The sequence below is a fragment of the Cuculus canorus genome, chromosome 21, assembly GCF_017976375.1.
Source record: "Cuculus canorus isolate bCucCan1 chromosome 21, bCucCan1.pri, whole genome shotgun sequence".
In the NCBI taxonomy this organism is placed as follows: Eukaryota; Metazoa; Chordata; class Aves; order Cuculiformes; family Cuculidae; genus Cuculus; species Cuculus canorus.
This window is the reverse complement of record NC_071421.1, coordinates 2,442,421-2,514,509: the sequence shown is the minus strand read 5'-3', so window position 1 is coordinate 2,514,509 and position 72,089 is coordinate 2,442,421. Positions and strand designations below refer to the sequence as shown.

Genomic DNA, 72,089 nt, shown 5'->3' with positions numbered 1-72,089 from the left:
ATTGCTAATATTTTTTCCTAGCTTTCCCCAGCTGCCACCCCATCCTCAACTCTTGGTTTGATGTCCTACACAAGTGATTAGTGTGCTGTAATTGAATCGGCTGTAAAAAGATAATTAATTGATATTTCACTCCCAGAGAGGTCAAGCTGCCCGATCTTGAATAGTTGTTATGAAAGTACTCATCCTGCTGGCACTGATCCCTTGAAGGTGGCACGTGATCTTTGTCTTGCTGATAGTAATTGTAGTTGTAATTGAAATGAACATGATGGGAAGTTTAAGGACTGATTCTCTTATTTGGATGCTTTAGCTCCACTACAAAATCACATGAAACTGGAATTTATAAACCTTATTGGGTAGTTGTCTGGGTGTGTTTTTAATGCTGGCACAGTGCTGTCTTATGTGCCGTCCAAGCCTTTTATGCTTTATGTATTCAGAAAGTGACCAGTAATGTGGGACAACAGGAAGATGACCGTAGGTCTGCAAGGTTTCCGAGATGACCAACGTAAAGCCCTGTCAGGTGCCTCAAAACCACTGATCTTAGGCACTATTCTTTGAGCAGCTGCTTATTGTGAGATTATTCAAGCAAAAGATTGACGTGAAGAATTTTTTAATCAATGGATTATCTAAATGTAGGAATTCCAATGATGTGGAAGAGGCTCTTAAATAAACAGTTTTGTGTAATGCTGGCTCATTTCTCAGGCTTTGCAGTGCTTCTTACAGTGGGATCCTGAAGAATATTTCAGAAAAGTAGAAGCTGTTAAACTCCTGTCTGTGCTAAGCTCAATGGAAAATACTGTATTTGCATGGATACAATACACTAAAATAAAGAAAACAGTGGTGTAGAAATTTAAAAATTCCAGGCAATAGTCCAAAAAGTAACTTGGTCTGGTAACTGAAGGCTTGGAACTGCTTTGGGAGAACTCTAGGGGAAGCCAGAATACTGTTGTTCGACCTGAGAGAGTGAGATTTGCCCATACCGAGAGTTCAGGTGTAGGCAGGATAACTATTTACTTCCGTCCTAGTAAGATTTCAGTTCTAAAAAGGCAGGGCAGATAAGAGTTTCAAATTGGATGATTTGATACAACTTCTGGTTTCAGATTCTTTTGACTGTTAAGTTGCACATTCTGGCCTCTATCTTTTTTATGTTTTGGCTCATGTTGCTGTAGGGGATGCTAGTAGTTTAGTGACCAGGATCCCTTTTTGTTTACAGGAATAAATAACAGGAATTCATGAGAAAATCTTAAGATATATAAAGGAAAATCCTCCATATTCAAGTGCTGATGATTTTGCAGTAGTTGTTGATTTATGAATGCAAAGGAAAATACCAGCACATCATAAATCACTCCATTTTTGGTGCTTTCCTTAAGCACTAAAGAAATGCTTCTTTTTTTTCTTATTTCTTTTTTTTGTTTCTCTACAGAAAGGAGGCAAAAAAGCCAAGCAGCAGTGGCAGGGTATCAGCTGAGGAAGCTGAGGACATGGCAGTCTTGCAGGAGAATATGGGAGATGGCAGGTACGTGTGAATCAGTATCCCTACTACCCAGCCAGAGAACACTGTCTGCCAGCAGCAGTTTCTATCTCTTTGCAGTCCCTGACTTCTAATTGCTCTGATTCTCCTGGACAAATGACCCTGTCTTCTTCCTAGGTGACTGCAGTACTGTAATACCACCTGCCACGTTTTGTGCCAATACCTCTTTTACTTCTTTATAATGTCAGCCTGTGCTTGCAAGAACAATGTCTCTCAGTCCTTCAGTTTGGAGTTTGTTTGGTGCTTGCAGGTTTTGGGTGTTTGGGGCTTTTCTTAAGTACTTTTCTTGCTCTATAGAGCTTTTTTTCCTGATTTTCAAGTGAAGGCAGTGCAGGAGTTTTCACTACATCTTTAAAATTGCTGTCAAATCTGCTGCCTGTTGTCCCAGCTTAGTTTTGCAGTCTGCTTTGATTCCTGTGTTGTTGTTGTGATCACACTGAGTATTACACCTAACCTTACTAGTTCAGAACTGTTTGATGTGCTTAAAGAACCTTCATAACTGCATGACATGGGATGTAGATAGAGAGTTTAAAAGAATCATATAGAGAAGAAAAACTACTCCCCTGCTTACTAGGTTAGTCAAGTTTTTCAAGGGTCATTTGAACAACTGTGGTACCATAAAAATTATTTAAACACAGAAAATCTAAATTTGACTCAGCATGGGTAAATTGCTTTGTATGTGTTTTAAAAAGAATAGCGGAAATATTTTTTTTGACCAGCATAATTTCCTCAGAACAAAAAGTAATGGGTTTCTTTCGTGATACTGCTTAGATGTGGTTCAAAAAAATATATGTTTAGCTTTTGGGTAGCTTTATGCATTTTCAGTTGTTTTCTACAGAATGCATGTGTGAGCAGACCTCCTGGTCCTACTTCTTCTGTTCAGTATTCTCCTACAGATATTTTTGTTAAATGTCTAACTGGAAGAATAAACTCATTTCAAATGCAGTGAATAACCCTGCCTTTTTATAAGTACCGTATGAGAACATAGTAAATAAGAAGTCTGGTTTCTCTTAACTGTTTAATCGATATGCAACTCGGAAAGCGATACTGAATCTTTTCCATGATCCAGCCACAGATGTGCTTGCATTAAGGCTGTGGTATGAGATGACAGTAAATGAAAATGCAGCTACAGCAGCAAGTATTAGTGGGAAATGTAAATTCCTGACTCAGAGGAGCAGGGCAATGACAGAAAGACTCCTCATTATAGATCTTTTCATATGGAGAAGAATGACTGGTAAATGAGGTTTCTGCGACACAAAGAGGATGGAAATACAGTTGGACGTTCATGCAGAAATTGTGCTCACTGTACAAAACAAATAGAAGAATAGGGGGTATCTAATTTGCATTTCTTAACTGACAAAATGAGCATGGAGATATCCTCAGAGACGGATGACGGTTGCTACAGTAAAAGAAAGGTGGTATTTACCTTGCCCATTCTTTGAGTGGTGATGACAGTGACTTTTACTGTAGCCTGGTAACTTTTCCAGTATTGGCTTTAATTTATTTACAGTTCAAAAGGTTACAGGCTTTTTAAAATACTGACTTGAGCATCTGCTGTGATGACTAATTCTTCACCTTTTTCGCTAGTTTGGCTAACAGCAAAACGTAAAGTAATTAAAAAAAGACTTACTGACATAAGCAGGTGTAGTGATTCCAGTGTCTGAGCAGGATTGGTCCCACTGATCTGCAGGAGCTTCTCTATAGCAGACAAGGTATTTTGTCATCTTTCACAACTACAAGAAGTCACATTTATGTCAAAATAGACAGGACAATTGTGCACTGGCTATTAAAAGATATCAGATTGTACCTAACTATTTAAAGCTCCTTCAAAAACACTTCATTTAGCACATGCAGCAACATTCTGCCTTGTTTTTGTAGTGTGATTGGGGAATTTAGCGTAGACTGTCGGCTTTTTTTGTTTTGTTGTGGTTTTCCTTAAAAGACTTTGCTTGGCTCCATCCCTTAAGAGTGAAGGTATTTTGCTTTTTCCTGTTAGGTAGTCTAGAGAGTTGAAAATTCCCAGATTTCTGGATCTAGAATAGCTGCAGATGCCTTTACATAGGATGCCATTGCTCTCACGTAGTCTTGTTTGGAGCGTAAGAAACCTTAAAATGTTTGTTAAACTCTTGAAGAAATAAAAAAAGCGAGAGAAGGCTGCCTTTCAGTTGAGCTTAGCTGGACGTGTGTACTGTGATGTGAAGGGTCCACACTTGTGTGCTGAGAAGAGGATCTACCTTCTCAGGTACTTGAGAGGTACTTGAAATGCTTGACACTGCTTTAAATATTTTATACAATGAAGGGTCAGGAATAACCTATGTAATCCGTGTATATAGAAAAAAGCCAGCTCTGACGTTTCAATCAGGTCATTTAATGTACTCTCAGCTACCTTGCACATCGATCTTCACCAGTGTCTGGTAATTCCTTCAGACCACAGTAAGTCATACATTGAGTCATTAATTCGCTCCACCTAAAGTCAGTCTCTGCCTGCAGTGGCAGCCGCTCCATTATCATCTGGTGGATTTCAAACAATAGAAATGATTGAAACAGGAACTCCTACATTTCTAGGAAGATTAAGAGTGGCACAGCACCCTGTAATTTAGGTGGTTGTGCAAGGTTTCATTTGCATTAGCAGAATAGTGCAGATCAAGTTGAATTATTCCATTAAAATATCTTCAGGTGTCGAAAGATTTGCTGTGCTGTACATACATTGTTTGTTTTGGAGTGCTCTGGTTGATGGTGAAGGGTTTTGGGGTTAGTTTAAACGTGTCTTCAAATGAAGGTGAAACTTGGGCTTCCTTGATTCTCTAGAAGCCCAGAGATTGGCACATTTGGTGTCAATGCTGGCTTTAAGCCTTGAGAGCCACCTTAAAACTCTGAATTACATTTATAGAATATCTAAAGTTAATTTTAAATCTATCAGTCTATTTCATTTCTTTTATTAATAGAACGAACTTTTCATATGTGACACTGACAGTGCAAGCAGAGATTTGTTGTCACATTTTTGTTTTCCTCAGTTATGTGCTAACTAGGGTCAAGTTTCCCTACATTTTGTGTTTTAACTAATTCAAAGTCATGGAAATTTGTATTTACTTGAAATCTGGGTGAAGGTGGCTGAGGTAGCTTTACAAAGTTTTTCTGTGACTTGCATGACTTTTGAATGGCTTATACAGGAGAGTGTTTAAACTTGCCAAACATTTAATTGGATGTTACATAGTCAGGACTTAAAATTCTTGTCATAATTTTTTTTCTGTCTATTTAGCTTCTCCATCCATATTCTGAGCACTATTTTTAATCAGTTGAGTACATTTAAAGCAGCACATTCTGTGCTCACAGGACAATGTTCATTTTCAGTGCTACTGTAGAGATCTTTTAGGTCAGGATTGTTGGTCACAATACTTCTGTTTAGGAAAAAGAGGCAATGGTAGTTGAAGAAAATGTGTAAGACATTTTAGAAGAAATGGAACTTATTTGGCACCTAATTCTGCAACTGCAATGTCAGTGCTGCACGTTGAATTTCAGGATTTTGAGGGAGGTTGACATTTACAGACAGGACAGTTGTTAATACAGTGAGAGACAGGTTTATACCACCTTCTTTTATTTCCCATTAAGAGGTGTTTAATTTTAGTTTATAAAGAATGTTGTTTGGTACATGAGATAGATAGTTTATTGTCATCTGGGATACGCAAAATCATCACAGCTGGTGACACAGCAGACTTACCGGGGCTGCAAGTAGGATTTTCTGCAAGTTCCAGGACAGCAATCAGCAAACAAAACATTTTCTGTGTTACAATTTATACTTTGCACTTCAACATTTTATATGTAACCTTTCATCAGGAAGTGTAGATCCTATGTATGTTACAAGCAAGTGGAAAGTTGCTTTATCTGATCTCAAGACACCCTTTTTTGTTCCATTACTCATTTTACTGCATTGTTTTAAATAGCTTGCTCTCAGCTGTTGAGGTGGAAGCAGCCTGTTCTTTTTCCATAGCAGAGGTCACTGTGCATCAGGGCAGTCAGACGGCTGGCAAAGAAAACTTAATCTTTTCATTTTATACTGCCATCTTGCTTTGCTTGAAAAGGATACTTTTAATTGCCTGGTCATTTTATTTGCGCAGAAGAAAATTCATTGCATGTTGCAGAATTTCACTATGACAAAGATCCTGCAGAATTTCAAAGAAGATGGGCTCGATTTAATGCACGAGGTATGGGGCTTAATCCAGCTACGTATGGAAGTTGTATATCAATCTTTGGGTTGGCTGGTGGAAAGATAAAAGAGGAAATGTCAACTCCTTTTATTATTTATTCTGAGCAGTATTAATTACCTGTTTTGTGATTGGAAAAAAAGCAGCCGCATGCAGAACCCAGCCAAGCACCCAGCCCTAATCCAATCAGTCTGATGTATGCAGAAAGTTTACAAAATGACCTTGTGCATAATTACTCATTTGATCGCTGTTAGTAAATGGCACGAGTGGAATCTGACATACATTATAACACATTAATGATTGCCTTCCTCCCTCCATCCTCTTCTGTACAGAAAAATGATTTTAATTAAGACTTCCATGATTAGTCATTTAATCAGTCATTAGGCCAATACAGATGGAGTCAATTAATTTTTTTACACTTGAATAGAGACTTGATGCTTCTGCAAACCATACAATCTATTCTTTTTTATCATTGTATCATGGACAATTGCCTTGATGTCTGTCCAGTAAGCGTACATTGCTCTTCCAAAAACTGGATCGCGTTTCCAGCGTATCAGTGTTAGGGCAACTGTAGGTATGTTTCATTACATGCCACACTGAAATTAGTTGGGTTTGGATTCAGACTGATCGTTGTTCTTATTATGGAATATCCTTTCTTTTAGAAACAGCAAAGTTGCCTTTTAAAGCAATGTGTTCAGCATCTCCTGATGTATTTTGTTATTATCAATGATAGTACTTAGTGTTTCAGTGCTAAATTTCATGTGAGAAGTTCAAATGTTTTATGAGCCTAAGGGCCTGTTTCGTTCAGTGTGGGAAGACTTCATATCTACGTGGCAAATCCAAAAAATGAAATGACTTGCTAAAAATTGTAAGAGTTGAGCATTCACCATCCATGGTGGATCAGTAGTAGCTGATATGACTTATTGGCTGAAGGTCAAAGTCACTGATCCTTTACAGGAGAAGAGAACAGAAGTCTTTAGGTTTTTAGAACTGTTTTAGAATATGTCTTCACCTATTGTTGTGGTGGGTAATATATCTTCTCTTCAAAAGATAGCACTCCAAAACCATATCAAAGCTTGTTTAAAAAAGACAAAGCAACTTTCATTTTTGTTCTACAAGCAATTAAACACAGAGAAAATTAATGAACAGGTGAAGCTTCCATGATGTTTTTACTGACTGCTGTACATTGGCTCATAAAGCAGCTTCGGTTGTTTCTAGTGATGTGCATTTGAGATCTTATTGCCTTGTTTAAGAAACCACAAAACCTCCCTGCTCACTGACCGTTATAGTTCATGCAGACACTGTGGAGTCGTGCAAAGTGCTAACACAGCCTTCAGAGTGAAAAGAAAATTGGAAATTGTTAGTTTTAAAGAGAAGTTTTCAGGGATGGCACAATTGAGACAGCTTAGATCCTGCACATGCTGGTTTGCATGACTTTATCAGACCTGTGGAAGGTAGAGTTGGAGCAGCAAACATCCTCAGTTGTACAGGAAACACAGAAAATAACGTTAGTCGGTTTTGTTTATAGTCAGGGGTGTAGAACAGAAATGTCTGTATTTTGTGGTTATAGTTAAGCAATATCACAACTCCTTCATGTTCCATCCATACTTTCACTTACCAAGAAAGCAAAATGTATTCAAGAGCAATGTTTTCAATAGAAACGGGCTGTTTTCTCATGGGCTTCCGCTGTCACCTGTACACCTCTGTGTTCCGCTGTGTTTTCTGGTGCTCATGCTTGTTTAAAGCATAGTGTTTGGTGAGTCAGATGGTCTGGCTGCTCTGGATATCTTGATCACCAGGCTGCAAAGAAGGGGAGAAGCAGAGTGTCTCCCCATTGCAAATGACTGAATTGCAAGTAGGATACAAGTTTGCTCCATGAAATAATAACCTAGTGTGCTGGGTATGTGAGACAAACAACTGCAAATGGGAAGTGTTTGTGCAGTAGGTGCAAGGAGGTCTGGTACAGTTGGTTTGCATTTTAAATATGACTGAATAATTATTGTTGAGCAGTGAATTAGAAAGGTCCTAGTGTAATGCTAGCCTGTGACACAAGAGAAGATCACAAAAAGAATGACTTGTGCGTCCCTGTCAGAAAAATTACTTGATAAGAAAGGACGATCAAATTGCGAGGCAGTGTGATCTGATAGAGAATGAGAAGGTGATACAGTGGGACTGCCAACAAACGGGCTGTGTGGATCAGTAGATGGAAATAAATATAAGTGGAGATCCTGCGCATAAAATAGAACAGGAAGTAGTTTGCTAATTCACTGCCACCCAAACCTCTTGAGTCCATCTCCAATGTAAATTAGCAACAAGGCAGTTTAAACCGGTGGGAGTAAATGGGGTTAAGACTCTGTGCTAACTGCGGGTTTTTATGGTTGGTGTTCCTGTTCCAGTTTGTGGTGGTGTCACCATGCTGGGAGTTGAGGGACCTGCCCAGCCGCAGTGCATGAGTGGCTTCCCATCAGGTCAGATCCTCACCACGTCAGTAGCTGGTTTTGATGTTGTTGTGGTGGGGCTGTTGTAGAGGCAAAAGGGAAAGGAATAAATTGATTTGTGTCTTTCTTAAGAAAGCTTTTAAAGATTGAAAAATGAGCTCTGTCTTGTCTGGCCCAGGAATAATAAATAAAAGCAGGTGTGAGGTGTTGGAATTGGAAACAGCTGGATGTGACGGATGTGATCTGACTGTTCTAGAGCTTCAGTCTTTAATCCCCATGGCTCAGTGTGAATATTTCCCTCCTGATGCAATGCAGAAATAATAAATAGAACACAGCATATGGAAGGGTTCCTAGGCTGAGGAAGGAGGAGGGAACAAACCACAGTTAACTCTCTTTATGCTCACTTTTCCATAACTTGTACGTACACCACAGCAACCTTTCTATCTGCTAATCCCCACTGTCTCTTGGTGTTTGCATCAGGCCATGTCATGGTAAGATGAGAAAATTAGAAGCCTTTGGAAATTTGTGTTGCAACTGGAATCTGCCTTAATTCAGACCTATTTTTTTGAAGATGTATGTAATGATTCCCTCCCCATTTCTGATGTAGCTTTTGCACATAAAGGCTTATGTGCCAGTTAAAGTAAACTTTGAATCATCTCTATAAATTGTACTGAAATGCCTCTCTGTACCATTAAAACAATCTGATATTCAATTAAAGTATAGAGTCATCTAGCCTTATTCTGTAGCTTGAATCCTGTCAAATCCCTTGTAGTCTGCCAGAGGATGGGTTTGTCCTCTGGAAAAACTCTGCCATCTAATTTAGAGAGTTCCATACAAGGCATGGATAGGAAGAGCAATTCCATTGAGTAGAGCGAACATAGTAATTGAGATGACATCAAATGATTCATTACACTTGTCTGAGACAGCAGGATTTAAAAATAGGCAGAGTGCAATTCTATCCAATAATGGGGTTTTATTTAACCTGGGTTTAAATTGCTTTGTGCATTGGAATGAATGCTTTGGCATGGATGTGAAGTAGTATGTAAAAGAAACAAGGAAATACCCACTTAAGTAAATGATATGTAGGTTTTTTCTTTCATGTTTATTCTATTTCAAGAGTAATGATAAGATTCATCAGGGTCACACTTGGAAGCTGTCTTGCAAAGTAGATCATTTAGAAAAATGTTTTGGCACCCTGCTGTTTTGTCAGATATTCCAAGCAGGTTGTGCCAAAAGGAAATTGTAGAAACTGCTGTCATAGAGTAAAAAATCATTGGATTTATAACAGGGAGCCAGTGGTGAGAATTCATTATACATTCACACCTGCAGATAAAGAGTGTCTAAAATTGGAAGTTTTATTCCACTTATCTTTGATCCTGATATTATTAGGTGATATTAGCATCATCCTACACTAGGTTCTGGAATCGGAGCAGATATGAATTCCATCCAGTACTTTTTCATAGAAGTCATTCTTTCTGTACAGCAACTCCACCCTGTATTTAGAGCAGTAATTCTGGGTACAGAGACTCTTGTTTTCTGTTGTTGATGTATTTTATGGTCCTAATCTCCTGTACATAGCTTAGTTTTTGTAAATTAATAATATAACAAACCAGTCTCCTGAATGGAAACTTTTCCATACTTCTAAAATATTTGGAATCATTTCGTCACGTTCCAGACGTAAGGAGATATCTTTACCTAGAATTTACTAATTTGCTGGTTAAAGGTGAAAATTATTTGCTATGAAGGAGGATCACAGCCAATCAATTCTGCATTTCTAGGTGTTTGAGAGCCAAATTTTCAGAGCTTTTGCAGGGAATCTTTGCACAGCTCCTGTTCCTTGTGTAACGGCTGGGAATACACACGTAAGGATTTCGGTAGCCATCATCTGTGACAGCTTGCATTGCCTTAAAGAGAGTCTGTAGCACAATAAAGAACTGCTACCTGAAAGTTTTAATCTGTACCCTGGGGAAAGTTAAAAGAGGAGTGCAGATTATTGTCTGTTGTTGTAAGGGGATTGATAGTTTACTCAGATGAACTTAGGCAATATTATTGGAAGCTTAACAGACAAGCACTGTACAAACTTTGTGAAGGCAATTAAATATCTGATAGCAGTCCCATTAAGTTATTTTTATGACTAGATGATGAGTTACTGGTAATTTATTTGTAGGCAGCAATTTAAGTAAATCCTAAAGGCTACAGACTGCACAAAAGAATCTAAATAATTCAAGGTCCTGAAGACTTGTTGTAAATAATCATTTACTCTGGATTCTGTATTCAGCTAAGAAATCAGCAGCGCATTGAATTTTTCTGATTTAAATTGATAGGGAAAAATGGAATATGAATTGATTATCCAGAATTAATTCTGCAAGAGTGTGAAGATTTACTTCTGTGGTCCACCTTAGTACTATTAGTTTGTGATTTTCATCCTGAAAGCTTAAAGGAATTAAACTCATACCTGTTGAATTACATGCTTCTCAAGTAGAGCATAAAAACAGCTGGTAGTGTAGCCCTAAGATTGCAGCTGAAGTTGAAACTGGAATAGGGTTTTGTAGTGAGTCATGCAAACTTACAGTTGTCTTTGTTTCCCAAGGCTGTGATATGGACAGAGCTATAGAAAGGGTGGTAGAACACCTGTCTGTAGAGCATGGAGGTGCCCCTGCATTTCTGGAAGAGATTGGCAGGAAATCATTTAAACAGTCTATAAAAAGATGGCAACCCGATTAATGGATTCACCGCTAACGGCCGAACAGGCTGGCTGTCCCTAGGACTAAAAGAGACACTTTATGAAATGTAAGGTTTTCCAAATGTCATTTCGGATTTGTACAATGAGAAAACAGAATGGTGAAAAGAGAATTTTATAGGTCCACAGATTAAATTACTTGGCTTCAAAATCCTCTCCACCAACAAAGAATCCTCCTGGAGTCTGTAGAACAGCGTGTTGTTCAGTGTGTCAGGCACACCTATCATTTTATCTGCTGGTGGAACATCTTTTAGTAGACCGAGATTTATTTTTCCATGTACATTAAATAACTGGCAAGATTCAGTCATTTTTGCAGTGTATTCTTTGGCAAAGGTTTGCTGGATTCTTTTTCAGCAAGTGCTTGTATGAAATAGTTTGTCGTTAGGAGAGGTAGTTAGCCCTGGGTAATGCATTGAAAACCTTGCAGAGAGTCTGTGGAACAAGTTTAGTTTGCTGCTTTACTGTGTGAGTAGAGGGGGACTTGGAGCAGTAGTGACCCTGTCCCCTGAGCTACAGCCTTGGCAGAGTCCACCAAGAAGTACAGCACTGCATTCCAAGACTTTTCCTCAGCACTTGTGAGCTGACTGCCTGCATCTGGGTGGAACGCGCCTGTGTTCTCTCCCATCTCAAGTGTGCATTTGTACAACTTTGAATGATTAGCTACGAAGACTTTTAAATCAAACGAGATGGCAGATTCTACAACCCCTCCTGTGATGTATTTGATCCATGTCTGCTGAAGTTCTAACAAAGAAAAGAGAAAATGATACTCCATTTCTAATTAAAGAAGTAATTTTCCTTTGCAAATAGACTTTTTATCTCAGCTCAATGTTAAGGATCAATGGGCTGTCACATGTATGTCTTTTTAATAAACGCCAGCTGAGATGACATTAAAGTGATAGACTGATCACTGTAATCAATGCAATTCAAAATTGCTTCATGTCATAAATGAACTTCGTTCCTTTCTGTGATTCTCCTACAGTTAACATTGTCTGAGCAATGAGGTACAAGGTTACATCCTAGTTTGAAGTAAAAAGTGATTATGATATGGAATTAGCATTTTTAACGTAGGTGCAGGTTTTGCAGTTTAACTCCTGGTTTTATTCAATTCAAAGGACCTTGCTACACATTCTTATTGCAAAAAAAGCAATAAGAGAAAAAAAATTAAATGAGAAGAAAATCTTGTGACGCTTCTCCTTTCTTTCCCCAGCTGCAGTGCCCTCCTCCTAGAAAAAAGAGTGGCCAAAGCTTCCTAAGGTTTTTATTTGCTTTGTTGTCTTATGTTAAGCCATGATTATTCAAACTCCATGACACAAAAAGTGCTCAACTCAAAGGAATTGGAATTGGTCTTTAAGCATGAACCTGTGGTTCATCTTAAAAAGGGTAACTGTGTGTGTGTTGTGCAGTGCCTCTATATTCAATACCAAACATAGACTTATCCATATTATTTGAAATGATCCTGGGGCGTTTCAGTCCTGTTGTAAGCACATCTTCCCTGGGGTCTGACGAGGTGTTGCGTCTGTGAAAGAGGACTGTCCTAGGGAAGGTGCAGCTGGTGACAATACAGGCAAGCAGGCACAGCACCACAGAAGAGCCTAAGTTGGAGCTAAGGGAATCTTTCCATACTATTACTCTCACAGTCTGATTGTGTCTTTAAAATCTGTTTATGCAGAATTCTTCAGAACTCAACTCTTCTTCTGGGTTTATTTTTTCAAAACCCTAGAGGTTCTGTAAAAACTCTCAGGATCCTCGTAAACCCTTTTATTTTAAAGTTGGCAGACTGACAGGCTTTAGTTATGCTCAGTGCTAAATTATTTATCTTCCTTTTCCCTCCTAGCCCTGACTTCTGAATCTTTAACTTGGCTCTTGGGACTTCTGGGTTGGTTTTTTTCCTCCTCTTTAAAGTGAAGCCATTTTTATCTTTTGTCTTCAGTGTTTTGCCATAAAAACTGTACATGTAGAGTTTGAATGTATGTGTATGTTTAAGATGTGGTGTCTTGATTTTTTTGTAATTCTAAGTGAAACAAGGTAGCTAGGTCATATAAACCATTTTATGGTTACTTGTATGCGATTCTTACTCATCACCTGCATTCAATAGTGGATGTCAAACTGATTTATATTTCTTTTAAATAGCATTCCTATTCTATTTTGTATCATGTGTTATAGAACAGTCTTGAGGCTTTCTTCTCTCGGATCAAAATCTTTTAATTGCCAAGAGTTTTTCAATGATGATGTTGAAATGCTGGTGAAATTAAAAGTTAAGCACATAATCTCCTTTAAATCCAGCTTCCCGTGAAGTACAATATAGTGTCACTGTATCAGTCTGTGTTTGATGGGACATAAGCACACAATTAAATACCTTTCTAATAATCATGTTATCATGTGCTTTAAGTTATCTGTGTCCTAATAACATTCAATTAGGAAAGGGATGAATAAATGGTGAGAGAAGAGATAACCTTTTTCATTTTCCTTGCTCATCAGTGGGGAGAAGTATTCATTTCTACAAAACACGAAGATAGCTATTTAAATATTGGCTTTTTCCAGCATGTTTTAAGCTTTCTTATGTATAAGGAGTTACATACATCGAAGTATTACCATGTATATTATGAAATGGGTAATCCGATGGTATTTTAGTAGAAGTGGCTTTATAGTCTATAGGGTGACATGGTTGTGACTGTGACTCAGGGAGGACTTGTTAGACACTTCTTTACTTATTATTATCAAAGGGTAATTATTTTTTGCTCCCTAATATGTTTACACCTTTTAAAATTGATACATCAGTTGGTAATATTTTTTTTATTGTGACAAAGAAGGCAGCATGGCTTCTGGATGCTGAATGCTTTTGAAAATCCAGCCTAGGGGCCTGAGGCTTTTTTTTTTAACATTGTGTTGAAAGTGGTCAGTGGTATTTTTTAAAAAAACTCAGATATTTGCTGTTTCATTAAAAACTTGACTGAAAAAAACAAAGGCCATAGTTGTTGTAGGAGTATCATCCTTCATATTTTCGTTACTGTGAGCTTGAAACATCCCGTGCATAAGGCATAAGGGCAATGGAATGGAAGATCAACTTTGTTCAGTGTTGTCAAAAAGCAATTATTTACAATAACCCTTTTTTTGAGCATATTTCTGAGGCATATGATACATTTCTCCTTCCCTTGGTGTCTATAAGCCGTGCTCCTGACCCTCCCTTCTAGCTTAGAGCTGTGAATCTGCATACATATGAAATTAAAACATGCAGAGTATGGTCAAAATGCATCTTATTCATCTCTAATAGTCTCGTTGTCTCTCTCTTCATTCCAAGATTTTGACAAGCTAGATTTCCTTATCGTGTTTTATTAGACTGTTCAAATTGCAGTGTGCTATACTTGCTCTAATACTTCTGCTTAATTTTTACTCACATTCGTATTAAACAGTAACTTTCTGTTCTTTTTTTGACGTTGGTGACCTCTGAAGGATTTGGAACTCTGAAAGTTTCATTGGTGGAAAAATATCTGATATCATATTCTGGAAAGCCTATGGCTCATTAACTTATGTCTATTAATGGCTGCAAAATTCATAAACCTTTACATAATGATTTTCTTTAACTGTAGTACTATTAATTTTTATGGTAATTTTACTGTTATTTATGATCGTCAAAAGGGTCTGTTGGAAAAAGAGATAATCGCACAGGGCTGCCAATTTGTAGATCCTCTTATGCCTTATAGTAATTGTTGCAGGCTGTATTAAAGATTAAGAAGGTTACAAGGTTTGACTTTATAAGGTGAAAGTAATTCTTTGAAGGGAAAGTTTTATTATTAATAGTGATTAGAATTGATGGCTCAAAGAGCTATTGTAATTAATTCATGAATTCCATTCAGTTTTACTTCTTTAAGGGTTTAAAATGTTTGTATGATCTGAGAGATCCTAATTTCTTTGTCTGTCTGATTACCAGCTATAGGAACTTTTACACTCAAAAATCCACAAACAAATGAACAAACACACAAATGAAGTGTGAGTACTAGATCCGGTTGCTCCAAGCCCTATCCAACCTGGCCTTGAACGCCTCCAGGGATGGGGCAGCCACCACTGCTCTGGGCAACCTGGGCCAGGGCCTCCCCACCCTCACAGGAAACATTTCTTCCTAAGTTCTCATCTCAATCTCCCCTCTTTCAGCTTAAAACCATGTCTACTTGTCCTATCTCTGCACTCCCTGCTCAAGAGCTTCTCTGGAGCCACTTTCCGTACTGGAAGCTGCTCTAAGGTCTCTGTGGAAGCTTCTCTTCTGCACGCTGAGAACCTCAACTCTCTCAGCCCATCATTCAGGAGGTGCTCCAGCCCTCGCTTCACCTCTGTGGCTCCTTTGTTCAGCAGACTTTAGTAGAGATGAGGCTGTAGCACACAAGTTCCGGAACACAAAACTCTCTTATTCATTAGGCTTCCTCGTACAGGTAACCTTGTTAATTCATATGTGAAAATTATATATAAAATTGGAACACTTGACTTGCAAAATGGAAACCACCATTCTGTCTTTTCTGATGCAGACTTTTCTGCTTCTGTGAAGAAAATAAAAATGAGACAAATGTGCAGCAGAGAAAAGCAATAAATAATGTTTCATGATGATCAATGATGAGGAATATGTGCTTGGAAACCGGGAAACAAATTGTTCCGGAAGCATGATTTGACACTGGTTAGTGCTTTTTGTGTCAGCGGTAGCACATGGGCGCTGCGGTTGCCGTGGTAAGGTACATGTTTTGTTATGAACGCTATAAATAGACACATCATTGGCCAAAAGCATAAATGAAGATCCTGCTCTGGTCGTGTTTATTGAGAGTTTTGATCAAGGTCACAAAGGCTTATGTAATGATTTACCTGGTAAGTTAAATGGGCATTAAGTCAACCATCTTTGTGTGCCTCTGTGATGGAAGTATCTGCCACATGTTTTGTCATTCTCTCATAAATCATAACTATTTCTGAACTTCTGATTTTAAGTGACCGTGAATTAGATTTTTGTCTTCCCAATATTCTGTCTCTCAGAACAAACTGTTGTCAAAGGAATTCCAAATCTGTTCCTTGTAACAAATAGCACACAACACCGCAGTTCCATTGCTCCAAGCAATGACAGAATTGCAGAGCGAGCATTTCACATGGCCTTGTGCTGTAGCCACGCTCTTTTGATGATTATAAAGAATTCTATCAGTTTTCCTGTGTAATTCAGTCATTTCTTTTAAAAGAATCATCTCAACCTACTGGGAGGAATTTTTGAGGACTGAAAATGGATGATGATAATGATGATGATGATAAAAAAACCCCACCCCTGCCTCCAGCGCCTGTTCCCCCGTTAGAGCCATCACCATCTATATTTTCCTATGTCCTGTATGAACATGGCAAACCTGGATTTTGTGTCTGTTATGTCAGTGCTACAACATCTGCAGGAAATTCTATAAATGTTTGTTATGGAAACATTTGCCTAATCATCCCTGTAAAATTTTTGAACAGCAAAGAGAACAGCCCGGCACTGAATGCATGAATGTCAGTGCAGCCGGCACACCCGGAGAGATCCTGTTCTTGGCGACTGAGTTTCTGTTACGGAACACAGCTTACTAGAAAACACCCATGGAAAGATCAGGTCCTCTTCGAGTCCTGGTGTAAAATTAACCCTTTGTGGTGATTTTACTTTGGAAACTTTCCTAAATATGCAACCTTTTCTCAGTTGCACCACCTTCAATTCCAAAGAGACTCCATGGTCTGTGGGGTTGTTATTTCATACTACAAAGCACAGTCCAGACTTGTAAGAAATCTTTTTCCACTACTGTAAAGAAAAGTTGCATATAAACCAGTTCGCTGTGATTCAGTGTCATAATTACTATGAAAGTAAAATCTGTCTTTGCACGCTGTCTGCTGCTGGGTGCTCAAAGTCGAGCTTGAGCGATAAGCTAAGGCTGAAGAGACCTTTGCATTCCTATAGGAGCAGTAACTGCACCATGTCTTGGCTGTTTTGCTATTACAAAATAGAATATATGTACAAAGTTAAGGAAAATGGAGCTGCGTGAGATTCCTGGGGACCTTGCCGGAGGAAAAGGGTGATATAATTAACAGCTAAATCAGAACAACCTTGCTGAGGGCACAGCAGCCGAGGTTTAAGAGGGCTCTGAAGCATCCTCAGTGCTCATGTTCTAGTCTGCTGAAATTTTCCAGGGATATTTCTCATTCTGATGTGCCTTCTGAAAATTTTCCTGTAGTGAGAGGAGTTTTTACACTTCATTACAATGGTGAAGAGAAAATGAGATAGATGGACAGATTAATTCCTTATAGAAACAGACTCAAGCTCTGACCTGTGTAGCAGCATTGCAGTGATGTGCTGTGGCAATGGTGCACCTAAGACAGCGATCCCCAAGCAGTGCTCTGTCTCATTTTTCACTTTGTTGTGCATATTAATGAGCTAAGTGACTTTTCTGACTTGTCAGAGTGTTTGGTATTGTTTCCCACACTGTGTTCAGATTATTGCTTTACTAATTCCCTTGGCTTCCTTTCAATTTATTTCAAAATAAACCAAGATCAAGTGAAGCTTCATGTTTATAGCAATACAGAAAATGAATCAACATTTTTCAGCTAGACTCAGCCTGAAAAAGATGAAAGCAGGGGAAACGACTGCAATATGAACGCACACATCTGTTCGCAGAAACTGTCTGAATTGTTCATGGATTGGGAGTTGCAGGAGTTCTCAGCAGCATGCTGTGTGCTGTCGGGTGATGCTGGAGAACAGCGCCGGACACTGTTTCATGAGGCGTTTGAAGAGCAGGAGCAGAACGAACTTGTCATTTCTACCTTGGAAAGTTCACTTTGCTTTTGCTGTTGTGATGCTGGCTGGACTGCTTACCAGTGCCAGGGTGGTATAAACACCTCCTAGTTAGCAGCTGGGCTGAGTTTTCCAAACTATCATAAGCAATCCACTGAGTTTCCAGCAGAAGCCAATCAATCTCTCTGGTTAACCAGCAGCAACTCCCATTATACAGTTCCTTTAGTGGGTTGGCCAGTAGGACCCAGTTCAGCCTTCCGTCTCCTTTGCTTCAGTGGCTATCTGTAACCATCCTCTTTCAAACACAGGTGGAAGGGTTGAGTAGGAATTACAGTTTTCAGAGCTTCACAATCTCGAACCATTGCCCTTCTGCCACAGTTTTTATTCCGGCCTATGTCGCCCTTTGTGTATCGTACAGAAAGAGAGAGTGCGTGGTACAGAACAGGCTATAGCTGAAGGTTTAGAATGTACCTCCCTTAATATTAAGCTAGGGAAAGAAGAGATGTATTGGGAAATGTTACGACTGTGATACTAGTGTTTTGGGAAGGGCAATGAAAGCTTTTTCTCCATAACACTTCAAATATTGCCATTGTTAATCTATTCCAAGGGAGAGCTGGATGCAGATAGAAACAGTTTCTCGGGTGTAGAGCGGCAGAAATGCTGTGTCTGTCTGGTTTTCATTCCTTGCAGACAGGACGAGCAGTTGCTAACGCAGTTGCTTTAAAAAATGAGTTAACAGTCAGCCTATCTGGAATATATTTTTCAAGAGTTTGGAGTGTTTCCATTAGTGTGTAAGTACCAAGAAATATATCATAAAAGCCAGTTGGCCTCACAAACTTTGAATCTAATACCAGTTAATTGTATCAAGTTGCAGTTGTTCTAATGTTTTCTATGTAAGGGGTCAGAGTTCCAGCTAACATGTTTCTGGAGTTGTTGGCAGCTAAAAGAGAAAGGCTGCTTTATTGCTCTTTCATAACTGTTCTGATGTCCCTGGCCAAGAGAGCACCATTAGAGCTTTTATTATTTTTAATTTTGAAAATGCTTTAGAAACTATTACACAAGGACACCTGCAGGAGCAGAAGAGCTCTGAAGTTTAGAAAACTGATTCTGTTTTGGAAAGAGATAGTTTCTTCTATATGCTACAGAAAATAAAAAATTTCAAAACAATTATTTGTGGCTTTGTAGCAGTGATAAACTTTACTTAATAAGCCATCTTTCTGCTTAATATCATCTGGTCACATCTTCACTGTGCTTTTAAATCTTGACTAGTCTTTGCTTTTTCATTGCATCTTCGTTCCCGTTTATGGCTTCTAAGTAGTGTTGCTAACCCAAATTTGATACACGCCCTCAATTCCTACACACGTGAGGTTTTCCCCTTCAGTTTTTGAACTATTCCATGAGTAGAGTCAATAACTTTTAAGAGGGACTGCAGATGGAACTGTCAGCTCTTCTGGTCCCATATCAAGATGGAATTATGTAGTCACAGAAATCAGAGATGGAAAAAACCCATGAGGTCATCTTGTCCATGTCTTCTGCCAGTTCATAACGACTCCCTGCAGAATGTTCTCCAATGAGTTGTTTAGCTTAGGTCTGGACCATGCTTGTGAAAGGACTGCAAAGCCTTTCCTATGATTCTTCAGTTAGAACATTTCACTTGTCTGATTTTAGTCATATAAGACAGATTGCATCCATATCACTCCTGTAATGCAAACATTAATAATAACAATGACAGCAAGTGGCATTTTTGTTGAATAAATTATTTTGGTTTTAGGACCAAGCACCTTCTGTGTTTGGTAACGGTCTGGGGGAGTAAATGGCAGCTAAGAATTTCTGCAGTCAATTTTGCCTATTCCTGTATCTTCTACAAACAGTTCATGGTTTCTCCATATTTGCTGGCAATTTGCTGAATTGTTTCTAGGAATAGTTCTTGGTCTGTTCTTCTTTCACAAGCAGCTTTGAGTGGCCCAGAACTGAAATGAGAGGCAGGTCGGTTAAGTACTGAGCAGCTGACTTTTTATAAGTCCCAACCAAACCAAGTCATTGCCACTCCTAATCTTAATTTCATAAGTTTCCTTTGGTTTTCTAGACAAAAGAAACATGTTCTGCCCACAAAGGGCCGCAGTGAGCTCAGTTATCCCTGTACCAGCCACTTGTTCCTCAGGAAGGCCCTCAGGATTGCTGATTAACTGTTAACCTACAGGAGCCTGCTCTCTCCTCTGTGGTCCAGCCAGTCGTGAGGGACCATCATCAGCGTTGTCTTTCTCTCTGTGAAACCACGTGTGCATAGTAAGAAAGGAAGGGAGGCAGAAAGTCCCTGACAAACCCAAACCCACGCTGCTGCTCAGCACAACTGTGTTTTCACAAAGCTTGTGCATCTGTTATAGGATACTTTTGCATCTTGCAGAATGCGAGGCAATAGATAAAGTAAATGTTTATTTCATTAAATATCCTTTATGTTCGCATGAAGCAGTCATTTTGAAGTAGTAATGATCAGATTTTGAAGGGTCTGAGAGGCATTTATAGAATAATAACGTCACACAGTGTTCATGGTCTGTTGGAAAGAGGAGAATTTCAGTCCTATAGGGAATTGTGAAATGGTAAATAAGTAGGTGAGAGTGTGCCTCGGGAGATTAGCTTCTGATTGCGCTTAGTGTCAGTGCAGTAGTCTCTGCAACAGGAAACAGGTTTTTCCCATGATGAACATTTTTCCAGTAGGAAGAAAATAAGAGAAATCTCAGACTTAGAAACATGTGTAGACTTTCACAAACGAAGTGCTTTAATTTTTTCCCTTGCCTTTCTTTTCCCTGAATATCTAAGCGAAGTAGCATTAATCTGATAGAGAGTAAAGTACAAATGTCATAAGTAGAAGAACTCTATGGGAGCCCTGGTAGTTCACCCCCACAGAAATGAACAGCTGGATAATTCTCGTCATTCTCCAAAACCCATAAGGAATTAAATCTCATTAACTAACTTACAAAGAACTAAGACATTTGTCTTGGCTATGAGTTCAGTGGCTTCTCTTGAAGAACTTCATATTTTAACCGTAACTATGCCTTTTGAGATACCTCCGGATCTCACTCAGGGAACTGCCCTGATAAGGATATAAGCAAGAAATGGCATGGGAATTGTGAAGACAAATAGGAGGTTCTGGTTCTTCTGGAAGGAAAAAATAATAAACAAAAACCTACTCTTCCTACTATAACTTTAATTCTAATGTATTTATATGTTTACCTAATAATGCAAATCAGAAAGGATATAAAGAATTGATGGGGTTAAGCTGGAAACATTCTAATTACTGCTGGGACGGGGGGAGAGCAGCCCAGTGTGAGTGTGTGTGAGCACTGTCTGGCGTTTGGCTGCATCCCAGCCCAGAGAGGGTACAGGGCTCGTGCTGAGTTTCCTGCCTGGGGTGGGTCACCGCACACTTCTTCTCTCCTCCACTTTCCCTTCATCTCGAGATTGCTTTCGGTTAACATCTGGAAGGTTTTTTTCTAATCAATATCATTTCCTTAGCAAGAGCAGAGCATTTTTGTGATTGGGGAATTCCTACAGATTGAGATCAGCCAGAAAAAAAAAGTCGGAGAGGTTTTGGCTTCACTTCCCTTCTCTCTTTTTCTGTTACGTGAAAAAGTGTGTCTGAAATTTGTGTCGTGCCTAGTCTCACTGCACTGAAAAATGTAATGTTCCTTGAAAGGAATACAGCAAGCTCAAGGTTTTACCAGGAACCTTCATTTCTCTTTGGGACTTGGAAATCTGTTACGCCATAGAGTCTGAGCGACACGGGAATGTAGGTCAGACCTGAAGACGTGGAACATGTTGTGAACTCCCCTTAGGAATCACAAGCCCTTGAGGAAAGCGTGTGAGAAGTATGCAGAGATCACCCACCACTGAAGGGGAAGGCAAACACTTCTTAACTTCAAACACAAATGTTTGAAACAGAGTGAAGAGCCTGTGGGCTTCGGCATTTCCCTGGGAATGTAGGAAATGGAAAATGTTTGTTACATTTGGAATTGAATACTGAGCTGGAAACTCGAACTTTTCATGCTGTCACTTCTTCGGTAATGTCAAGTGGTAATGAATATTTTGTAGTTTGTTGCACCCAGAAGGAAGCCTTTCCTAATCAAAGTTCCTGTGGGTGAGAGATACCACAGTAAGAAAGAGTGGCCTCTTTTTAATAATACTGTCTGTTCAGTCTAAACACACTTTGGGTGCCTTCTCTGCTAGAGAGAGGCCAGTGTTCACTTAGTTGAGATTACTCAGTAGTTATTTTCAGAGTGCAACATGCTGTACCAATTTGTGATGACAATCTCTTTCACTCTGCTTTCAGTGCGGTCCCCATGTATATTCTTTCCCCACAGAAAATTTTTGCTGCCCCAGACTCAATTCTGTTGCAATTTTGCCCTCTTTGTGTTTGGCCTCTAAAGGTGTTGGAATGTAGATGGAACAGAACTCTCAATATTTCTGAAAAGGATGTTTGGGAATTCTGAGCCATTTATAGTTGAGTTTCACTGATAGGGAAGGAATAGCCTTATAGGAGATGTCCCACGTAGAGAAGAGACCTCTGCAACTGCTAATGTCCCTGAAAACTGTTTTAAAAGTTATCTCTTTACTCACCCAAATTTCCCTCTGTTTCTTTAGCTGGTTGTTTTCTTTGTACTGTGCTGTTTGAAGTTCTCCAGCTATGAGATGCTGTGAGATTTACTCTGTTACTTGGTAGCCTGCATATGCTTAGTAAAACTGAATTAAAATAGATGTAGAGTGATACTCCATAGAATCATGGAATGGTTTTGGTTGGAAGGGGCATTGAAGCCCATCCAGTTCCACCCCCTCCCATGGGCAGGGACACCTCCCACTGGATCAGGGGCTCAAAGCTTCATCAAACCTGGCCTTGAACACCACCTCAGAGTACCTTTTCTTCAGCTTTGAGAGCACAGTTATGAAGAAGGATTGAGATACAGGCTGATTCATGTGGGAGCTGTTTTCTTATGTGAGCTTTTCTGAAGTCATTTACTTGTTCTCCTTCACCTACATGTGCACACACTTTTAAAATGTGGTCTTCACCATTTTAGCAACCCACAAAAAGCCAGGTATACACAGTCAAGTTAGGCACAGAGTTAAATACCTGTAGGGAACTACTCCATGCAGTATTCCACCCCGAAAAAAACCCAACTCAGTGTTGAAGTTGCAGTTCTTATCATCAGTGCACTGTCAATCCAGTAAGTTATTTGGGTCTGTATAGAGGAGTGTTGTGTAGCTTTAGAAATGTGAAAGCAGCACAGGAGATGCAGCAGGGTTCGTCTGAGGGAGTCAGTAGCAGAGCCCGTGCTGGAGCTCGGAGTTATTTCAGCTGTTAGGAACTTTGACACAGATTTGCCGAGTCATACAAGGAGGTTGGAAACGTCCATCAGGCATTCCACATTGGTGACTTTTGTATAAACCATCTCCTGTCTTTGTGCTGTTGGTGAGCAACCCAAGCCATAGCAGCAGTGGGAGTACGTGTGCACTCATTGTTTCTGAGGGGCTCTGCTCTCTTTGACAGCCTCGATCCTGTCAGTGCTTCCACACTCGCGCTAAATCTTCTAAATACCTTCATAAATACCTGCACACTTCCAAAAGGAATTCAAATTCCTCTTGCTTTAGTGATCTATTTCCTAAGAGTGAAATGATCGTAGTATTTCTTTCCAAGTGCTTTTTAGACTGTTCCTCCTTGGCTTTCTTTTGCTGTGAAAAGCTGGTTTTGGTTTCTTGGCCTGATTTTTCACTCACATATTTAATCTTCCCTGGCTTCTGATAAGCTGCCAAATGTTTAAAATCTGCTTTGGTATTCCCTTGTAAAAGAGGTTGGATTTACCCGAGTTCATCACTGTCAGCTATTTCTCAATTTTCAGTGTTTGTTTTGCTTTAAGATCTTTATAGTAAACTAACAAACAAACAAAGCCTCCGTTTTACTGGCTCCTCCTTGTCAGGAATAGGAACTGTCATTTTACATCTAATGAATTCCATTCTCTCCTCCAGTGCAAACATTGCTCTCCCCATTGGTAATGACTTCGCCCAGACTCGGTGGGGCTCCTGTCTCTGAGCTGTTGGCTGTGTTTGTGGCTCTTCAGATGCTGTTAGGCAGGTGACATGCTTTATGGAGATCATTCTGGAAATACTTCAAATGAGCTTGCTTCGTGTCTCAGTCAGCAGACTCTGCTCCCAACTTCAGGTTAATACTCAGGATTCCTTTGCTGGAGGGGCAGTTTCTGCTTCCCTTACCGCACTCTCACAGTACTCGGACATTACAGACAGACATAGTTTACCCACTGTACATTAATTTAGTACCTTGTCTTTTGCTGTAGTAAATGTGGCTCTGAAATTCACCATTATAGATTTGTACCTACAGGACCTGTTTGTCATCATCTGGTTTGACTTTCTGCAAAGCACAGGCCAGAGGTTTATACCTGCGTGCAGAATCCACTAGGAAGATATTGGATGAATGAGAATCTGGGCAAGAGTAGTGGATCCCTTCCTCAGATTTCATTACAAAGCTGGTCATTTGCCACTTGTCATTTTTTAGTAGTACTGGTTTATAGGGGGAAAACACTGGTGTCGGGATGGTAGATTTTTGGGTCTTCTTTGTAAATGATAAGTCTTTCTAAAGCACATTCATCAGTACGCTAGTTGGATATAGAGTTTTGGGAGGTTGTTGATGCCTGTGATACTTTCTGCATACTTGTTATATAGGCTAAAAGGCTTAATTACCGAGTCAGGAACTGGTGGTCATTTTTATTCTGTACCTGAATATTCCTATGATCATCCCATGTAATGTTACAGTTCTCTGTGAAAAGCTGTCTGACTGTGTGCATGCGCATGGTCTTGCACTTACAGAAGAAGGTCCTGCTGGTTAATTTTTCTGGCATTATATGGGTTTGTGCAAATGGGAATTTGCTCAGGCTCCATGTCTGCCAGCGTGTCCTGCCTCCTGTGGGGATGGCCATCTCCAACAACCCGCAGCACGCATCCGTGTGTAATTTGCCTGGACAGCCAGAGAATTCATACTGCCAAAGCCAGCTGCTAGTGGATTTTTAACGTGCCCTGGTTGGTTCTGAAACGTGGAGAGATTCTTGTTACCTATTAGTTTGTCAAGTAGCATTTTGAGTGGGCTCAGAGCAAATGAAAGTTGTGTGTAGATAGAAAAAAAGTTGCCCTCACCTTGTGGCAACACATTAGGAACATCCATGGAGCTTTTCTTCCGTGTTACTTTTCCGTGTTCTTCGTGTCAGCCTTTCACACAGCGACAGGGTGATGAAAACATTTTTAATAGGCAAATCAAATATAAAACATCAAACTCCAATTTCATCCCCTGGTGCCAAATTAGGATATTTGCTTCATTCCTAATTGAATGCTGACAAAATGTCAAATCAATATTGGCCATTTTCATTTTGCCAATATTTAGTTGATATTCTGTATGGCTTTTGCACATATGGGAGTTGTGCTCTAGAAACTAAAAATTAAGATCTTATGAGAGGGAATAATCCCATGTTTCCAGCATAGGACAAATGCAGGAAATACAGAAAACACCATGGAAGAAGGCAGATGGTCAGAAAAATGAGAGAAACGTCAAGATCTCAGAATTTTCACTGTTGATTAAACCTGTAAGGCTTTGGAATTCCACAGAGCTGGAAGTGTGCTGCATCCTTACCACAACAGTTTCTGCCACTAATGTGATTTCACCGACCGCTTGGTCCACGAGATGTGTCCATTGTGCCATCTGACAAGAAATAAGGAATTATTAAGGGAATCTTATTAAGGGAATCTGCGAGATCCACCAAAGTTTTGACGAATGCATAGGCTATTGTTGTTGTTGCCTTTACACAAATACCAGATTCAACCCATGACCTTTTGTATTGCCAATACTATAAATTGCTAAGGGGGAAAACAGAACGCATGCAACAGTTCCTTCCTCTATTTATGATTTAAGAACACTTTTATCAACTAGCCATTCCTCAAAACAAAAACCAGCTGGTTGGCAGAAGTGCCCTGTCAGCAGACAGCAGCAATTACACTGAGGCCAAACGGCATCTTAATTAGTTACAAGGCAGCCCAGCTGACAGAGAGAGGAGCCCTTCACAGCTACATAAATCTGTGGCAAATTTATCCTTTTATTTAACACAGACACACACCCCTTTCTTTAAAAATTTCAATCTCAAAAAGGTTTTCCGATCAGAAAACAAGTGTTGTTTGAACCTTTTTCCTTCTGAATGAATAAAAAAGATTTCCTTCCTTTGATGTTTCTTTGGAGATTTGTGCTGAGGAAACAGTAGTGGGAGGAAGTTTGAATGTAAGCCTGGATACACAAGCAAGCGTTGAGCCATCAGCCAAGTGCTGAATCCTAAACTATTGACTCTAACGAAGTTCTTATCCAGTAAGAAAGTCTGTCAGGCTCAAGGAGCAGGTAACAACCTGTATTTCAGCATCCAGCTTGGGAGAAGTGTGTAGCTCTGCGAGTAGGATGTAAGCTCCAAGGGGCTTCATATAAATATTGTATTGCAAATTTTGAGTTTTTCTGGCTTCAGCTTAAAACCATTGCTTCTTCTGAGGCTTGAGAGTTGTCTTTTCATCTTGCGTGCTGGATTTAAGTCACTTGTCAATCTTTTTTTTTAATATATTAAATAGCTTTCTTGGTCTAATAGTTATCTTAGTATCTCCAGACCTGAGATAATCCCATCCTCTGTTGTTTGTAACATTTCAAATGTGATTATTGGGAAGCTTTGTAAGATGTGCCGTTTTACTCATGCTTCATGCAAAGTTAAAATCAACCTTCTACTACCTAATTCCATATATGTATGTGCAATAATCACTAACTGTATTTGCTAATGTGTTGTTAGAATTAAAAAAGAATTACTTAAGATAGGATTGAAAAGGGAAGTGCAACAACTATTTCCTGTTTAATCTGTATCAACGTGTCTTGAGAAGTGAAATTTTAGATTTTATGTCAGACTTTTTGCAGAGGATATTCCTCACTTCTAAGGCACGTTGCTGTTAAACTTATTAAGTCCCCATTGTCTTCACTCTTCGATGCATTCTGTTGTACAGAACTCTTAAACAGCTTCCCTGAACATGCTAGCAGGACAGACCCATGAATGGCTGGGATCTGGATCACCCAGAGGCTCTGTGATTGTCTTCAGTCTCTGTAACACAAAAATTCATCACTAGTGATGTGTAGAAACCAGATCTGCTTTCAAATTCTGCTGATTCCAGCATATCTGGTATGTAGAAGGGACAGTTAGAAAGCGTGTAGTCATGGGTTTGTTATGATAATATTGCACGCTAAAGGAGGCCCAGTTCTCTAATAACAGTGTGAGCATCGCTCCCTGCAATACGTACGTGTGTCTGCCTGCGTTCCAAATGTCGCTGGGTGGGGCCGTCAGGGAAACCAAGAGCAGCTGTGGTGGCGAAAGAGGGGGAATAGAAGTTTGAATTATTGTTAACACATGTACCACCCTCCTAACCCCCACTTACACGGACAGAGCACACTGCTGAATAAACCCCCTCTGGATATGTTTGTATTCCAAAACATGTCATAAGGAAAGATTAACAATTTTGGAAATGACTCTTTTCCTTGAGAGGAAGATTTCATTTCCTTGCCTGGTATTCTTGGAAACCTTTCAAAAAGCTGAAAGCAGAATAAAAAAACGATGAGATGGTTGTTAAAACCTGACCAATGTCTTGTTTCACTGGCATAGCGATCCAGCCTAGTGGAGGGAACTGTGAGCAGGGTGCAATTATGTGATGTGGGAAAGGCCAGTTTTTCTCCGTGAGTTAAGCTAAAAATGTTTAGGAGCTATTGCACTTTGGGAAGTTTGTGGGTTTGCCAAAAAAAAAAAGGCTTGTCTTCTAAAGAAATATTTTTCCTCTGTTACAAGGAAATTATATAAAATTATTTCCTCAAAATAAAGAGATTGGATTCTGTTCTACAGGACTGAAAGGGCGATGAAGCATTGGAACTAGCTGCCCAGGGCAGGGGTGGAGTCTCACTCCCTGGAGGTATTCAGAAAACGTGTGGCCGTGGCGCTTAGGGACATGCTTTAGTAGGCACGGTGATGGTGAGACAATGGTTGGACTGGATGACCTTAGAGGTCTTTTCCAACCTTAATGATTCCATGGCTCCATAAAAAATTTCACTTTCACATCTGCCTTCTGCTTGTTTATTGTGATCCCTAGAGAAATGTTCAGACCTTTCTGGTTTCACCTTCTGGTAATGTCCGCTGCCCAGCTCCTACCCCAACACTCATACCTTGCACGTCACAAAGACCAAGCTGCACCCAGTGACAACAGCCTGAAGGATTTCAGGAGATGAATAAGTGAGAACAACTTATACCAGCAGGACTGCAGGGCTTTTACACAAACTGAAAATCACATTTAATCCGTTTGTCAGAAGGGTATTTGAGACCCCAGTATGGCCCCTTTATTGAACACATTGCTCTCCAGTTCTTCCTCACTCACAAATCAAGTAACCACCTTCTCATCTACCTCAGTCTCGCTGCTGCTTAAGAAAAGCAAATATAAACTCCTCTTATGTACTAACTCTATAGAATGAACTGTAGCCAAAGCAATAACACACAAAGTTAATTACTGTCTTACAGACAAGCTGGTTTTCAAGGACTCTTAGAAGGCTCCTATCGACCATGGTATACCCATGAACAATGCCGGAGAGAGGTTTTCTTGTGAGCGGGCTCACTACAGCATGTGGCATTTGCGGGCTCACTACAGCACGTGCCATTTCAGATGGGGGTGCTATGCTTAATTGCCATTAGAGCAGAGCTATTGCATTAACCATGGTCCAGAGCAGCATGGAGCTCAGCAGATTTCAGTGCGGCCTTCGGAATGGGAAAGGTAGAAGAGTGCACTGAGGGGGGAGAGGGTTTGGGCAGGCACACTCCAACGCTAGCACTATTTGTGTACGTGGCTCGTCCCATTTTCCAGTAATGATGCAGCTGCACTTTTGCTAGCAGCAGCACAGTCGGGCTAGCTACCTAGTAATTAATAGATATATGAATGTTAAGACCAGAAAAGGCTGTTCTCATCATCTAATATGATCTGTTGTGTAATTTCTCTCTATTCATGCCTGCCTCAGATTCAGTAGTACTGCTGAAAGCGGTGTGGTTTTGCGTTAAAAGCTCATCCTTTGCTGTTTCTTATTCCTTCCAAGTGGATGAGCCTCTGCTCAAATACAATGAACAATACTTTTTTCTGTATAAACTTTACAGAGCAATTCATATTTTTTTATTACAGGTGATAAGGGCTGTTCATTATTCTCCTTGTTTCCTTTTGTTTTGTTCTAAAGTCTCTACACTTCCTCAACTAATTTATAGTTGTTGCTATCAGTTTCTCTTATTTCATCTATGTTCTTTGTAGAAGTAACTGTATGATTACTTTTGCATCCCCAGTGTTTTGTAAATGGTTTTATCTGTTCTTAACTAATTTAACATTCTTTAATGCTCGTGAGATCCCATTCTTTCTCCAGTAAGTAAATGCTTTCATATAGTTTGCAAGTATTATTCACATTTTTCTTTTATTTCTTCTAAGCTTTTTTGTCTTATAATAGTTTTTTTCATAGTGAAATTGTCTACTTTAAAGCAGCAAGTATGTGTATTCTTGATTCAGCCTCTATTTTGTCAAAACAAATATTCCAACACCACTAATTTTTTATTATTAAATAAATCTCTTTTCCCTTCTCAGAAGTTCCACTATGCCAGGTACAGTAGCTTTTGAGGGAGGAAATGATTGGTATCATTTGTAAAGAGGAATAACTTTTTGCTTGTGTGTTACTGACAGCGTGAAGCCTTCAGGAGGCTTCAGTGATCAGTACGAAGATTGAAATCAGTCACTGGAGTGCATATTTCCTACCCCTTTCAAACAAGTGTTTAAGAACTAGACATTTATTTCTCGGGTGTGAGGGACTGTGAGTAGTCTCGGATGGGGAATTCTGATCTATGGGGTACAATTCAAATAGAGGACGATGAGAAGGCACTGCTCACATGATGGAAATCAGTGAAGGGATCCTGCATAACAGCTCCTCTCTTGGGTCATAAGTGGCATTGAGCTTCAGAGCTGACAACGTAAACCCTTACCTTGTGAGTTAAAGACCTCCTGCCTCCATTGTCAGGAGTAAAAATCCAGAGATCTCTCTGGAAACTTTATGTCTACTTTATTGTCGTTATTTTTCTTAGTCTAAAGTAAGATATTTTGAATCGAAAAGTGTATATTTTGGGGTTTGCTTCGAAGGGGAGGAAGGGAAGAAATAGTCACTTGGCTTCTTTGGATGGCTGTGATATCCACATGTGGTACAGCAGAAATCCTTCTTTTCATGGTCTGACATCTCCTTCCCTTTGTGGATGCATTTAAACTGCGCCTGCAGCCTGCGAGGCACCTTCCTGCTGGCCCCAGGGACCGACCTTGAGCAGGCAGGGCCCAAAGGCCCTCGGCAAAATCCCAGCTCTGATCTGCTTTACAGCCTGCCCTGTTGGGAAGGTGTTACGTCTGTAGGCATGGTAGGCAAACAGGCATCCTAAAGAAGGGCACCCAGGTGTTTCACGCTAAAGAGACAGCCACTAGCTAAAGGCGTGTTGTTGGCTGGAATGGAAAACTTCTGTTCAGTTTTCTCCTTGTCCCTTTGTCTGAGATGGGGCTTAGCTAGTGGAGGCAGGAGAGTGTAACGAATAAAGGAAGAAGGAGCACACTGAACACAAAATGTGAGCAGGAAATCAGAGGGAAAGGGAACAGCAAGAGAAATGTGAGAATAAGGGTGAGATGAAGAAACAGCAGTAGGGGAGGGTCGCACAGAGCTAATCTATAGGCTAGTTAGTCAAACACGCATTGTGTGCTGCTACACAAGAACTGAGCTGTCTCTGTGCTAGAAAACAGCTCAGTGTATTTAATAAAGAAAAAGTGATCATAGGCTGGCCAGTCCCTGATAAATCAGTGTGTGTATTGGGTTTGTACCGTTCTGAAGAGCAGTCTGTATATTCTCTTAAAATAAAAAAAAGAAGCAGCCTTTTCATTGACCGTAGCTCTGTGGGAGCAGCAGCTCTTCCCCTACACTTGCTTTTCTCAGAATAATTTATGCTGTAGGCTGCAGTGAAGCGTAAACACTCGATGTGCTTCTAAATAACTGAGTTTAGGTGTTAGAAGACATCTAGCCACATTACCACGAAGCTCCACATGGGTTCATTTTCCCAGCTTCTCAATGCTGTGCTTGTGCACTGAACTCCAAGTGTGCTGTTTGGCAGCATTGGCACACCCTGAGGAATGAAATCCATCCATCTTCTGGGTGCAGTGTATTTCCTAATCTGCAGCAGTTAGGTCCTGAAATTCAAATAATTGGGAAGTTAAAATAGTGTTGGACCTCTTCGGTTCTTAGATAAGAGATTAGATAAGAAGCCTGCAAAGGAAACTTTAGGGTTATTGATAACAGCGGTATTATAACAGCTGACACCCTTCCCTCCAGGGTTATAAAGCAGTCAGTGCCCTAATGAATTTGGGGGCGTTCATGGCAGGCTGGTGTATGGTGTAACCGAGGACTGTCAAAGGCTTCTGCCTTCTGCCTCAGAGGCCACGAAGTGTCAGTAATGTGAGAAACAGTGCTTCAGGTTTATAAAGTGCAGTCTTCTCCTGGGATCCAAAAAGCAGTGAAATCCAATGGTCTGGTTTTTTCTTTTTGTCTTCTCTCTATTTCCATGACTTCTCCTCCTCGTCCACTATCCATCCAGTTATTAGCGAGTTCTTTGTCCATCAGGACATACATCTTTCTGCAGGGTATCCAGCCTTTAGGATCTCCTGCAACATGGACCTTTCCAAAGGGGCTGTGGATGTTTCGAGGTTCCTTTAAATCTGAACCATGTGAGACGAGGAAGAGACAGTAAGCAGAAGCTTTCATGTGTCTCACAGCTGCCTTCCTATCAGAGTCAAGATCTGATTTCACTCCTGAAAGGTCCTATTGTTTCCAGTGAGAGCTGTGAAACGGTTACTTGTTGAGTGACAGTGAATGGAGGGGCAGCTGGGCAGGCAAGGATGGTTCTCCCTGAACAACTCACAGCTGTGCGCTGGGATGGCAGATGTGAGGATTTGACACCCCCTTCCCCCCAGGATAGAGTATGGGAAGCTGCTGGTTTCAGCCTGGATGAGGCTGCATTGAAAAATACCTTTCCAGATCTGAATAACCTCCCCTTTCTCAAAGGCATGCTCAGGTGCTCTTTTGTACAACTTATTCCCAAAAGGAATACATGTCAGATTTTTGATCCAGGTTATTGACTAAAAAGAATTTTATGGGCAGAAAAATGCAAACAGTTGTGGTTGAGAATGTGTGCATAAATCGGAGAGGTTTGGTAAGCAATAAACAAATGACTGGTGGCACGTGTAACTGCTACTTGTTTTTCCTAACTCTGGGAACCACACTGAGCATCTGCAGCCTGGTTTTATCACATTGATTTCTAGCATTTAGTAGTTTGTTCATAGTTGTTCGAGTGGCTAGTTCTTCATCCTTTCTAATGGGAGACTGTTCTACCAGCTTCAAATAGATTATCGCTGGGAGTCATCCTGAGATTTTGTATTGTTTTGTTTTATTTTGTTGCTCTCGGATTTAACCTGTTATAGTTTCACTGACCAATACCGTTCATTGCCTTTTTTTAAGACATCACATACTTACTAAGTTTCTATCTTACTGTTTGTTGTCACATCTCTCACATTATTTATTGGTTGGCCAAATAGTGAGCCAAAAGTTCAAGTTCGAGGCTTTCTGAAATTTGGACTAATTAGTGGGACGGTAAATACGTTAATCCAACATATCTCCTGCAACCAATAAGGAATGAATTTTAATGGAACAGTTCAAAGTTCCGAGGTTTTACATTAAAATTTAGGGACAGACAAGACAGGAATAGAAGACAGACCAAGATTTATTTCACATCTGTTTTGGAAATGAACAAAGTTGCAGACAGCTGAGAGCTTCCTTACATTACACTTATATTTTTCTTGAGGTTTGTGGGAAAATGAGAGTTAGAAGTGGAGCAGGTGCTAAAGCTGACTAAGGGCCTCCTGTCATGATCATCGTGTTATATCCTACAGAGGGATCTTGTGTCAGAAAAAGCAAGGAGTGAAAACTGCATTGCACATTATAGAGGAGTCTTTCTGTTGTCCCTGAGCAAGTGGACATACGTCATGCTATGTATGCCTTGAGAATGTATGAATGGATTCTGTCACTCGTGATGCTGATGTTTTCAGGCAAGCAGGCCATGGTGAGCACTCACCATGGTGACCCACATGTGGCTGGGGGTATAAAGACACCCCAAATAGCAAGCAGCAGTGTCTGGACCTTGGGGTTCAGGGAGGACTGGTGGGAGCAGCACAAGCTGTTGTTTGGTTGGGAGTGGGAAAAATTGAATTTTCTGACAACTGGTCTTAGTTGTATAGGGCTAGAGTTTCTGTTGGGCATGAATACCATTTGCCTGCTACTATACCCTGGCCATCAACAGTCCATGGTTATTTGGAGTCTATAAATAAAACAGGGCAAAAGCAGCTACCTGCATGGAGTCTGTAAGTGCTTTTAGGAGGGAGTAATTTGTCCTCTAGACAGGCAGACCTAGCATCGGTATTCATCCCTGTTCCCAAAGCCCTTCAGTCAAGTTATCCTTGGATTCCTTGCAGTAGTCCCAAGAGAGTTCTTGAAAGCAGGGGCTTTAGAGAGTTTGAGATGACATCAGAGCCAGACCTAGCTGTTCTTTTGAACGCAATCCTGAACGGCTTCCAGTTCATCTCCTTTCCTGGGCCTGCAATAAAGGACACCAGCTTCTGCGGCCCAAGGACCTGATCAGTCCAAAGGCAGAGCTTGGAGATCAGTGTGGAATAGGTGTCCATCAAAAACCCTTCAGCAGATACAGTTCTGTATGTACACACACATGCACACACTTCAAAATAATTGTGTTTACATAAAGATACATGCGACCATAACGCTAATTCTGCTTGACTAAAACCAAGTGCCTGTCTGTACATACCCCAGCCCACACAGCCCTGCACAAGCACATTCCTGTTTCCAGGCTCCCCGTCCACATCCTCATTTTGCAAAGCCACTTCCAACACACAAAAAAAACCGAATCTTGAGCTGACACCTAAACATGTGTGTTCAAACGCTTCCACAAGTGAACTGTATGGGTGCATTCATATATTGCAACAAAAATACTCTTACATGTACAAAATCTTACTGCTTGCAGGAGCAAAGAAACACACAAGCAGTGCCTACAAGCACACACATACACAAAAGACAGGAATCACTCAGCAGCCCCAGTGTTTATGCTGGCAGGAGAATGTCAGTCACTGCGCAGCCTGCCTCCAAACAGATGTTTGATTGTTTTTGGGTTGCGGTTTAATTGTTGGATACTGTTCCAGCACTCAGAGGGGATCGAAAATACTCCAGGTCTGCAGCTGCAGCAAATGCCAACCTTAAAACAAGGCAGATTCTGAAATCATTGCTCGGGGGGAAACTGCTCACGCAGGAAACCTTAGCCAAGCCCTGCATTAATGCTACTTTGAAGTCAGAAAATTAATCTCTGCCATTTAAAAAAGTTCTGTTTTTTCAGGGCCTTTTGTAAGTTTATCTAAGACAAAGCCAATTCCTTCTGGGCAACTGTGACGGTTTATTGACTTGCCCAGGCTTAGAGACTTTAATGGGCCTCTCTTCGTTTTCCAGAAAGTCTTTCCTGGATTCTGTCCTGCATTTAAGGCTCCTAGTGGAAGTGAGAAGCAGCTTATTAGGCAATCTCTTAGTTGCTAGTCAGTTTTTATTTCATTAGAAGATTTGAAATAATAGGCCTTTGTCAAGAAGAATGAATACTGTGTGACCGCACCTCTGCTTTTCCGGCCACATAAGGTAGCAGGTTGCATTGTCTGGATGTGCCTCTGGAAAGAGACGCTGGGACTTTAGGGCTGGTGGTGGATCAAGGAGTGTGTGGGACAAATGCTCCACATTTAGCTTAGATTTGTGGGAAGAAATAGGTGGAAGGGGGCGTGTGGCTGTTCTCATTGAGGAGAAATGAGAGACATTGAGAAACTCAGTGAGGGTAGGGAGATGTTCAAAGGATCCCCCAAAGAAAACTTTATTGAGGATAATCAAAATAACAATCAAAAGTGACCAACGGTTTTGGATTCATTTAAAAAGACAGTTGCATCACTGATTCTCTTGACTCATAATATTTCCTGGGAACAGTTTTTTTGAAGTAGACAGAAGAGAGTGGGCCTGTTGTGAGGATTTTGGTCTCCTTAAGAGCCTAGGATTGCCTGCTGCAAGAAAAGCAGATGGGATCTGTATCCAGTAAGTGTCTTATGAGTAGCTTGCGATTTGGAAAGTTGTGTAAGATCCCTGGTATCTAGTGTGAACATGGAGAAGGTAGCTCTGAGTTCCTCTGGGGCGAAAGACACTGAACACTTGCAAATCCTTGTGACTGTTGTAACAATGAATGAATCCTCTCTGTTTACACAGTAATATAAACATTGTAGATTAAATACTTCTTCTCTGCTCTTTTCAAATTAAGAGGGATATTTTCTGCAAGGCTGCAGAGGAAAAGTATAGGCCGAAGCCCACAAACTAGCTGTCCTAGTTTCATCTGGCATTGAACGGTGCTTACAGATAGTAAATTATTCCTTTGGTTATTTGAAGCAATCCTAGAACGTGCCTAGAAAAAAAAAAAAAAAAGACAGCCAAGAAAAGAGCAAAGAGCTCCTGTGCAGTGTCTGTCATTCCCCTAAATCCACACGGACTCTGTTGATGTCCGATGCAGTGCTACCTTGACAACTCCAAGCTCAAAAGCTGTAGATTTAATAAGTGTCAAGAGCAAGGACTGGAGCAACAAACTAATGTAATGGCCCATCAGAGCAAAATATGACATCATGGAAGTTGTGTGGTCAGCCCTTGGTTAGGTAAGCTTCGGCACAGCTGTCTCAACCAGATTATCCATTGCAGACTTCCTCAGCTCTGAATCTTGGGCCTTATACATGTTTTTTTTCACTGACATTTTTCCATTTCCATTCTCCTCCTTGCCTTGGAAAAAAAAGAGCAGCTCTAATTCCAATATTTGTTCCAGTTTCTGTAAACTACCTCTCCAGATGAACAGACCTGGCCAAATGGCATTCCTTGCAGCTCACACATAGTCAGGAAAGTAAAGAATTGGAAGCTTAATCGCATTAAAAGTCTATATTGTACCATTTGAGGGACAGATAAAAGCAGGGGTGGGCCTGCTCACAGCCGTGTTATTTTCCTGCTGGATTTCTACTACAGCTTCTTTTGTCTTCCTGTAGTCTCATATTAGATGATAATTTTTTAATCTTTTCTGAGGCAAACCCAAGTTTCTTGCCACATATATGCACACCATCATACACATGGATATATTCACTTCCAGACCATTAGAATATACAACAAATATGTTTTTCTCTCTTTCCACTTCATCCAACGCTCTTTCCAGGCCTTGTGACTCTCCCAAATCTTACTCTTGAAGTCTGTGTTAAGTCATAGTTTTCTTTCTTTTCCCACTGCTTTTCAACTAGGTTCCTCGGTGTCTTCTTATCAGCATCCATTTGCTACCTAACATCAGTTCCAAGATGTTCAGCAGAATGCTGAAGGCTCCTTGCTTGTTTCTTTCTCCTCAAACTGTTTTCCATGTTGTGTTCATTCTTCTCTTCCTCTCTGAAGCCCTTTCAGAGTACTCTACCGTGCTATTTAAACAGCCTCCTAAACCTCACCCCTCTAACGGTCACGAGCTTTGTAAATCTTCTCTTTTACAAACAAGTTTTACAAACCCAACTATAGTAATCCATGAAAAATACTTCACTAGTTTGCATGTGATGAGCTGCCTTGGAATCGTTCCAGTTTAGAAGGCAAGTTTCTTGGAGCAGAGACAACGTTTTCTTCTCTTCACTGCATTGTGTTGAGCAGAACCCCCAATACAGCATTGACTTGAACGAAAATGAAGTTTTGATTCAGATAATGTTGGATGGGTTTCAGTCTGAGTTGAGTTGTGCTCTGTTATGCAAATACTGCCAACTTCATCAACACTGGAGGTCGTTCCAGTCTAAGAACAGAGTCTTCCAGTTTGTACTAAATGAAAAGGCACTCAAGCCAAAAACTCTCATACACCCCAATTTCCTGTGGTGAAATTCAAAGTACACGGATGTGTACTGATAACAGTGGGTTACACTTACTTCAGACCATTACTGAGCTTTTTAATAAGAGCAATTATCTGTGTAGGTAGGTGCAACTGCCAAAGAAAGATCTAAAGTAACAAAGTTGTAAAACCAACCGCAATAAAGCAGCCAAGGTATTTTAGCAGCCTTACTGGAAAACCTATGTAATGCAGAGATGGGAAGGCAGAAGGAAGATCGTTGGTAACCAAGTAAAAGTAGTTATCCTAATGTGACAACAGATACTTGTGAGCCTCATCAAAAATCAAAGAGCTTTTCTGAATCAAAAAGCTTTTGTGTCCTGCAGGAGCACCCAGGGAAGTCAGTTTCTCAAGACTCAGATTTACCAGCTTAGTGGTGTTGAAACTCTGCAGCAGATAAAGCTCAAAATGGAAAATTCCTTGCATAAAAAAGAATAATTTATTATCCACTTGGTACATTTGCTAAGAGGAGATTTCAGACTGAAAATGAACAGTGGAGGCGAGGCTAATTGTCCCTCCTTGTGGGAAGAGTGGAGTGATTCACTGATCTAGGACACGAGAAGAACAGAAGTCAAGTGGGTCTCAGCCCTCTTACCAGTACACATTGTAATCACCTGGAAAAATACTATCACTCCCTCTGTGGCTTTTCAGTCAGGCAGTGCCCAAATGCTGTGTAATGAAAGGCAGATATCTGGATAGAGGGGTGGGTGGATTGAGGCTGAATGGTCCACCAAGGTGGAGCTTCCCTTCTTCTCCTGCTCTCCAGACAGAAAGAGCTGGAAGCACCCTGCTAACACTCAGCCTGATCTGCGTCAGAAGCTTCCTGAGTTTTTCAGTTTGCCACTTGCAGCAAACTTTTAAAGCCTAATGAGGACAAAAGCCGAAGGAGTTAGTCCAGTTTACCTGATTTAGTTCTGTCCCACCTCCTGAACTGAGCTAAAGCTGGTAAACCATGAGCCTAATATTGTTCAAGTGTTGGCTTTTGTTTAGTTAAACAAGTTCAATTGAGCTAAGAAAACATCATTTCCCACTGTAGACAAAAACGAAGGGCTCTGAAAACCAGGCACAAAGGACCGAGCGAAGAGAGGATTGAAGTAAGGCGGGACAGCTATGAGTCAGGCACAGCTACTCTCCTTCCAGCTGCCTTCCTGAGAGCATGCCTTAGGAATAATGATGAAAAAACTCAAACAGCATATGTAAGAATGCTGCTCTTTGCCTTTCCATGTGGCTGATTGTTTTGTTAAGCCAATCTTTGAAAGGAAAGGAAAAATAGGAACTGAATTCGTTCCTGCACAAGCTCCCTGCAGGTAGTTTTCTAGGAGCACATATGTCTTTTAAACAATCACTTCTAATCCTAGACCTGCTTTATGCGCTGAGATGCCATTTCAAACATGATTCCCCACATAGCCAAGATGTTTCTCCCCCTCCCGCTTTCTCCCTCCCTCCCCTCCACTACCTAGTTCAGCCGTGCAGCACTGTTCTTTCAAAGTTTTCTTTAGGGAGTATCCTGCTTCATCGTGCCAAGCGATGCTCCGCTGCGGTAACATGATGGAGCATTAATGTGATCCGCCAGTCGTGCCAAAGGCTCATCCCGAAGGGAGGTGGTGTGCATGTGCTGGCTGCGGGAGAGTTCAGGGAGGGGAAGAGCTGAATAATTTATGCCTTTGCTTTACAGCCCTATCCGAGGCCCTTTTAATTCTTTCCTGTTTGTTTTTCTCCCTCCTGTGGCAGCATTTAGTCATCTCCTCGCAGTGTGTCCAGGGAAGGGAAGGGAAATGGAGCATTTCCAAGGAAGACAGATCATTCTTCCCAAAGCGGGTCATACAAATTACACCTTAAGCAGATCAGACCCATAGGTCCCGGCTACTGAGAACGTTCCTCACAACAAATGCTGCTGTGAGGGAAGGATAGAGTCAGAGCTGATCTCTCTGATGTTTTTCAGAAAATTCAGTGTCAGCACATCTAATTTTTTGCTCCTTTGAGACGTTTCCTTCGTTTTATTTGAAGCTGATTTAAGAGAAACTAGTAACGCACAGGAATTTTGAGAACTGGATGTAAACTGTAAAGAAAGGAGAAGGCATGAACTAGACTTGGAACAGACCAGCAGTTAATCCAAGCATTCATTCCGTCTTTAAAAAATCACAACCACCCCAGAAGGGGTGCTAGGTGCAAATCTGACTTCTGCAGTGACTTCTGCCAATCATATTGGTTGACATTGCTGCTGCAATGTAGGGCCTGATCCTGCTTCTACTGATATAAAGATTCCCTTGGTATTTTAATGTCCATGAACTGTGGCCTTGTAATAAGAAGGTATGGAAAGTACGGATTGTGCTGGGATTCAGTGTCCAGGCACTTCTCTCCAACTCTTCGTATGCCATCCACACCAGAACACCCAGCACACCCAGCACCCACAATGTTTCAGGCTTGCTTTAAGGCCACGTAAGCGAAGCACAGTCTTTTGGGGAGACTAGTAAAACCCTTTCTAAAAACAAACAAGAACTGTTCTCACCTATCTAAGATCTAATTAACTGTGTTTGCATTGATGCAAACATTCTGTCAGATTGAAATGAATATAAATTATTGTTCAAAAATAAAGGAAAGGATTCTTTTTTTCAAGAGCATAGTGTGCTCTAATGGGATCTAATAACTCTTAATAGTCCTCCATAAAAGTAATAGTGTACTTAAATCTCCACTTGGCAATAATCCAGGGCAGAAAAAAAGGCTTTTTAAAAATGGGAACAGCTCAAGGCTGCATGTTCCCAGCCAGCAGCGACAAGCTGAAACAATACAAGGAATCCAGATAATGAAGCACATATGTCTGTCCAGTATCATGCGAGTCAACAGCTTCCTCGTTTACGCAATCAAAAGGGGAAAAGGAGCCCCCCATTAATCCCAGCACCTGAGGTGAAGGGGTGAGGGCTGCAAAACTAAATAAGCCCTCATATCAGTATGGACTAAGATTTACAGATGCGAACTCGCTTTGTGCTTTGATTTCTTTTCTCTTTTTCCTTCCTCTCTCTCTTCCTGGTACATACGTTTCCAAACCTAGGGACTCTGGGAAAGCAGATTAAAGCCAGCCCCAGAGGTTTGTATAAACTAAATGAGGCACATGGCAAAATGCCTGGCATGAAACATAGGGCCTGATTCATAAAATAGTTCAAAAGCGTATATATAAAGATTGAAATGGGGGATCTCTTTGCCATGGATTGTAGCAGGGTTTCTCAACAGAGCGCCGGCGGCCGTGCCACTGAAAGGAGCCCTTGAGGCTGCTGTTTACAAGGCAAATGTCACGTTTTGCACAGCTGGAAACTGAGGCCCAAGTGCCAATGTTCTGTATTAAGCAATCGGTGGGATGTGCCTGGAAAACAGAAGGAGCCAGTGTCAGTGATTCTTCCAGTGCTTTGAAGCAGCTCCCTCAAGGTTATTTGTATGGATAGCACCAACTATAGCACTCAGACTTCCCGGCTTACAGCGTCCAGCTGCAGCCCCTGAAGTGGGATGCATTGCACCGGTGCAAAGGGTTAATCCTTGCCTACTGTTAGAAATGGCTATAAGACAGCATTTCCATTTGCTGCTGTCTGCCACAATACCCAACAGTTTTTTTTAACCCTGGTTATAGATGGCGGGGATAAAAGCAAAAAAAAAAAAAGAGAAATAAAGGTATTTCTTTCCAGGATGTGCTTGAATAAAACCAGCACATTATTCATTTTGAGTTTCAACTCATCTTTCACAGGTAATCAACTCAAACCACTCCTGAATCTACCAGTCTAAAACAAAGGAGTGGCAACGTGTGGTCGTGTATTTAGGAAAATGAATTTTATTTGAATTCAGAGTGGGTTTTTTTTGCTTAATGAGAGTGTGAAATCCCTCCCGAGTGACGGAGAGCAGATCCCATTAACTGCAAAGGCCAAAGGGGACATTGACAAGTGAGTGATTTGGCCATGAAATGAGGTGAACTAATTTGCAGAGGAATGAGTGTTTCTGAGCATCTGCTGGCTGGGCTGCCTATGATAGCATGGATAAACTGCACGCAAAAATGAGTGCTTGGCTTGCTTGATAGTAGACAGCAACAGCCCCAGAATTCTCTGGTGATTTGGAGCTTACAGAAATTCTCTGCATTACCCAAGATTTTCATTTTTTTAAACTAAGCTCCTCTTTCCTCCTCAAATGTGTTCGCAGCTCTGTTCAAAATAGCAGTAAAAAAAAGCCTATTTAGGCACCCAGGCTCAGCTCTTTCCCCTGTCTGTGTGATCAAGGTGAAGCAGATCTTACTCCATGCCATGTTATCGCAGAGATTAATGATGGACAAGTTTCAAAAGGTTTGAAATTTGCAAACAATCGATTTGGAGGAACTCCCACAACAGTGAAGCTTCTTTGGATCTTATCAAACCCCTCTGTACATAGTGGATCTGTGCTGACAGCCAAAGATGACTGGAAGAGCACAGGGAGCCCTCAGCCCCCCGCCAGGGCAGAAGGGACACAGGCTAGTCAGCACATGAAGAGAAAGAAATCACTTCTGTGGCTGGAAACGGTTTCAGAGAATTATGTTCTCTAGCAACATGTGCTTATTTTCCAGAATCAATTTGGTTCTGAATAAAACATTGCAATTTAATCTTTTAAACATTCTCATTTTATCACCTGAAGCAGACTTGGATGACAACTGGTATATCAGGTGAGTGACCTTACCAAAAGGTCAGGGAAAATCTCTCTTTTCTGTTGTGAAGATGCAAGGAAATTCAGTGGAAATTTTGATGCTTTTTATTAAAAACCATTCTGTGGAAAACTAACATTGTTTTTTAGCCAGCTATTTTAATGTAAGTATGTACAACACACCTATCCTGCTATCAGGTCTTAAAACATATTTGAAAGTAATGAAACCCTACAGAAATGGATGTTTACATAGTGAGAAGTACATAAAAAAGTGAATTGTGCATGATTTTTGTTTATTTTTTAGTCACTAAGTGCTTTGCATCACTTACAGGGAAAACACTCTTCTAGTTTGCTTCTGCATCAGGCTCTGGCCTCTCTGAAAGAGAGAACACGCCCTCTCTTCTTGCATGTTGACAGATCTCGCTCTTGAAGCCTTCCAGAAAGGACCTTCTGTCAAAAAGTGGGGAAGTATTTCCCTCTTTTCTGTGAGAATACATGAAGGCCCTCCTCTCTGCTGCTCCCTTTGCCCCCAGCCAAAGGAGAGCCTGCAGTACTCTAGAAGGGCCAGCGAGCACGTCCCTCCGTCTCCGGGTAGCTGTGCAACAGCTGAGTTGATGACACTCGACACAAAGGGTTCCTTCGTGATGGCTCAAGGACAAGTTTAGAGAGAATTAAGGATAATGTTGCTGAGTGGCTCAGTTTCTGTGCCCACTACGCAAGAGTTGAGGTTTATAAAAATGAAGCCACAACTTCGAGATTGTTACTTGTGAACAGAGGGAAGAGAATGTTTCTTTCCGATTCTTTGGAACTCTGCATACTTTGACCAATTATTTAGAGTACATGCTAAATGCAGCTCTGAAGACAAGGGCAATTCCTCAGATACCACCTGGATATTCACCCTTTGGGCTCAGGGGGATTATTCCTTGCAGAACTTCAAAGTAGGTGTCTGGGCTAGAGCAGGGGAGTGAAATTATAACAGCAGAAGCTCTTCCAGAAGAGTCTTTCAGAGATGTCCCTTGAATTAACAAGGATGAGGACACAGAGCCTGCTAATTAGTCACACTGAAATGTTCTTCCTACATATTTTTGTGTTTGGAAAAGCAATGGAGTGGAATTATGAAATGTGTGGTCTTGTTTGCTAGAATCAGCTGCCTTCTTTCTGAAAGCATTTTGTGAGAGAAGGGTTGAAGAACATGAGAAATAACAGGCTTTGCTCTGGGAGTGTTAATTGCCATTTCTCATTTGTTGCTATTCTCCTGCTAAATCAGCTTGCATGCATAAAATCAGAAAATCCACAATTTTAAAAGTTGTTGCCATTAACTTTTTGTTTTGTGGAGGTGGCTAAAAGGCAAGAGAGAGAATTCTGAGAGAGCTGTTAGAGAGAGAAGCAATGTCTTTGAGGAGAACTCTCATTTATGGAGATTTAAGTATTACAATTTTATTTTATTTAAGTCTTAGAATATATATTATAATATATATTATATTATATATTTATTTTATTTAAGTATTACAATGAGAAGCAGCAGCCAAGTGATTTGGTACAAGAGGACAGAGAACTGATTTGGTATTTGTATAAAATGGAAAGAAGGAGAGCCAGAGCAACTTCCCAAAGTGATGTAAAAGCTGGAATTGGCCTTTTGAGGCTAAGGAGATGCAGCAAAATGGATGAGGTGAGAATGAAGAGCACAGGATGTTTGATCTCAGCCAGTTGGTTTCTTTCGGTATTACATACTTTTATCTCTTTTTCCCATTAAAACAGACTGCTTTCTTTTGTTTTCTGTGATTCTGGAGGACAAATCTTGCTTGCTCAAATCTTTTCTTTTGCCTCCAATCTTCATTGCTCTCCTTCTGTGTAACCTGGGCGGTCCTGGGTTGTGCTGCTGAAGACACTGCTGTTGTTGGAGGGCTCTAAGGTATTTTTCCCATTCTCCTTCTCAGCTGCAGTGTAAACTACACTCTGGACCTCTGACACAGAGAGTTGCTGGTTGCATGATTGCTTTCTCCTTTCCCTGGTGAAACTGCGTGGCATTCAGTCTTACCTCAACCCAATCTTGCCTGCAACATTGGCATCCACCAGCCCCCCATCCAAATCCTCTTTTTCCTCCTGCGGCTGAGAACCAGATTCTCCAGTTCATTGACCCAGCTTCATCCATCTCTTTGCAGGCAACCAGCTGGATGAAAAAGTGGATCTTAGCCTGTCAGTAAACTTGATTAGCAATGGGCCAACAGGAAGAATGAGCTACATAATTGAAAATGCATTTCCAAAGACTAAATGTATTAGGAAGATGGGTTTGTTTTTTCAGCTGCTGCCATGAGGGAAAGCACTGTCTCTGAAAACTGCTCAGCCTGCTTCTGGCCCCTGTCGAAGTTACATTAATGATTTTATATCAAAACGATGCACGGTTAATAATTGTTCATTATCCTTGTCATTTGGTTAGAAATAATAACCACATCAAGCTCTGGGTTTGCGTTTCCTGAGGCCTTCAAAGGGAGTAGTCGTGTCTTGGTGCCATGAGAGCTTTAGTAAATCTTCATGGATTTAATCAAATGTTATGTTATAATTTTACAGTGCATTTAAACTATTAAGTTTCACAAAATACAGACCTCAAATCCCACTAATCCAAAAATGAAGAACTTTTTTTTGATGGCATATTTGCGTAGTTCTATTTTTCTTACTCAAAGTAAATGCAAAATGCCGCTTTAATATTAATTCTCTTTTTTATTATTAATCTCTTCTGTCTCTTTTGTGCGATTGAAAATGATGAAACAGAGCGTATGGAGAAATACTGTGCAACCACGTATTTGTGCCAGCCCAACCCATCAGATCCGCTCATTTTGCCCAGCTATGGTCTCCAGTCCAAGCCCGTGGTGAGATGGGTACGGTGAGGTGTGCCGCACTCTGGCAGGCAGCCTCTCCTGCTGTGATGCTCCGTCTCATCACAAGAAGTCTCCGAATGTGTTTATGAATCACCAGCCTGAGAGCCCTACCACACAATTTTTAGGTAGATTGCAGCAGAAATAGCATCGCCTCAACCCCTGGTGTATCTCCAACCCGGGTCCTGCAGGGTTGGTGCCTCCCGTGGAGTCTGCGCAGACCCTGCGGAAAGCGCTGCTCCTCTGATGGCTTCGCTCCCCGAGCTCTTGGCAGCAGCGCTGTTCAGGAAATTGTAACAAACCAGAGACATAACAGAGACATTGCGAAGAGAACTGTTTACATTCCTGTAAAGAAAGCACAGCACAGACTGTTGAGGGCACTGAATAAAATGCTACAGTGCTCTCTACCTTCTCGTTCTCACAGACATCTGTGCTGCTGTTGTGATGCTGAGGTGCTCTCAGCCCAAGCAGCCTACAGGATGCCTTTTCCCTGTTCAGGTTTGGGCATGTTTCACGCTCTTCAAGCTTTAGGAGGTTCAAGTCAGACTTCAGAGTTGCAATTGGTATCTCCTAGAAGTGCAGCCACATAAATGAGGACGAGAATTCCTGAGAAAAGTTGGTTGAGGCTATGTCTGCCTGGCATTGTGTGATTTTACCCACTGCACTTTCCATACACAGGAGAAGATCTGCATCATCGGCTGTATTCATCTCCAGAGGCTGGTGGGGCTGTATCTTAGAAGGTTGTGTTTGTTACCGTATATCAAAGATTCTATTTTAAATGGGAAGGAGCGCACACTACACAGAGTCATTGGATTCCTGTTTGCCGTTCGTTGTACCACATAGAGCAGGTTGTTCCGTTTCAGTATTCTGTAGGGCCTATGATTGCTTCAGAATCATCCATGAAGTGTAGTGTTAGGAGTTGTGCTTCCAAGAGACAGATTTCTCGGCTATGAAGTACAGGGTGGAATCAAATCAAAATCCAAATCAAATTGGATTTTTTATATAACTAAGATAAAACAATTTGTGTGCTCCTGGCAGCTCCCCTAGGCTGTCTCTGAGCGTGTTGTACCATAGACATTAGCTGAAAAGGCTCAAAATCAAACTCTTAAGACTTGAAGCTTAATTTTATATTACAATTGATTTAGTTTTATATTTTTATTCAAATTATTGTAATATCTGGAAGTTTAAGCTAAAGAACAATTACTCCGAGGTTCTTTTTGAGTTACAGGGATGGGTTGGATTTACGTAACACTTGTCATAAGGGTCCATGAGGACCACCAAGATACAGTGGAGAGAGTGCAGAGGTTAACCTGCAATTGTGAGGAAGTTCTGTCTTGGCTGCTGACACCCATACATCCCAGATAATCAAAGGAGAACTTTTAAAGCACTGAAGAATAATTGCATAAAACTTATAGATTGCACCAAGTCTGTAACCTTGTTGTACTTACATAAAGTAATTTCATTTTGATTGCTTATTGAATAAGTCTGATTATTCTTTAAGAGTCACTTTGGAATGGAGCCTGAAGGTACAATATGAAATAATTGAATTGAGTGTAAAGTTCCAGCTGGTAACCTTGTCAGTAATTTGAACAAAGATCTCCTATCTCTAATTTAGAGAGCTTAGATGTGCATGGGAAGTGGATTCCACTAATACTTACAAAGTTTACCCCCTCCTTTTTCCCCCCACCGGTGTAACTTCTGTTCTTACCAACCAGCTCATTTTAATCAAATTAACATACCAGCTGATGGCAGCGCACTGCAATTGGAACTGTATGGTTGGCTCAGATTTATTTCATGCTATATCACAGTATGAACTTGAGGAATGATTTCCAGGAGACTAATTATCACATTACACTGAACTGCACCGTAACTACAACAATTAGAGCGACAGGATTCGTCTTTATCTTTTCTAAGCTATTTGTTGCAGTTTTTGAGCCCCTTACTAAAACTTTAAAACCGGGAAATCCTGGAGCTGCAGGCAAATGTTCTTTACGAAATGACAAAAAATACTGGGACCCTGGAGTATAAAATCCAGACCCTCAGACCTTCGGAAAGTGGTCCTGAGTGTGCTCATAATTTGAGTTTTGATACCTGTGGTCCCCAGGCCAGACCATGTGCTGCTCTAAAGGTGCAGTCATGAAGAATACAGGGCAGGGGATTGACGTGTGAGACGCTTCAGCTGTGTTTTCCCTGTGAATTGAATCCAGGACAGTTCTTCTGCAGTTGGCGATATGAGCCCTTCAGACCTGTCCTCACAAACCCTCTCACTTTACAGGACAAATGTGGATTTGTAAAATCTGGACAAATTGGCCTCTGAGGATGTGGGCAGGAGTTCAAGAGCTCTCTGTTTATTAGGACAGGCTGTTTATTGCAAAGTGAAACTGGAGATGAAAGCACCTGGGTGCTAACTGTTATCCAGTGTTTTCTAACAATTTTATTTTGTGCATAAATGAATGAGAAATTTCTCTTGCAAATCCAAGCAACTCCCTTTTCAAATTATTAATATAATTAATAACTGCAACAGTTATCGCATTGATAAGACAAAATAGTGAGGAATTGAAATATAATACTATTTGGGATATGAAAATAATGCACAATTTCGTTCGTGGGGCTTAAAATCTGCCTGCAGCCAGAAATAAGTTTATCAATCTTTTTTCAAAATTCAGGGTGTACTTTTTTTTTTAATTGCAGAGGCAGCTCCCTCCGTGAGACAAATCCAAACATGGAAATCAACTTTTTGTGAGCACCAGGATAAATGGTATGTTACTATGGCATTTTGGATGCCTTCTTATTTACTGAGCTTTTTAGCCCTGGGTTGCTAAGATGCAAGGCTGATGCACAAAACAATAGGCCATCCCAGTCTTCAGATAATAAGGTCAGAGTACAAAGTCAGGAGGATGTAATTTTCCACAAATGTAATGTGTTCTAATTAGAAAGATTTGATTTTTTAAATACTGTTTGAAGTCAATGCTTTCTGATCAAATAGGAGAGTGGTTATTACTAAAGTCTAATTCAGTACTTTGTTTTAATAGCTGGTAAATTTCCCAATTAGAAACATGCTAAAAACACACACGTGGGTGTCCTTTGTACCCTCCTTGGCCACCCCCCTGAGCTGGTGACACCGTCCCCTTCATTCACTGTCTCCAAACAGCTAAATCTCGGGTCATGCAATGCTCTAAAGAACTGATGCCCCTATTCCCTGATGCTGTTATACCTCCCTCCTCTCGTGATAGCTCCCTTCCTATGTCCCAGCTGGTATTCCTTGGAGCTTTGCCTTTGGTAAACTGCCATATATTCTTTGCAAATATGCCACAGCTATTCACTTTTCCTTCCACAAATGACTCGCATTAGCTGCTATTGTTGCTGCATGTCAGGGAGAATACAGTCCCTGCAGCTCGCTAGCTGCTATTATTTTTTCTCTAGCTAATTTCCATTAAGATGCATTTCCTCCCAAATGTTATGAAAATACATTTTTTCTTCGTTTACTTAGAATTTGTTGAGCTTTTCCTATAGATAAATATCTCCCGCAGGAGTGATGATAGAGCATGTGAGAGGTTGTTGTTGCTGTTGTTCTTTTCCATCTGCGGTGCATTCCCCCTCCTTGAATTTATGTACGTGCCTGCTCCCTCATTGGGGATGCATGTGGGAAGTCACTGTGATAGGAAGAAAAAGAACTTCTAGTGTTAGATACACGTGTGTGCAGAGAAAAGGGATCATTTAGGGGGTATCTGTGGGTAGTGCCTTGTGGAAAAGGGTTTTTCTGTGTGTGAGAGCAATGGGAGTGGGTAAAAGTATGTGTGTGCCTATTGATTGTGGTCTATACTGGTCTGAGTTTTATCCCAGTTAACATCTCGACCCTGCATACAATGGTACAGCTTTCAGTAATTTACTTCATGCTTTGCAATGATGCTTCTTTTTTATATCACTGGAATTTCAAATACCAGTGGAGGTGTACTTTTAAATCTCCAGAAAGACAGAGGTGTCTTTTGTCTGCATGAGAGCATCCTAGACTTCTTTGAAGGAATTCTAGTTGAGTATGAATTGCAATATTTATCCTGCGGCATTTACGCTGTACTTTTAAAATTGTGTTCCAGGTTCCAAGCTTATAGTTTAGATGGTGGTACCAAAGCCAGAATGGGAGACAGTAGATAGTAAATAGTACTGTGATATAGATACATCACTTTGGCACTGCAGTCGGGTAATAACCTGGCTTTCCCTCCTGCACAGCAAAGAAGTCTTAGCATTCATCTTTGCTGTAAGTATAAACAGACTCACAAGAAATTATTTTCTTTAAGATTCGATTAAGAGCAATCCAGGTAGTTCTCCTAAAGATAAAAGTTCCTTCTGAGGAAGCTGGAAGGGTGAGTTCGTATGGTGAAGGAGTCTCAGGATTTCTTTCAAGCTGCAGGAATAAATGGTAACTACACTGAAGTTCAGCATTTTTTTCGGCTCTATGTGCTATGTGAGGTGTGCAGGAGAGCCCCGATCCTCGGCTGATAACAGCCCTAGATAGAAAGATACAATGGGAATAGAAGAGTTACTCTTGAAAGACTTACGTGCACTGAGACAGCAGAAGCAGTGTGAAATCAGTAGGTCAAGTGAGATTTCTGTTATTCAGAGCCCCACATTTTTTCCCCATTCCTTCTCCGTGAATCACTGCTGGTTAAACACCAGCCCTCAGAAAAAACATTGTGGCCCAAACTGTCCTTGCAGTGTAGCCCTGAACGGAGAGCACACACAGCACACTTGCGGCATATAAATTCTGCTGCAGATTTGGCTGCATTGATTACTGCTGCTTGCGCTATGAGTCACCTAACTTTATGTTGTCGCAGCAGTATGTGTATTTTTAGGATGTGGAAAAAATAATAAGAGCAAATATTTTATACAAATAGCATGATTTCAGTTCCTGTCTTGAATGTTGGATCATGACATTGGTCAGGTAACAGACAGTGTTGTTACCGATGAGCAACGAGGATAACATAGACCTACTGGTAATGTAGCAAAAAAGATATGTTCTCTGTTCAGATTAAGCAGGCACAAATTGGAAGGGAGGAAGATGGAGCAATTTTTCACATAACCATAATTGTCTGCTAATTATATCACAGAATGAAAGCAATTGCCCAATTATAAGACAACGTATCACTCCATCACAGGTAGTGCTTTGAAGGTTTATGTACTTTAAATGACTGTGACATTCCCAAGACTCCTCTGTTTACACATTTGTCTCAACGTCTTCCAGCAATAGCGGTGCTATGACTAAAGCCATTAATTAATATGTTCCCTGCGTCTTTGCAGAAGTTAGAGTCCTGTTGAGAATGAATTTACGCTGTTTTATGAAGTAGCTTGTTTTTTTCTATTACCCTGCTCATGACCACCCTGGTTTGATAGCGGAGGGAAGATGAGGAAGGTTTTCTCAGAAGCAGCAGCATGTGAAGAGACGAGGTCTTCAAACAAACGGATATGAGGTTTTCTGCATACGATTGGTCAGAACCAAACTGTCAAACCTCACGTGTAAATCAATAGGCCGTCAGCGTGGATCTTGGCGTGTCGGGCACCAGTTAATACACAGGCTGCCACGTTCTATAGCAGCTTCGGTTCACAGGCAGATTTAAGGTGCAGCCCCAAGTACAGCACGCTGCAGTAAGCCTTGCTGTCACAGTAAGAACTGGGGAGTGCTGACTTATTCAGCAGTTTCACACGAGGACAGGCTTGACAGGTGGCACCAGAATGGGAGGGCTGGTTTAGATCCTTTCATTAATTTTTTGCAAACTTTCGTGGCTTTTGAAAAGAACCATATTGACAGCGCTGTGGGCTGCGCTCTGCTATTATCTCTAAAATATCAATGAGAAGGGATAGTGCGAGCTTACCTGTTTGCTAATTTTCCTGACTGAAAAGCATTAGCTTCTCTCTTTGATGTTCCATGAGAGTGAGAACACAGTTGTCTTGTTCTCTCTGTGTGTGCAGAGCCATGTGGGGTAAAATGACCTGGAACACCGTAAGTGGTTCAGTGAGGTATAACTGAGTTTGTGTCCCTGTCACTGACTGCTAGGGAGCCAGGCAGGGCCCATGTATTTTTTTTTCATGTAGAGACCTCATCACTCTCTGCAGCTCCCTGAAGGGAGGCTGTAGGGAGGTGGGTGCTGGTCACTTCTCCCAAGGAACAAGTGATGGGACAAGAGGAAATGGCCTGAAGTTGTGTCAGGAGACGTTTAGATTGGATATCAGGAAAATTTTTTTCTTGATCTATGATTAAAGGTATTTGCCTGGGTTTCTAGCTATTTATTTGGGATGTTTATCGGAACCTGTTCATATCTTGTTATTTTTGCCTTTCTTTTTGATACAAGTTTTACGAATCTTGGTACAGCATTAAATTAATCACTGTCTGGATCATAAGTCACCATTCCAAGTGCTGATAGTTGGCACCTCGATATATATTCCCAGCAGAGGCCAAGGACCAGATAGTTTCAGAGATGGAACAGCCATCTGCCTCTTCTTGGTGGCTCCTCATGGTTGACTGAGCAATGTCAGGAAAGCTCGTCTGCTTTACCTTTCTTGGGGACAAGTCAAGGATTTCTCGACTTCCCATCTGGCAACTGATCCTGCTATTATAATCTTTATTATTTTTAAGATAATTTGTCTTCCCTCCCCCCTCTTTCCTATGGCAAAACATTTTAATCCCCTGCCACTCATATTTTAAGCAATACCTTAGACGGTGGTGACAAGCGCACGACTTGCTGTCCCCTGTGTTTTGTTTCTGCAGCGATGCTAGCGGATAACCTAGATCCCTGGTGCATCACGGCCGAGGTGTTTGGTATCTGTAACTACCCAAGAACTTAGTTATCTTCCTTTCCTGCACTGTTCTGATATTAATGCTTTGGCACACAAAAAATGCCAACAGATGCCATCAAGTGTAAAGAGACAGGTGGTGTCAGTGCGTCAGAGGAGGGACTTCCTCCAGAAAGATGGCACTTGCTGAGTTATGTAGGCTGCCCATGTAAATCCTTACCCGGGTGACATCTCTCTCCTTGTGAGACAGCCCTCGTGTCCTTGTGAGCCGGCACAATGCCATTCGCAGCCCAAGAAGAGAAATGCGTTGAAGGGACTTTAGAAAAAACAGCTTTTACATGGCAGGATGTTTCCTGCTGCATCTGTGCACCTAATAGAAGTCAGTGTGACACTGTAGACGGGGTAAAAGCCTGGGAGTGAGGTAACAGTTTGGTTTCTGCCACTGCTATGGGTGTTTGGGGAAGTGGCTGCGTCTTCAGGTTATCATCTGTAAAATAGCATTGTGGCCAGATTTCATATAGCCTTTGGGTTTTGCATCACGCAGCTGTAGGGACACTGATTGTGTCAGAGATAGCAAATAAGAACACTAAAGACTTTATGCATACAAGTTTGCTGTTGTCCCACAATCCTTGTCACTCATCTTCATGCCAGAGGTTTTCTGAATCCCTTTCTGCATCTCCTATTTCTCATATTAGAACCACAATACAGAAAGCCATTTCCTCTTACCTCTTCCATATTCTGCTTCATATTTCCAGTCATATAATGACTAGATGAGCTATAAGACTAGGCTTTTTTTTTTTGGCATCCAAATCCTTTGAAGGATAATAGGCTTAATTCTCTTTAATTCTCTAATATGGGCAGACAGCTTAATGAAATATCTAATCCCCAGACAAGGAAAATAATGTTTTGTCTGGGTGGGTTTTTTTTTTTTGTTTTATGTCACTACTGACCTTTTATATAACTCATCATTATATCAGTGGTTTTGTGTGTTGGTTCAGGGTCCTGGAAGCCAGGGTGGAAGGTACAGTTCTCTCTTTTTCTCCCTTATGAGTCCAGAGGCCCAAATGCCGTCCTTGTAACAAAGCAATGCAATGTAGCTGACAATGGTTCCATGGTATAGCTATAAGCTGTTACTCTATGGCTGTGTTCTATCAGAGACCTCTGTCATTACCAGAAGTGTGTTATGGCAAACACAGAAACATCATCCTTGCTTCTGGAGAGCTCACAATCTAAAATGTATGACCAGAAATTGAGTGGGGGAAGGCTAAAATCAAACACCTTTCCTGTTACACTGATATTGGCCTCTCTTTGGTACTTTGAAGTGCCACTGAGCTCACCTGTGAATCAAGACATGGTTCATTTTCTGGCAGGACAGATCCCAGATGCCAGTGGGGATCTGACCTGCCTGTCAGATGCTCTGCCACATCAGGCTCTCCATGTCCCGTTATGCCTGCTGACGAGAATGCATCTTCGCATGGGGTAGAGGGTTTGTGATTCCAGCTACATCAGCTTCCAGTAGTATGTCAGCAAAGGGCTGTGGTTTGCTTCCCTTTTGTACTTGTGTAAGCGAAGTGTCCTGCCAGGCACTGAGATACCAGTGGGTTGGTGTCTAACCAGCATGAATTTACACCCCCAGTAACTGAGTGCTCAGATGTAGGTCTGCGTGTTCTCTTTGGAAGCCAGCTTGCTTACAATCCTTCCCCAACTTCAATTTGTATGTTCTGAGTGCGAGGATCAAGCTCTGTGCTCAGTGTTTATGTTCTTTCTTTACAACTACTGACTGCTTAAAGCTAAAGGGAGGGGTCCGGGAAATAGAACTGAAGGCAGAACTTGCCTGCTGTAGCTTTTCAGGGAGATAAAGGGCACTCCTCCTCTCCAGAAGGTCTCTGTTCCTCTCCCAGTGATGCTGTAATCTGTTGCTAAGGCAGTGGCTGTGCTGTAACACAGTGTTCTCTCTTATTGTGTTTATGAGCAGGTGGAGCAGAAATTGCCTGGTTTCTACACAAATAGCAATAGAACAAATGTACCAAAGGAAATGGGAGGTGGGTGGAGAAGATCCACAACACCATTAACATGGAAATAAAAGATGTGAGAACATGCCATATTCAAATAGTAAATATACAAATGAAGTTCACCACTGAGCACCTTCTCAGTGAGAGGCAGTCCAGCTCACAGAGGATCAGACTAAATATTGGGAAAGTATCACTTTTAGCTCTTGCACTGGCCTGCAGAATGGTTGAGTTTAGCTGAGGTATTTTCTGATCCTGTTCTTCAGTGTTTCCTTCCTTACCAAGGGTTACTGATTCATTGTAAAGACATGTGAAAGCTGGTGTAGAAAAATATTGGTTGACATCTGGACTTTTCTGTCACAAGAGGTAATACTTTTGGTGAAGTATGAGGCAGGGCTATTGCTAAATATGAGTTCAGAAAGACAGTAGTCAAGGAAGACAAAAAGTATGCACCAAAGAAAAATGATTCAGTGGGGAGGCTGTTTGTATTTCTGTTCTGTGTAATTTTACAAGGCCAAACAAGTGCAATCCAGACCCTCTCAAGTCCATTTACATCATGTGCTGTATCTGCAGACGCTGTTACCTTGACATTAATGTATAACCATTCACAGCGCTGGAGTTAGCACAGCATGTTTCGCCATGTATCAGACACATTGCACTGCAGAGGAAAACAAAGGCAGATGAAGTGAGAAGTGGGAGTCATGAATCATTTAAAAAGAAATAGCACACACAGAGCCCACTGTAAGGAGAATAACAGCATCACCATCCGGAGCGCTGCCAGCCGGTGTGAGTGCAGCCACCACAGCTCAGGGCGGGGGAGAGGGAAGGCACGTGCTCTCTGCAGTTGAGACAGGCGCCTTCTTTCATTAACCAACCTCATAACTTGAAATTAGGACTTCTGTAGCATTCAGTTGCTTTCTGCCCACACCCTTCACAGATGCGGAGTTTGTACAGGTACACTTGCACAGGCAGACTCATAACGCTTTGCCGCTGTGTGCCTTGCGCTGGAGCCGCCCACACAGAGCTCCAAGGAGGTGGAGCGAATTTTCTTGTGTTAGCATTTTGTATCTGCTTTACATATTCTCTGGAGGCCTGATTCTTACTTCACTCTCTGACTTCCACACTGATATGACTTTGGTGATTACATGGTTGCAGCCTCCACTGTAAAAGGGGGATAAACTGTTTAACACGTGGTGACAGGCAGGTAGCACAGCTATAGGCACCGCTCTGAAACTCTTCATCAGCCGCAAGCACACGAGCAGCCCCTGAGCAGCCTCCTCTGAGGCCTCCCTTTACTCTCTGGTACTCTTATTTACTAATAAGGCAGGGTTAGAATTCTCCTCTTTCAGACCTATTCTCTGCTTGCTCTTCAGCAGAATTGCTGGTGTCCCAAACCTCTTTTCCCCTGGGGATCCAGCGTGCATTCACAGACACGCTAACGGCTGCAGCTGATGGTGTGGTCAGCATGCTCGGGGCTGGATGAAATTGTGAGTCCTTATAGAAATGGGTCACTAAATGGATGACTCTCTCCTTCTGAAAGCTTAGGATATTAAAAGCTAATTTTCCTCTGTCCTTAATGAAAGAATTAGAAGTTCTTGATAGCCTGGGTTTCAGAAATTTGGCTTTTGTCCCAGAGCTCCTGCGCACAGTATGGTACCCATATAGGTATCCTTTGGCTTTCCACTCACATCAATGCCTTCTCCTGGATGCCGCCTTACTCAGACTTTGCAGGTGACCATAGAGCATTTTTCCTCTTTATTAGCAGGGAGTAATTCCAATTGCTAATTTTGAAAGGCTGAATTTTCTGTTGTAGCCTGCCTGATATTTTCTGGGGTCCTGACCAAATTGTGGGTTTCATTACATTCACACCACACTGACCTCTGCAGAAATAATCAGTCGCCACCACCTGGGTCCACACAGGGCTCCTTCACCAGATGTGATGAATGTGCGACTGAAAATCTGAGTCAAGCGTTGCTTTAGGTAGAAACAGTCTAGGCCATCAGAGGAAGCAAATTCGGTGGGGTTTTAGAGGGTTTTAGAGACCACAGGCATGAAGCGAGTGTTCTTACGTCAGAAGTAGCCTGTAAAACTTTAGTCATTTTAGGACTGTAGTGAACGAAAGTTAAATTGGTAAAATACCACTTAAAAGAGCGTGACCTGAGTCATTATAGAGGGCCTTCTCTCACAGACTAAAGTCTAGGGGAACTCTTTGGCTCAAATCTTTCATTCTCAGTAAATAAAACATGTGTCTCTCTTGCTTTTGATTTTAATCCCACTTTAAAATGATTTACTATATTTTGCCAGCAATGACCATAAATTTAATCAAAAAACATTCTGAGTTTTGCAGAGTTTATACAGTTGAAATGAAATTACACTCTGCATTCAGCGGTTAAGCGTTGGGTTTTATTTGAAGTGAAAGAGAAAAAGCGGGTTTGATTACTAAAATGCTCCCATTTCCTTGACATGCTGTAGGAGCAAATAGAACAAAATCAAGTCACTTAATGCAAAAAAAAAAAAAAAAGAAACCAACCCCAAAAAAACCCAACTGCCAAGACAACATTTTTAACACTTACACCAGACAAACTGTTGGATTTTGAATTGGCAAACAGTCTGTTATGACAGCCCTTTGATGGAGCAATTCATAGAAAGAAAACTATCAGGAAAACTCCACTCTGAGCAAGTGGGGCTTCTGATTGAGAAGATGGTGTCACTCAAATCTGGATCAGGGAAGAGTCACAGGAATGAAAGACCTGATTCCACAATGAGCTCTGTGTGGGCAGAACCACTTGCATGGTAGAATCCTGGAGGCAGCTGTGATGATGCAGAACGGTTCTGAGCTGGGCTGTATGTGCCATCAGTTTTATCTGCTCCTGGCTGGTGGGGTTTAGTGCTGTGCAACCTCCGGTTCTGTTCACAGTGGTGGCAGTGCAGTCCTTCTGAGCAACATTTGTTTTCTACCGTGATGATCTATCCTGCATTCTAGAACTGGAGGAGTCCCCCGGGGAGCCTTGAATGGCTGCTCACATTAAAGTAGCCCTAAGTAATAAGCATCATGCAGAATTGCTGAAGACTTCTGCTGCTTCTTGGTGCTGCTTCTGTGAGCCCTCACTTGCTTGTGGAAGCTTGTGGCTTTCTTCCCGAATCTGTGTGTAATGGACTCTGTAGTGCAAGAGTCTGGGGAAGGATCCTTTCAAGTTTTCCCTTTGCCTAAAATACCTTCAGATATTTCAGAATTTGAGCTTTTTTTAAGTTCAGTATTGCCAATCTTACACTAATAAAGGCATAAGCCTGTACTTCAAAATCATGAGTGGCATAATTATGACTTTAAAAATAGAACACTTTTTCATAAAGGCTGAGGTATTCAGATGACATTCAAGCAGCTGCATCTTCAAGAGAAATAGCACGTATTATGGTATTGCTAATAAAACGGCAAGTACGGGCAACACAGCACTTCATGTAATCAGTCGTCAGAGTTTGTATTCACCACTTGAATTACTCTGCACTGACACATCCCATCGCATGCAAGTGATCCTGACATGCTGTGACCCAGTGGCCACTGAGTGGCTGTGACACCGGGCTCCAATCAGGCTTTTCTTTCTGTCCTGGACTTCTGTTGTTACCTTGAGGAAAACCGACATTCGGCCTCATCTGTAGAGCACGTGTAAGCTGGGAGGTGCCTGTTTGATCCTTCGGTTGTCTCAGGGGTGTGGACAGTGTGCTCCCATGCCTCTGCCTGCCAGGGGCATGGTTCAGGTGCTGTGCTTCACAGCCCCTACTTTAAAATAGGAGTAACAGCACTGCCTTATGTCATAGAAATGTGCAGAAAATTAAAGACTCTGAAGCACTTTGAGATCTAATCAGAAATGCTACAATGCGGTTTTAATTATGGTTAATTTATTCTCTGACTGGCCGTACAGAGTTTGTAGCTATAGGTTCCCTGATGCAATGATTATGAGGACTAACCAAGTATCTCCATATGATTTCCTGTGATTGTCGATACATATGTATTTGCAGCAAAGTGTGCATAAAATCAACTGTCAGCTAAGATCATTCAAGCAGAACAAACGCTTTAACTCACGCTTCTAATCACAGTATTTTCTCAATGAGTGGCAGGTGCTCTCTTTCCTGGGCTGTTCTCCCAGCCTCTCCTCTTTCAGTCAGGTAGGTTGATTCACAAGACGTGCACTGTTTGTGCACTCAGACAAGAGGTTGAACTAAAAAGAGCTCTCCAAATTCCTGTTGGGCTCGACTTTAAACTTTTTCTGTTGCTGAACAGCAGCAAGACTGCTCAAACTTTTAAATGGATGTGTTACACCTACAGCTGAATGAATAATTCAGTTCCCAGTCGCTGTCTGAATGTGATAGGAAGAGCAGGGAGGGTCCCTGGGGGCTGAACGTGTGAGCGGAGGGGGAAGGGGAAGGCTAATTAATTACACATTTACAGTGGGGAATACTTTAAAAAAATCCACTTAAGTACTGTTTTTTGTTACATATTGCTGATCACAGCTGAGAGCAGAATACCAAGGCAACCATATTCTTGAACACTTAACTCTTCGAGGGCTGTTAACAACAGATTGAAATGCAAGGAAAAAAAAAAACCAATCCCAACCACCAGGGTTCTGTTTCATTAGATAAATGCTCCGACTACAGAATGATTCATCACCTGCTGATGTCAGATTCATTACCAATGCAATTGCAATGTGAATTTCTTTTCTTCTCCCTGTTATTTTCAGATATTTTCTTTCTGAAAGCAGTGCTGAGCTGGCTGCATCTCCCGGAGTGCTAAGGCAACGTGGTAGTATTACCATTGACACCAGGGATGCAAATTATTTTTCTCTTGGCACAGGAAAGATTTTTGCTGCCAAGAGAACTATCTCTAGATTAAGCTTTTTTTAAGTACTGTAAACTATTTTGGTAGCGGCAAATTACTGTTCCTTGGTGGTACGTGATCTCTGACTATTTTTAATGCCCCCGTGACCGAACCGCGCCACGCTCTCCAGTGTACATGTATGGTCATTTTCTGAAGGAACCAAGGCCCCTTTCATAGCCAGAGCATTTCCATTCCCTGCACAACAAACAAGAACTGCAGTTGGAATTGATTTTTTCAAATAGCTCTGGAATTATCTCTCTCTAACAAAAACCTACCAATTCAGAAGCAATTTTTAATGACTGCTTTTGTTTCATATTCCCATGTGGGTTTATTATTCTTTGTCATTTTCTTCTCTAAAAATTGAACAGACTTTGATCCTCCATTGCTCTGCATCTTTAGGAAAGCAACGTGCTTTCTAAAAACCTGCTTTATTTCATTCCAAAGTTGGTCATGGCTCAGTATGTGTCTGGGTAGATGGTGGTTATTGAATGTTTGTGCATTTTGAGGCATTTCTACATCCAGAAAGCAAAGGCAGTTGGAAATTTACTGTATGATGTTGATCATAGACATCAGGAGAAGGAGAAGTCCAGGCCTTCAAGCCTTGTAGGAAAAAAGCCCACCAAAAGCGCATTAGCTGCCAAACTCTTCTGTCTGCCTGAGACTTCTTTGTCATCTTCATAGCATGCCACATTCCTGTTGTACTCTTCTTGTTGGAATACCATTCCCATCCATGCTCCTGCTTTCTTCCCACCTTGTACAAGGCAAAGCACGTGCAGGATAAAGCCTGGTACAGCACCCCCTCCCCTCTCTTTGGGCAGTAGGGATCGTGCGTAACTTACCTGCACTGGAAGGAAGACTGGCCCATTAAACACAACAAAGTTTAATACAAAATATTAAAAAAGGAAAAAAAAATTCCCAGCAAAAGATTCCTTGGAAATTAGAACTCTTCCAGAAGGAGTAGTTCTATTAGACCTTTCCAATGCAGCCTGAGTTCTAGCTTTAGGGAAAAACAAAAGCCTAATCAGCACATCCCCCAAACTTGGTTACCAGCTCCAGCAGCAGGTGGAGCAGAACAGAACATTATGCTCCAGCACGAGCTGCTTCTGGAAGAAATGGCATCTTGCTGGCAGATAACTGGTGTGGGAAAGGGTTCGCTCTTTTCCTCAGATTTGCGCTCTGTCTGACAATTCCCAGCCACTCGGGAAAACTCTTGTTTAATACCAGGAAAACTATTCCCACAGTTCTAGCAATCCCTCTTTTTGAAACACTTCAGGACTTTTCTACCTGTTAATCTTTATATCAAACCTGTCTCCTGGAGTTTAATGGTTATCTTTTGGAAAGCGGTGTGGTGTTTTTAGACAGTGCATTCCTTTGCATTTCTCCAGACAGCAAAGATGTCTCAGTTTAGTGTGGCTCTTCACTTACTGGTCCCTCCTTTTTCATCCTCAGTTATCAGTTCCATAATAACGCCAGTGACACCGGTGAATGAAAACTTCTGATTTGGTGGGACATAACACATTGTGACACCTGCTTCCATCTTCTGCCTTGGACTTTTTATGGAAGACAGGAAAATAATCCGCTCTCTGACTTGGTTTCTCCATCAGTGAAGCAGAGCCAATAGCATTGATTCGATACTGTTACCCTGTTGTTAATTATCTGATGTGATGGAGTAGTACTACAAGTACAAAGTAATCGAAGCTGAGGATAATGATTAACTGCAGAATTGCATCTATAAACTGAATTACAGGGTAGGGGTCTTCTTTGTTTCTCACACGCAATGTTTGCTCACTTAAATAAGCATCAAAAAAGTGGGAGGAAGTAGCTGCTTGCTTAAGGCTGAGACGGAGGAAATCTGGACTCTTCCTGCCACTGTCACAGACTGTGATCTTGGGCAAATCCTGGTGGTTACTCATCGTCCTGGCTGTTTTAACTTCAGCGAGAACAGTATTTTTCGGTACTGTCAACTGAGGCTTTAGGAGATACTGTAACATAAAAGTTTATAAGAATGTTCGGAGTAATTTAGTTCTGGATTCAAATACAGCTGGCAGGAGAGACGGGCAATTACCTACTCTTTAATGTAGATAGGGAATGTGTTCTTCCTCCCAGCTATTATTGTCCATACCTATTATTTCAGAACCACTGGACACGATCGTGCCTCACAGTGGCGCAGCTCCCACAATGAGGTCACCTGCAGCTCAGAAGTACAGCTGTTTCCCTCGCTTTCATTTTTAATTCATGGGCTTGTTGTGGGTGTTGGTTTTTTTTATCTGCTGTTTATTCTGCAAGCCCCTTTTGGGCACACTGATGCCTCCAGCAAGCTTTGTATGCCAGGGAATTATGGGTCCAGAGATTCTGCAAATCTGCATCCCAGCCAAAGCTTTTGAAAGCTGCTTCTTTTGAATGCCATGCATTTGGCTCACACCCTTCCTTTCCTCTCTGTCTGTCTCTCTTGCGCTCTCTTCCTCCCTTTCCTCTCTCCTCTCTCCCTTCCCTCCTCTTTTTCTCCCTCTCTTCCCCTCTTACTCCTCTTTTCTCCCCTTCTCCTTTCCTTCTTTCTCTCTCCCATCCCCTTCCCTCTTTTCCTCCCCTTTCCTCTCTTCCTTTGCCTTTCTGTTTCCCCCTTTCTCACCTAGTACTGATGGGAAATGGCACTGCGTGCTGAACAACTTGGCTGGAGGAGGAAAGGGGTGCTTTTCAGTTGATGAGGGATGGGCTAGAAGCCTTCCTACTTAACGATTGAGACTCCTGACTGCATCCTGTATGAGCGCTAATGTCTGCAAGATTGCATGTGCTCCATAAATTCCCACCTGAGCACCCCCGATATGTCAGACAGCTCGGGAGGGTGTTCTGACACTCAGCTCCTCCATCACAGCCCTACGATGTCTATCTCGCTGCTCCATCAATAGGGATGACATCCTTCCCCTTCTAGTTCTTTTTTCCTGACTCTCTTTTTTATTTTTAAATATTAAAGCGCTCTGGGTTTCCCCAGTAAATCAGTGTGTGTGTGAAGGGCTCGTTACTTGTAGCTGGAGGCTGTTTTCCCCCTCTGATGGACTGCAAGCATTTTTCCAAACCCGTCTCTTCTTTCCATCACTCCTCCTGTCCCTCCTCCCCCGCCCGAGCTCAGCAAGCTCAGCTGCACATAATGACATCCAATCTGTTCAGGAAAAGAAAAAAAACAGGAGGGGGAGAATATTTCCCTTTGATTTATACAGAAGCTGAGTTGGCAGAGAACTCAGCTCAGGGGTGGGTGGAAGGGGAACCAAAAAGCAAATTTGTGATGCATGGGCATACTCTCCCCTGGGGTGGTGCCAGTCAGCACAGCAGCCAAAGCCGACAGCAAAGCTTTGCAGGTTTCATGTGTGCGCCCAAGGCATCCTCCTTCCCAGCGTATTACTATCGCCACGCAAACACACCCCCACAGTCTGGGGTTAATTCAATTTTAAAATGACATTAGATATAACACAGGCCAGCTCATTAGCACTAGACAAAACCCATAGATCCCTGTGTAAGGACAGGCTCAGGGAGAAGGAGAGGTCAGCAATCGAGTGCTTTTCTCATTCCAGCTGTCAGTCTTTGAGCTGGGGTCAATTCCTAAATGAGAAGGAAATGGCTACGTTCAGAGTGAAAGGATAGTGAAAAGGAGGAAAGAGAGTCTTGTGCTGCACTTGTCAGGCACTGGAGTGGGATCTTCTGGCAAAAATCACGATGTCAGGTCAATGAAATCATATTGATGTGTATCGTATCATAGAGGGTGTTCCCTAGCGTTTCATACCCACATTTTTAATTCATATAAGACAAGATACCAAAAGAAATCAGAGGCCCTGGATGTATATTTAATTGATTTGGGAGGGATGATGAGTAGAAAGGACAACAGGGGGTAGATGCAGGACGTGGGCTGGTTCTATCAAGCTCTAATCAAGTATGCAGAAACTCCTATCTCCAATCTGAACTACCACACAATTCTTCTGACACACTTCAGCTCTGGTCTGTTATATCCTTATTACTCCACTAAAAAACTGCCTTAAACTCATATGTACAGAACTTCATTGATGCACACAGGTTCTGACCTGTGACGCTCCTGCTCTCACACCCGTACCCAGATGCTGCACTGTTTGCATCACAGATCTAACCGCCTGCTTTCCCAGGATTTGTGCCCCACCCTGGCCTAAGTCTTGCCCAGCTACTTTCAGGCTTTATCCCAGGTTGGAGTATTTGCTGCTGCTCTAGACTTTAGACCCATTTTCATTGAAACCTGTTAGCTACACTGAGGGGTGGTGGTTTCTGCTCTAGACAGTATTATTATATGACACGTATACACACATATGCACACACCAGGGCCACACCACAGAGCTCATGGGTGCCTCTAAAATGAAACAAAGTTATTCCACCAGACAAACTGATATCTGTGCACCATTTCATTGCAATACTGGATGTGTCTCATGGACAGAACAGAACGCAGTGAGGACAGCATAATGTTCCGTGTGTAACTCTCTAATGAAACTGATGCTGGCTTGTCATTTAGTGAAGTTTTGCAACAAGGCAGGATGTGTGGTAAAGAGAAGAGAAGAGAAGAGAAGAGAAGAGAAGAGAAGAGAAGAGAAGAGAAGAGAAGAGAAGAGAAGAGAAGAGAGAAGAGAAGAGGAGAGGAGAGGAGAGGAGAGGAGAGGAGAGGAGAGGAGAGGAGAGGAGAGGAGAGGAGAGGAGAGGAGAGGAGAAGAGAAGAGAAGAGAAGAGAAGAGAAGAGAAGAGAAGAGAAGAGAAGAGAAGAGAAGAGAAGAGAAGAGAAGAGAAGAGAAGAGAAAGCGCTGCAGACCCCAGCTATGAATGAGAATGCGTGTCTACTTTATGGGGCAGCCTCCGTCAATTCTGATTGATTGAATACATTCCGGCTAAAATGATAATTCGGCCCAGTTTGAGCGCCATGGGGAATGATAAACATGGCTAGTGACTTGATGTCGACAGCAGAATCCAGATTGCCATTGAAATTAACAGTGAGTGTCTGTTGTTATTAGAGATTTAACCAGATGACCTGACAATAATTAATGGGGAGCTAAACCGAGACGGTCTGGACCATCCCTGAAGCCTAGCTGCTTTCCCGGAGTACACATCCTGCACGCTCCACACAGGAGGGAGTCTTACATTTAACACCCAAAGTGCTCTGAGAAGTTGATGTGGTAGGCTGTGACTTCATGTCTGTCCAGGGGTGGTCTCCAGGGAAAGCGCAGGAATGCCTGTGTTCCAGCAAACAACGTGCACTGCAAGGTCACTGGTGACCCACTGTAAAGAGATAATGCCAGAACAGAGTCATCGGCCGGGCTTTTCCTTGGCTCAGACCCATGTGCAGACACAAAGCCAAGTGAAAGCCAGGGCTGTCAGCTTGCAACAGGCTCATCTGTCCATAGTCACTGCCAGGTTTCCAGGTTAAAAGGCTTTGTGCTGAACTGGTCAGCAGTGGCTGCTCTGGCACAGGAACGCAGCTCCTCTGTGTGCATAATCCTGATGTCTGTGTGCCCAGTGCCTCTGTTCCAAAGGACTCAGAAGACTCCACTGCAATTTAAATCACAGAAAGACAGGTCAGCTTTCTTACTCTCTAGATAGGTCACCAAGGCATCCAAAGGGACACAGTTTACCTGGGAAATAAAAGGCACAGAGTATGGAATAGCAGCCTAACTTCATGTCTTCTGCTGATGCTCGGAAATACTTATCCAATTCACTGTGATTTTGATGGCATTGGCAGAGCTCTCTGTCAGGGCCCAGCAACTTGGTGGCTTTGCAGTTGAACACAGCCAAGCAGCTGTTCTGTATTTAGTTCTGGAGAGTTCTGGGCCTTGAATTCTGGTTTACTGCAAAGTGGGGCAGGGAATCATGCGTGGCAGACATGAATCCATAGACTGATACGGAATAATGAGTCAACCCTATTTTATAGATTTCATTTAATTGTTAACGATAGTAGAATACAAACCAAGGATCCAGGAAAGTCAAAACCGCTGTGCTGCTAAACACACAGTGAAAGGCAGTCCCAGCCCCAACAAATCTGCAGTCTAACTAAATGTACAGGTAAGGCAGAGGGCAGGAAAAGACAGGGATGTTCTGCGCTCTGTCCCCGAGGAAATGGAACCAGGCTTCCCTGGGTCTCCAGGCAGGAGCACAGGGCTTCTCAGCATCCCTTTAACATTCTCCTTTTGGTTTGTGTCTTTTCTCTAGCACGGTTTTATTGGATCAGGGTGGTTGGGGAATGGACGTGGCTATGAGCCTGGCTTTCTCTTTAGAGAAGAGTAGCCTGCAGTTCTCCGTCACAGCTGTCCAATTTCTGAGTGCCTTGGATCTCCTTTGTGCCACGGTGGGCGGGTGTCTGTCCTGGGGACACTTTATTCATCATCTGCGATGTCCTGTGGGGACTCTAACCAATCCTAGCCAGATGGCCAGTGGCCAGAATTGCTGGAAAACTGAATCACTAAGGCAGTCCCCTTCTATTTTACTCCTCACAACACATATCCAGTCTCAGCACCCATCTGGATGATCATGAAAACCCTGATCCTAAACTCTCCCCTCTACTCTTTCACAGCTCTTCCCCTGAGTAAGATTTCCGTCCCTTTCAGTTGCAGGGCAAAACCAATTGAGTTTCCAGTTTTCTACATACGTTTGTGTGTGTGCACATGCATCTATAAATAAACAGACCAGTAAATTGCCACCCTCCCCTTCCCTGCCTCAGGAGCATCTTGTTCCCATCTCCCTCCAGCAGAATAGTGAGCCAGGAGGAAATGCCTGATTCCTAGTAAGTACTGTCAGTACAGCAGCTGGGGAGGAGAATATCTGAGGGAAATGCACAAGTGCACTGGCATTTATTTATTTCCTGGGGATATTTATGTAGGACAGACCTCGGAGCAAAAGTGCATTTGGTGCTTCGGTCAGCTAAGGAGGGGAAAGGAGGCTGGAGCACAGGCTGCACTGTATGGGCTGTGCTCGCAGATCCCCCATTAACTGCCGTGGCTGGAGCCCGGGGCTCTGATGGCTGCTAGGATCGTGTCTGACTGCTGCTTGTGGGAGGCGAACAACCATGCAAGGTTGACACTGTAGAACGAGATTAACTGCCACCACTGATTTGATGACTGTGCTCGTTCTCAGGTCCATAACTCTTGAGGACCACTTAGCTCGTTGAGCCCTAATTCTGTAACTGAGAAAAGATTAATAAGCAGCTTACCGTGAACTACTGCCTTTCCTCCTCTCTCCCTACAGTGTGCACAACTCTTTGAAGATGACGGGGGTGGGGGAAACGGTGTGGTGTTCTGCTGAGACAAGGCAGCCTCAAAACTGCCACTGTTTTTTTCATGGCATTTGGTAAATCGCTTAGGGGCTTCACACTACCCAGGATGTGCTTTAGGTGAGGCAGTCAGCACTAGAAACCCTCTAACATTTAGAGAAGTCTACGAAGAAGCCCTTGTTTCCTTCTGCTTTTAACAGACTGTGTGTTAGCACCACAAAGAGGTGTGTGTTAGGACATCCAGCTTTCTGTAGGAAGCCATAGCACCTTGGTACCTCAGTCTCCCTCTCTGCAGAAGGCACAATAAGCTCTCAGAAATCATTATTATAATTGACAATGTGCTTTTCATCTCAGAAAATTCCCTGCAAAAAGGTACTGTTACCATTTGTGAAAGATATAGTTCTTTCTTCTTCACTGAGGCAGATTCGCCTTGACTCCTCTGGGAAGTCTGCCTGAGCAAACAGTGAGGAAAGCCTAAACCAGATTTTAATTGTCCGTGACTTGCTGTTTCTGGATTTTCCCAGCTCATTCCTCCCTAAACGCTAAACATCCCCATGCTCCCGTTTCCTCTAAACTTTTTTGGAGTCTCTCTTTCCACTTGAACTTTCCATGTTCTAAAGAGTAAAAGCTCCAGTGTTCACGACGGGGCAGATGCCAGCAGCATGGATCCCGCTATTTAATCGCAGCTCCTTTTCCTGGGCAGATGCCTGGCCCTGGGATCACGGGACAACTGCTGCTGCACATTGCCACAGGAAATGAGCACCTATGTCTGTCATCTCATCTCATTCGTGTTTCACACAGAAACCAAGCCGAATCCCGCAGAGACCGCTCGCCGGTTGCTGTCTGAGACGCTGCCTGTGGTTCTTCACTGCCTGCATGCACCTGGGCCATGGACTCGGCATCTGCCGCAGCGGGAGAGGAGAGGGAGGAAGAGGAAGGGCTGGGTCAGTGGTGAGGCAAGGGGCTGGTTCGCTTCCCAACACGCTGCCTTCATCAAAGTGACCTGCTGAGTAATGAACAGCCCCTTTCCGCAGCCAGCAGCACCAGACAGGGGAGATCTTTGTTCTTGTTAGGAGGGCGAGGGCTACAGGAGGAATTGGGAAACACAGAGATGAGAGTGATTTGGCATCGTTCCACCGGTACACACTGTTTTATTAATAGGAGTTGCACATGTTTGTGAGCCACGAGCCAGCCACCACAGCAGCAGCGAGCGGGACTGCCTACGTGCTGCTGTCGTGCAGTAACTCCCGACCAGCACATGAGGCGAGGCAACACCCTTCTATGAGCATGTAATGGAAGTGGAAAAGGAACAATGGTCATGAAGTTGTTCCAAGCAGGAATTTATTTACTAAGAAGTGGTCTTTTGGAGTAGCTATTTCCTAAAGCTGTACTGACTTCAGTGGAGTTCTAGCAGATGATTTGTCCCTGAGTGCATTTGCACAGTTGTAGTTGAATCAGCTCTTATTTCTAACACTGAAATACATATCTCTGTCAAATTTCAAGCTCCACAACCAGTTGTGAAAACTTCTGATATGTGAAATTGGACTTCTCAGACTTTTTACAGCAAGCACGTTCCCTTTGGTGGCATTGGAGCACAGAATGCTGGACTCCGATAACCTTATTCCACCATTTCTTCAGGACAGGCTTTCAATCCAGTAACACTCCCAGCCCATGTCAGGGGATTTCAGGATCCTCATCGCTATAGTCTCTGACTGTGTCACCATCTATAATATATTTGCCTACTCCTTGTCCTTGTTAAATAAGAGAGAATTGTTGTTTCGGCATTTTACATAGGAATCTGACACCCTGGAAAGCTAAATCAGTTGGCAGAGCTCATATGGAAGATCTGTGTTGACAAAGGAGAGTGAATAGAGCTCTCCCAGCTGCTGCATTGGTGTTGTAATCATCACACCAGCCCTCGCTGTGCTTTGCTGAGCAGCTCTCGCGCTTCAGCAGCAAAGAGCCAAATTTTAAAAATATGTTATACTTTTGAATGCTTCCGTTTGTCCATCTGGCATTCTCCATTGGCCATGATTTACAGCAAATATGGCATTTGTACATATTGTTAATTATCTGTGTTTCAGTTATGTCAGCTTCTTTTTCACAGATAAGTTTCATTTATAGTAGTTTTTTTTTTTTTCCAGTAGCCTTTGTTCTTCTGCCTTTAGGCAGGTATTCAGACAGCCAGTCAAGTGTTAAAGTGAGCCAAGCTCATCTTCCTTTGTTTGTATTTTTTCCTATTTCCTTTTCAGGAAAAGTTATGATAGGTGCAACTGCTGCCGGTATCCCTATGTAATTCAGGTTAGTTCTCTACAGTTTATGCATGCAGACAAGTTCAAAGGAGAAAAAGACATCCATAGCCCCCTTTATTTGGTAAGGTTATTCTCTTATTCATTAGTAGAAAAAGCAGGGGCATCCCTGCTCACTATTTCTTCTTCTGATTATGAACCGCTGTTGTGGAAACAGCATATCAGCATATCCAGATCCTACTTGTATTTTTCTTCACAGCTGATGTGCATCGAATTGTTTCTGTAATTGACATAAACTATTTCTGTTCTCATTCGATTATTCCCACCTACAAATATTCTTTGTAGGGCTTCATCCGTGCAATGACCTGCTATAATACAAGCTGTCCCAGTGAGCCTATGGGAACTGGTATGTATGTGAGTAGGCTTAAAGCGCTGGATCCCGAGCTGCTTCAACTTTAGTCACTCAGCTCCTGTCTGGTCCTACAGGGAGGCAGGATGGCTGCACACAGCGGAGCAACCTAGGAACATCCGATTCACCATCACGGATTCTTTTGCCCATGTCTGCCTATTTGGTTTAAAAATATATACATGCCAAGGGGCTTGATGTGTCTCTTGTGCCCCATTTAGCATCTGCTGAGCATCCCAGCGCAGCCTGCAGTGTAACGCAAGTCACTGGAGGATAGATTTGATAGAGGGGAAAAACAAAGCAATTGATACCCTCAGGCTCCAGAAGTCTTCAAACTGATTCTTGCTGACTACAGGCAACAAAGCAATTTATGGCAACGTGGTTGAAAGTTCCTTTTATTTCGAAGCTGCTAAACCCTCCCTGGCACTTAAAGTCACTTTTCATAAGGCAAACCCAGTGAGCTTGCTGGGTTCCTAAGATCTCAGCCCCGGGAACCTTTTAAGAGGAGTCAAAAGAGACATTAAAGCACTGGGGAGGAATCGGGGAGACATAAAACAGAAATCAGGGTTTAACGTAGGGCCATGAGGAGCTTAGTACAGAAGAGGCAATTTTTTCGTCCGTTATTTCCTTCTATGGCGTTTTCCTTTCGGTCAGACCTTTGGTATAGTGTTTTCTGTAGAAGGGGCCCGCTTTGTCCAATGAATGAAGTGCACTCTGCAGATGGGAGCTGGGGTGTTTGGAAGCGGGTGTTTGGAAAGTGGTAGCCAGATTATTTTATTTTAAGGCTCTACTGCAGCAAAAGGCAGGAAAACAGACATGGGGAGAGTAGTGAGTGGTTCACTGGCACCGATTGTCTACCACAGCAGGTTCAGCACTTAAATTTGAGTGACTTCTCTCTCCAGATGGCTGGTGGGAGCTGACTACCCAGAGCTTTGCATAGCATGCTCCATAATGAAAACGTATGGCATCACTTGCTATCTTTTAAAAGCTTTTTTCTCCAGCCCAAGTTTAGCTCACTGTATTATGGATCTCTTCATTGCCTGATGCAGAAAAAAAACGGGTATCTGCCATACGCCCATCCAGGGACTCTGAGCTGGGAGTTTCTTTATTTCAAGACAGACTTGCTCACGCTTTTACAACTGCATCATCCTACAGTAATGTAAGTGTAGTCCTCCTGTCCTTCTGAGCTGCCACTGCTGCTCCCCTCTTTTCCACTTTAATTTAGGCTTGTTTCTCTCCTAAGTCATGTCATAAAACTATTCTGAAACACGCAGAGGATTTACACTGATTAAAAACCTGTTTCCCTAACGTCCAACTGTACCAGATCTTGAAAAACAATACACAATGTAGGAAGATTTCACGATCGGAAGCACCCCCAAGAAAAACGTGGCACAGAGAAATCAATAGAATGTCCTTAATTTTACATCCTATGCTGTCAGTTTGTATGCTTTTCTCTGACCTAAATATTCAGTATAATGGGTGATTCATATACAGTCACTGATTCTATGAGAACTGAGAAATTCAAACAGGCTAAAGAATGGATCTTGGTATCCTCTCACACAGCAACAGTTATTGTATGGAAGGTAAAGGTACTTAGAGAGACGCCGTCTTCCGAAATGCTGACAGACAACATCTCCTGGATTACAGTGTGGCTTTTCTAGAAGTGCAGTATAATGGTATTTGCCCAACAGAATCAACTGGTTTTGCTTAACAGGAACAGAACTATGTTCTGCTGAGATCTGGTGCCCAAAACAAACTACTTCCCTCAACACTGTTCAACAGAGAAAAGAGTCAAAAAGGCATAAACTCCAGCATAAACTACAGGCTGTAATTCATTGTAACTCGGGTTCAGATGACATTATCACGTGCCCATGTTTGTACGTGTCAGTGACATCTTGACCAGTAACTCATCCAAACCACCGAGGTCACTAACCCCTGCCCATGGTCAATATAAAGCTCTTTCCACGTTCTATAACTTCGTTTTCCCGATATGAAAAACCACAAACCTGCCCTCTGACTTATGGTGTAGGTGCTAAGCCAGCTTGAAAATTTTGCCATCACTTATCTCAGGTTTACTGAGCAAACTGCTCCAGGGTGGCTGGCCGAGATGATCTCAACCTCAGCAACCCTCTGAAAAACTACATCCTTGTTTGTGTCGTTACGAGGGCTCATGTGACTCAAAAATCTTTCTGTTCTAAGAATTTGGGAGTCTTAACATTAGTTTAAATGGGAGATAGGTTCCAAGATGTCAGAATGGCAGAAAGCTCTTTATCTCTTAAAGCTTCTGGGCACTTTTTACTGGAATTAACTCTGGGCTTTTTTCTCTTCAGATGTCCTCCAGCCCATGCAAAGGAAACTGCGGTAACAAATCAGAGTCTGCGGTAACACATTTTAAGTCCTGAAGCAAAATTCAGCAGTTTTAGAGGGACAGCATAAAAGGGAATGGGGCGGGGGAAGTGGGGTGGGAAGTATTTATAATCCCTTTAATATTTTAAAATTTAATTATTTCCAAATTGGGTTAGCGAGACTGACAAGAACACTGCATCTACAGCACAGAGCCCAGGGGCAGCGTTGGAAAATGAGAGGAGAAATTAATAATAAAAAACCCCTATTGCTTCAAGGCAGCAGACTGGAACACTGACATTCCATTACTCCGTCTGTCTGCTGAATTCATTTAGCATCTGTGGCCTAAATAGGCTGGTTTTAAAGAGGCATGCTCCAGTTTCTGTGTGGGAAGGGGGCGGGGGTTGTCAGAGGATTTTTCTTCATTGAAATCTGTCTGAAGAAGACCCATCAGACTGTAGTAAACAGGGTGGAGTAATGCTGACCTCTGAGCAACTGTAGTTAAAATCGTATCTCGGAGTGCTTTATAATGCCTCACAGGTCGGGGGTGCGCCTAGCGCTTGGGACACTGCAGTTCGATTTCTGGGAGCGAAGCTGGAGCAGTGATGTTGTGTGTATGATTGAAGCCCTAGCTCTACCTCTGTGAAGGCTACAGTACGGCCATCTCCAGCATCTCTGTACTCAAGGTATTGGAAGGGCAGGTTCTCACAATGCTCTCCTCACCTCTTCTCCTTGACCCAGACTGTTCTCTGTTAGGAGGGCCACCTCAGGCACTGCAGCAGCTGCTGCTCCCTCTGGCTGCCCCTTTCAGCCCCTCTCTGCCTTGCGCGGGTGCTGTAAGGTGTGAGGAGCAAAGCACGAGGCACGAGGCAGGCTGGCTGCGGGGCTACGGAGGCACGAGGCAGGCCGGCTGCGGGGCTACAGAGGCTCACATGCGCTGCAGGCTGGAGAGATGGCATGGAAAGAGGAGAATGATTCTCCGCTTTATTTCCTAGAAACTTACAAGTGTTCTGCTTCTGGGTATTCTCTGAAACATGTGGATACCAGGAGAATAAAAGGTACCAGCATAACCTCCCAGGAAGATCAATTGTTTAAAGCTTTCTGTGTATTTCCAGTCATCTTTGGCTTCCTTCCCACCATTATAGAAACAGGTCTGTGAATTTCCTTGGAAGAGATGATAATGTCTTCTGTATAGTTCTATCTTTTCTGTTACGATTTTATGCAAATAATCTTTGATTCTTTTTCCCTTAATTCATCATCTTCAAGATCTTTGTGTAAATTTTACAGAAAGAAAAACCATGGATTTTATGGAAAGTCATATATAGGCTGTTAAAATCGGCCTTTTCTCCTCCTCCTCATTGTTCTTTGCTCTCTGTGTGGATTTTATCAAAACTTTTTGTTGAGTTTAATGGAGATTACGCAGCAGACAGAAGGCATGGGGAAACGTGTTACTGATACACTGTACTGTAAAACACAGCCATGCTTTTTTATTCCAAGCATACAGGGTCATATCCAGCAAGATTCTCTGAGCTCCCTAAAAGTCCAAGTCTTCAGCACTCACTCAGTGAATCCCTGTGGGCTCTTGGACCTTGTCAGCTGTCAGCTGGTAGAGAACAGTTTTGTCTAGTCTTAGAACAAAAGAGGAAAAGCCGAACCCTCTGGTTTGGGTACGTTGTGTTCTTGGAGCAAGGCCTCATGAACTGCCCATAGTTGCTATCGTGTTTGCTGTCGAGGAGACGCTGCTGATTTCTGAGAACCTGTAATCTGGCTAA

At 42.0% G+C, this 72,089-nt stretch overlaps 1 long non-coding RNA gene across 2 annotated transcripts; it reads right to left on the bottom strand.

Moving 5' to 3' along the window:
- Positions 1 to 15,060: 15,060 nt before the first annotated feature.
- Positions 15,061 to 38,491, bottom strand: LOC128854229 (uncharacterized). 2 transcript variants are annotated; one of them, XR_008453202.1, is made up of 5 exons: positions 38,324 to 38,491; positions 30,874 to 31,030; positions 27,050 to 27,108; positions 24,875 to 25,433; positions 15,061 to 24,767 (listed from the first exon to the last, which is right to left on the bottom strand). It is a non-coding gene; the product is annotated as an uncharacterized LOC128854229 (long non-coding RNA). The 2 variants fall into 2 exon arrangements; XR_008453201.1 differs by having other exon boundaries at positions 15,061 to 25,433.
- Between the last annotated feature and the right edge of the window lie 33,598 nt (positions 38,492 to 72,089).